At 30.7% G+C, this 72,089-nt stretch overlaps 7 protein-coding genes across 8 annotated transcripts in view; 3 read left to right on the top strand and 4 right to left on the bottom strand.

Moving 5' to 3' along the window:
* Positions 1 to 271, top strand: part of LOC106772289 (actin-depolymerizing factor) — a 4,011-nt gene extending 3,740 nt beyond the window's left edge. The window contains exon 3 of the mRNA XM_014658591.2: positions 1 to 271. This exon is cut by the window's left edge and continues 228 nt beyond it. The gene's annotated coding sequence lies outside the window, so the exon portion shown is untranslated.
* A 6,258-nt stretch (positions 272 to 6,529) lies between these two features.
* Positions 6,530 to 11,807, top strand: LOC106771995 (cryptochrome-1-like). 2 transcript variants are annotated; one of them, XM_014658092.2, is made up of 6 exons: positions 6,530 to 6,924; positions 7,389 to 7,842; positions 8,525 to 8,746; positions 8,988 to 9,694; positions 10,658 to 11,315; positions 11,513 to 11,807. In XM_014658092.2, the coding sequence occupies exons 2-6, from the start codon at positions 7,533 to 7,535 to the stop codon at positions 11,521 to 11,523; spliced, it is 1,908 nt and encodes a 635-aa protein (XP_014513578.1). In that variant the 5' UTR covers positions 6,530 to 6,924; positions 7,389 to 7,532; the 3' UTR covers positions 11,524 to 11,807. The 2 variants fall into 2 exon arrangements, with proteins under 2 accessions (XP_014513578.1, XP_014513579.1); XM_014658093.2 differs by lacking the exon at positions 6,530 to 6,924 and adding an exon at positions 6,950 to 7,272.
* A 459-nt stretch (positions 11,808 to 12,266) lies between these two features.
* On the bottom strand, positions 12,267 to 13,838 carry LOC106770852 (basic 7S globulin). Its single transcript, XM_014656681.2, has one exon. The coding sequence runs from the start codon at positions 13,744 to 13,746 to the stop codon at positions 12,430 to 12,432; it is 1,317 nt and encodes a 438-aa protein (XP_014512167.1). The 5' UTR covers positions 13,747 to 13,838; the 3' UTR covers positions 12,267 to 12,429.
* Positions 13,839 to 18,320: 4,482 nt separating this feature from the next.
* Positions 18,321 to 19,184, top strand: LOC106771394 (PRA1 family protein D-like). The gene has a single exon (XM_014657366.2). It carries the CDS (start codon positions 18,420 to 18,422, stop codon positions 18,930 to 18,932), a length of 513 nt encoding a protein of 170 aa, XP_014512852.1. The 5' UTR covers positions 18,321 to 18,419; the 3' UTR covers positions 18,933 to 19,184.
* Positions 19,185 to 21,448: 2,264 nt separating this feature from the next.
* LOC106770573 (E3 ubiquitin protein ligase DRIP2) lies at positions 21,449 to 25,233 on the bottom strand. Its single transcript, XM_022785023.1, has 7 exons — positions 24,645 to 25,233; positions 23,863 to 23,962; positions 23,039 to 23,444; positions 22,468 to 22,862; positions 22,334 to 22,384; positions 21,875 to 21,947; positions 21,449 to 21,777 (listed from the first exon to the last, which is right to left on the bottom strand). The coding sequence occupies exons 1-7, from the start codon at positions 24,757 to 24,759 to the stop codon at positions 21,616 to 21,618; spliced, it is 1,302 nt and encodes a 433-aa protein (XP_022640744.1). The 5' UTR covers positions 24,760 to 25,233; the 3' UTR covers positions 21,449 to 21,615.
* Positions 25,234 to 37,847: 12,614 nt separating this feature from the next.
* LOC106772651 (magnesium transporter MRS2-2) lies at positions 37,848 to 42,432 on the bottom strand. The gene is made up of 11 exons (XM_014659188.2): positions 41,769 to 42,432; positions 41,642 to 41,671; positions 40,941 to 41,094; positions 40,685 to 40,806; positions 40,280 to 40,354; positions 39,826 to 40,050; positions 39,692 to 39,736; positions 38,885 to 38,929; positions 38,776 to 38,805; positions 38,557 to 38,676; positions 37,848 to 38,260 (listed from the first exon to the last, which is right to left on the bottom strand). The coding sequence occupies exons 1-11, from the start codon at positions 42,015 to 42,017 to the stop codon at positions 38,174 to 38,176; spliced, it is 1,182 nt and encodes a 393-aa protein (XP_014514674.1). The 5' UTR covers positions 42,018 to 42,432; the 3' UTR covers positions 37,848 to 38,173.
* Positions 42,433 to 65,665: 23,233 nt separating this feature from the next.
* On the bottom strand, positions 65,666 to 68,172 carry LOC106772315 (auxin-responsive protein IAA14). The gene is made up of 5 exons (XM_014658672.2): positions 67,713 to 68,172; positions 67,145 to 67,377; positions 66,473 to 66,608; positions 66,181 to 66,242; positions 65,666 to 66,024 (listed from the first exon to the last, which is right to left on the bottom strand). Exons 1-5 carry the CDS (start codon positions 67,970 to 67,972, stop codon positions 65,987 to 65,989), a joined length of 729 nt encoding a protein of 242 aa, XP_014514158.1. The 5' UTR covers positions 67,973 to 68,172; the 3' UTR covers positions 65,666 to 65,986.
* Between the last annotated feature and the right edge of the window lie 3,917 nt (positions 68,173 to 72,089).

Genomic DNA, 72,089 nt, shown 5'->3' with positions numbered 1-72,089 from the left:
TACCCTTTAGTTCTACCATGTTCTGTCTGTTTCGATATATTTCTTTCTTAAACTGCTGACCTATCATTTATCAAGTGAAATAACCTGCACCTGTGAAAGCTGATTAGGGGTTCCTGCCTAAGAAACTCCACTGCAGGGGAATTTCAGCATTTCCTTATTGCCATGATGCATCACAGGTGCAGATTAATATATATTAATGGCTATTGAAAAATCAACTTATATTCGATGAATTTCTATTGGAAGTTGGTGAATCTACTTTGTTCCCTTTTAATCCACGCAGGGGTTTAGTTTTGTTGCTTCAGTTCCAGGACTGGAACATTTGCCACTTGCTTTCTGAACTTAAGGTATGAAAACTACTCAATAAGCTTACTGATTTGATCGAGTAACAGTGTAAAATTATTGTGTATTTTCTCCGTATATTTAATTTTTAGTAAAATTGGATCTAATCTGCATTAAAATTAAATTAAACAAACAACACGTTTAGTATGTCTTTTTTGTTACACTCGGAAAAAATATTTTTTCTTAAATTAATCTCGACCTTTAATAAAATGCATGTGTTTTGGTTTACTTTATTAGACAAGAATCATTTCTAGAACATATACAAGTTTGAATAGTCTGTCTAAAGTTTAATAAAAAATATTAAATTAATATCAGATTTAAATATAATTACATATTAATTATATGTGTAGTTTAATTTCATTATCGCGATTCCATATCAGAAATGTGGTGTAGGATGGGATTGAAATGATGAATTAATTTATAGAAAGGGAGCATGATGAACTGGCCAGGGCAGATTGGCAGGCAATGATTGGCTCCACACCATTATTGTTTTGGTCCTATCACCTTTCTCTCTCTTTTTTTTTTCATTTTTTTGTTATGTATGTCTTATCCAAAAAGTGATGGTATACAGTGCTACTGTTTTCTATTTCTATTATGCGAAGTACTAAATTTTCTTTTTCTGTTAGTATTGTGTTGAATTGAAGCATGGGTCTTGTTAAGGGGACTGGTGTAATAAATGCAGGAAAGGTATTTCGGTTTTCTTTTTATTTTCGTGGGCCTTCACTCTCTCTTATAACTGTAATATCAAACGTTTCTAAACTTTTATCTTTTATGAAATTCAGATTTAGTTATGTTTAAAATTTTGATGTATTTAATTTTTAAAATTTTAAAATAAATTAATATATTTAATTTAATTTAATTATATTAATTTTTTTACGATGTATTTTTTAACTAAAATTAAAATGTGTAAACAATTTAAATATTAAATAAAACACGTTTGACACATAAAAATGTAATTAAGTTAAAAGAATATATTTATTTATTTTTAAGATTTAAGAATCAAAACATATTAAATTTTTAGATAAAAATAAATTTTAATTTCATGTTAAAGTTTAAAAATTAAAAATATATTTAACTTATTTTTAATTTATAGTTGGATGTTGGTTTCAAACTTAGAGTAATTTAAAAAATATATTTACAGTAATAGAAATTACTCACCAAATAAATTTATGTTTTTATAGTCAGCAGATAAATTCACGTTTAAGGATAGCCTTTTATTAATGGGAAGATATTTGTGTCTTATTATTCATCATTTAAATTAGAAATTAATAATAAACAAATAAATACAAAATATCAATATATTTTTGGAAATTATGTATTATGTTATATAAATAACATTAAGAGTTTTGATTTTTTTTTGTGAGTTCTGTTGTATTATATACGATATTAGATCTCATTTATTTATTTTTCTCTGTATAAGCCCTCAATTTCATACCATAAAGAAAATTTGTTACTTACTTTTTTTTTTCTCTTCAATTTGAGACCTTAAAACAAATTTTTATTGCTCTTACCATTTAATTTTTGTTGGTATGAGAGTTAGATAATGTCAATATGCTCATGGTGGTTAATTCTAATCTTATATCACCATTTAATTTTTGTTGGTATGAGAGTTAGATATGTCAATATGCTTATGGTGTGTTGGTTAATCCTAATCTTATATTGAATCAGTACAATTTTATACATTGCTAAATAAGTGGACCAAAATAGATTTAGTTATATTAGAAGATTTTAATTAATTATTAAACATAATATTTATAATCTTATTAAAGGTTGAGTCGAGCTGTTTCGATTTGAAGGTCAATTTCAGTCTGTTCGAATCGAAGTTCAAGTCGAGTTAGTCCGAATCATATGTCAAATCGAGTTAGTCTAAGTCAAAGTTATAATCAAGTTGTACTAGAACAAAAATCAAGATGAGTCAATCAAACTGAAGATTTGAGACGAAACCGCTACATTAAAGGTTAAGATGAGTTACTGTAAGCTGAATGTCCAGACAAGAGTTTTTGGATTGAAGATTGAGATAGACGATTTTAAGTCGAAGATTGAGATGAGCAGACCCTACCTGAAGGTTAAGATGGGTTAACCCAGGCTAAAGATAAAAATGGATATACTCGAATCAAAGGTTAAGATGAGTAAGCCTAGGTCAAAAGTCAAAATAACTTGACTCAGACTGAAAGTCGAGATAGGTAAATTTGAGAAGAAGTTTGAGATGGGTTAGCTCAGCCAAAAAGTTGAAACTTGTGTCTCGGGCCAAAGGTCGAAACCAGCCAACCCAAACCTGAAAGTTGAAATGAGCTAGCCTGAGATGAAAGTCAAGATGGACCAATTAAAGTCAAAGGTCGGTTCAAGTCAACTCGACCCATGGTAAAGCCAAGTTGACTCATCTCATATTGGAGTTGAGTTATCTAAACCTATAATTGAATTGAGTTGATATGAAATAAAATCAAGACGAGTTGACTCTTATCGAAAATTAAAACAAGTCGTTCAAAACTAAACATAAATACAAGTTAATCCAAAATAAAAATTGAAACGAGTAAGTTTAAACTAAAATTTATGTCGAGGTATAATTGATTATTAAATTAAGATTTACATTATTAAATACTCAAAATTGATAATTTAACAGTTTTTGTAAAGACTTGGGATTTTGTGAGCACAAAATGGGGACATGTGGCAACAGATAAGAGGGTAATGGCTTTTAAAAACTAAAACACCATTTGAGTTCAAAAATCTGATTTCTTTGAACCCTTAACTCTTGTTTGGAAACCACCTCTTCCAAGCTCTCTTTCTGCTCATTGCATTCTCTCCCAAAATTCTCCAAATTGAACCATTAAATTTCCTTCCTGTAACTGCCTAAAGCATTTGGATTCCAAGAATTCCAGTTGCACCGATCATTCCGCGTTCGAAGAGGGTAAGTTGCTCTTCCCTCTTTACTTCACCGATTTAAGCCTTGGAACATGCAATCTACTGATTGCATGTGCTATTAACAGTTTCTTTCTTCAATTTCTCTTTCAATTCCAGCTTTAAAAGTTGTTTTGATCACTGTTTTGTGATCTCTAGGTTGGAGGATAAATTCTGAAAACGTTAGGACATTTAGGAGAGAGCCTTGAGCTGTCCTGTGCAAGGATCCAGGTAAGGGGAGCTAGTAATTCATATCTTGGATTATGAATTTGAAGTTTTACATGCACTGTGAATCTTGTGTGAAAATCTGTGAAATAATAGTAGTAGGCAAGTTCTTGGTTCATTATACTGTTTTGAGTTGTATTTAAGTGACATGAGAGTATGAGACTTTGTGCNGTTAAATTCTGGAATGATTTTGAACATAACTATTGATGATTGATTATACATGATTGTAAAGNTGGATTGTGATTTGTGAGATGATTTATTTGATTCATTGCATCCATAAACAAAAAACTAGTGAATTAGGTAAATTAGGCTGAAATTTAGGAACTAGAGTAGCTATAATTTGAATCTGGTAGGAGGTACTGTTTTGGTCAATTTATAACCCTTAGACAAGTCACATATGACTTATAGGATGAGTCAAAATGGTCTAAAATAACTGGTAAGTGGTAAAATCAGAAATTGCTATCTAAGTTCATGGAATTGAAGTTTTAGGAATTAAATTCATGCATAGCAATTAAGGAATCAACTTATGATTAGTTAGGAACATCTAAACAAGTTCAATTCATCATACAAATCAATTTAGGAAGGTTAGAAGTTAATAAAAAGGTCTAAAACGAATTTTGGGTGTGTGAGTTCCTAAAATCTGCAGAAATTCGCTCTGCAGATTATGCAGAGTCGCACAACGCACTCTGTGCGCTCTGCGAATAACTTTTGGCAAACAAAATTCGCTCAGCGCACCACAGGGTGTGCGCTCAGCGAATTTTCTGCGACAGGTTGTGTATTTTTTATGTTTTTTACATTTTGGGAGCTCCGGACGTTCGTTTTGGACGTTCTTTAGGTCGTTCTGGGAGTTTTTGACCCTTTCGGATCCATTGGTGAGAGTCTCCAAGCTGTTTGAATTACTTAAGTATAGGTAATTATAGTTGATAAAGAAATGGGTATTAATAAATGATGTTTCTTTGAAGATATGTAATGTATGAGTTATATATGTTTATTATGCTTCTGAATGAGATTGTATGATTGATTGGATGAGGTTGGTGAAGTGAAACAAGATTGGTGATATGGATTATGGACTTTGAGAATTATTCTAAGATCTCTAGGTGAGATCACTTTAGTGTATGAGTGAATATTGATGCTCCTTCAAAGGAGGTTATCCCTAATACTTTGACGGTCTTTCAATCTCAAATAGAGATGATCGACGCGAGTGGTGAGAGTAGTGGGAAGTCCTAGGGTAGACACTTCCACTGTAGGTCTATTCCGCGGTAACGGACTCGCCTTGTGTGTGGTCGGGTGAAACCCCTCGGCAATGGCTTTGCAAAGCAGTAGAGTCCACCACAAGTGCAAAACCTGCCCAAGATCAATATTCATTCCTAGTCCGGACGAGTCTAGGTCAATTAGGATTTATTTATGTTTGATTGGTTGTTGCTTGTATGCTCTGTTTCTTGAAAATGCATTGAATATGTTTATGTTTTAAATACTAGCTCACCCTTGCAATGTATGTGTGTATTTTGCATGTTTCTGGTCTTCCCTTCTTGCGATGATCATCCTACTTTTGGATGTGAGCAGAACCAGTAGATGACACGCCTTTGGAGCAAGCTCTGGACAGTGGAGTTGTAGCTCCCACCTCTTAGATTTACTTTCAGTTTCTTTATCTTATTCCATTTTGAAAGACTTTATATGTAATTGTAAAGCTTTTAAATTTCTCTAATTTTGGATGACTGTATAACTAAACACTCATCTAATACATCTAACTGTTTTCCATTATCATGGTTGTTTGCATTCTATACTTATATATGTTTGGTATATAATTTGGGATGTTACAGTTTTGCATAAAAAAACAGCAAAAGAATATAAATATAAAAATAAATTATCAAATGTATATAATATAAACAATTTAATTAAAAAAATTATATCTATATATAAAAATACACATGCACGTACATATTCACGTTTTCGTGCATGGTTTAAAAAGTCTCTATCACCTACCTAATTTTAAAAAAATTAGAAATTGCCTATATACAAAAATGTGTCTGGTATTCTCCACTAAATTAAGACGACTACATATTGTGAATTTATTTATAATGTTATATTTTATTGAATCTTACTATTTTTGTTTTATTTTAAATTATTCTATTGATAAACTTTATGTTCCATTTTACTTTATTCTATATCCAATTTTTTTTCAAACTTTTAAAAAAGTATTATTTTTGTTGTGAAATTTCATTCTTTATCTCTTTTCATCACATTCAACATCTTTATCCTACGAATATTCGTATTCTTTAGTTCTGATTTTTACATGATAAATAATACTGGTCAATGTATTGAGTAATTCAATAATAATCTCTGCAAAGGTAGTCAAAATCATCATTAAAATTTATTATTTTAACTTTTATTTTAGTTTGAAATACAATATTATTTATTTGTTATTGACACATAAAATTAATTATTAAAATTGTTTTGTAATATTCTCATTTGATATCTTTTTAAATAGATAATAAAATTAAGTAATGAGGTTAAAAAAAAAAAACTATCATAATAAGATGCAGGGCTTATAGTTTAAGGTATCATAATCATCATCATTTAGCATATTTGGGAAAGTAGCATGGGAATGTTAATTTATGAATGAGTTTTCACCTTTATACGTGGGAATAAAACTTTTTCTGTAGAATTTGATTATAAAGCTACCAAATTTAATGTTTATAATATATTAAAAGGGAGCCCACTATTTCCATTGTAGTTAAATTACGATTAAATATTTGCACAAAACTTTTGTAGAATCTTTTTCTGAAGAATCTTACTTTTACAAAATTAATTTTAGTTAAAGGATGAAACATTTTATTTTTTTTTGTACAAAATTCCTTATCTAGTGTTCCACTTAGCAGCTAGTTAACGTATCCTCGTACCCAAGAAAAAAAAAATCTTGTTACAGTTCTAATTAATAAGGGTGTCATGATCACTGATGGAAGTAAATCATACATGTCTTTAACAAGGAAAAAATAATTTGGGTTTCATTGCGTTGATATTGTACAGAAGTCGGTGTCATGATTATCTTTTACAAATCACGACGCACAACTGTTGTTGTTACGCCCACCAGGTTTTGGATTTATTGAGGATATTTTTATGATGTTGTGGTAAAAATTTGGTCCATTTTGATGAAGTTGTGGAAACTGCTGGTAGACTCTAGTGACATGTTCAATGTTCTTATCCTTTCGTCTTTGTTAATCATACGTGTCTGTCTCCCACTTTCATCAGTGCACAAACCCTGTGATCTTCCGCACGTGATCACACTCTAATCAGATCCTTCCAACCATCCCAACACACTTCCATGATTCAATCACTGTTGCCTCCTTTAATGCCCTCTATTATTTATTTCTAGCTAAGCTGTAACTTAGGCCGAATCTTTATTTGATTTGATGATTCGGCTGCTGAAGGGTATTTGATATCCTCCTCATATAGTCCCAGTTTAAGGTGTGTTTGAGGATGAATTTGAAGAACTTTCCAGTTATTCATCTCTATATTGAAGATTATTTTCTTATATGATATTTTGAATATTCCAACTCAGTGCTTTGTGGATTTTTATGCTTTTCCAACCTTTATTATTCTTCAGTCACTTTTGTTTCTCGATCGGAAATTTTTCCTCTTTTCTTTTTGTTATTTTTAACTGGTGGTGGTCTTTAAATTGGTGAGTGAGACATGTGGGGATGGGTTCTCTGAGTAGGATTTAGGTTGGATACCTAACACAAAGCAAAGTGGCATCCAAGTTGGACATCCTGATAAGCTACTTGTTTCTTGGTCCACTTTGGCTGTGATTTTTAGGTTCTCATCTCATGCTGCTAACAGATATCTTTATGTTTTTTCGCAAAATTCCAGATCCAAGTTCTGTATCTGATATCTTGTCTTGTCTTAAATTTTCACATATCTTCTTTTGCCAGGGTTCTTGATTAGGAGAACCGTGAAGTGTTGAGGCGAACTTCGTAATTCTTTAATCGGGTACAAGTAACTTGTGGAGAAGTTACTCTGACATGGTATGAGGTTGAAAGTTTTGGCTGTGCCATGAAAAATTGGAAGTGTACAATATGGTTGGCAACAGGACTATTGTTTGGTTTAGAAGGGACCTTAGAATTGAGGACAATCCTGCATTAGCTGCTGCTGCCAGGGAGGGTTCTGTACTCCCTGTTTATATATGGTGCCCTAAAGAGGAGGGACAGTTTTATCCAGGAAGAGTGTCAAGGTGGTGGCTGAAGCAATCTCTTGCTCACCTGGATCGGTCACTGAAGTCTCTTGGGACCAGGCTTGTGTTCATCAAAACTCATAGTACTGTCACAGCTCTTTTGGACTGCATAAAGGCCATTCAAGCAACAAAAGTAGTGTTTAACCATCTATATGGTGAGTGCTGCTGTCAGAATGTAGATGGTGTAGATTTAGCCTTCTATTTTGAATGTTTTAGTCAATTTTGAAGTGCATCCCATCGTATCATATGCTTGGTATCATTTAATGTTTTGGATCTCCAAAAATTGAAGAAGCAAGGGAAGGCTTTTTCTATTGATAAGCTTCGAGGTTGGATACTCCTTGAAGATAGTCCTCGAAACTGAACATATCCGTATGCTCACTGAGTGACAATTACTTGAGGCGTTTTCTCACCCTTACTATTTTGGCTGTGTTTCAGTTTGATAATCTGCTACTGAAAAATGGCGATTGATTGTCAAATATGGAGAGTTTAAAAAAATATACACTGATTCTTATTTGTCATAACACATTAAAAGTCATTATATAGCAGGTAATATGAAGAATTAGCAGTAAATCTGTATTTTTGTTTGTTGACTGTTGATACACAAATGTATGCACTCTATATGCTTTACTTGTTTTAAGCATTCTATTCTAGCACTAGTACTTTTCTTTTGTTTGTCATATTAGTTATTTAGTCTTTTAGATAGCTGCTTAGCTAGTTGAAACATGAGAATTAACTGGTATTAACAAGATTGGTAAATAATGAACAAAATAACTTGGACATAGATTTCATATCAGTCCAGTTGTAGCTAGCTGATCCATGGTTCTTACGCTAAACCAGATCCAGTTTCACTTGTCCGTGACCACAACATCAAAGAAAAACTAGTGGAACAAGGCATCTCTGTGCAAAGCTACAATGGGGATCTGTTGTATGAGCCATGGGAAGTATATACTGAGAGTGGACGTGCTTTCACTACCTTTGAAGCTTTTTGGAAGAAATGCTTGCACAAGCAAATGGATATTGTTTCAGTTGTTCCTCCGTGGCAATTAACTCCAGCTGAAGGTATGATGCGACTATACACATAAATCATGTTACTTTGATTTGATCGTTTCTCGTTAGTATGATTGTTGGTATCAAGTTACTGCAAGAGGTTAAGAAATAAGAAGCAAGTCTAGTTTAAGACAAAGCTTATAGAAAGTAGCTGCAATCTGATAAACTTGTGTTATGATACCAACCTGTCTGCATATTAACTTATCATAGATATAAAACACGTGAGAATTTGTTTCTCTCCTGTGGATTTCAGGAAAAGTTGAGGGTTGTTCAGTGGAGGAACTGGATCTTGAAAATGAATTAGAAAAGCCAAGCAATGCGTTACTGGGACGGGCATGGTCACCGGGTTGGAGAAATGCCGACAAGGCCTTAACAGAATTTGTGGAGCAGCATCTACTTCACTACTCCAAGAAAAGGCTGAAGGTTGGTGGAGACTCCACCTCACTCTTGTCCCCATATCTTCACTTTGGAGAATTGAGCGTGAGGAAAGTTTTTCAAGTGACACGTATGAAGCAAATATTATGGACAAATGAAGGCAACAGTGTTGGTGAAGAGAGTGTAAATCTTTTTCTGAGGGCCATTGGACTTAGAGAGTACTCACGATATCTTTGTTTCAACTTTCCCTTCACTCACGAGAGAGCACTTCTGGGGCACTTAAAGTTTTTTCCTTGGGATCCTGATCCCGATAACTTTAAGACTTGGAGACAAGGGAGGACTGGCTATCCTTTGGTTGATGCAGGAATGAGAGAACTTTGGGCAACAGGATGGATACACAACAGAATAAGAGTAATAGTTTCAAGTTTTGCTGTCAAAATGTTGCTTCTACCCTGGAAATGGGGGATGAAGTATTTCTGGGACACACTTTTGGATGCAGACCTTGAAAGTGATATCTTGGGTTGGCAGTATATCTCAGGTGGCTTACCAGATGGTCATGAGCTCGAGCGCTTGGACAATCCTGAGGTATCAATCTGATGGGATATTTTACACTCTATAATCTAATTTCTATGCACTTTCAAGGTTGCTTAATTAACATAACCTACATTATCACCACCAGGAATAGCAATTTTTTTACACTGCACCGAAACTCTTTTGTTTCCTTACCTCATTTCTATCCTCGTGTGCCATTTTTTTATGTCTAAGGACCCGTTAAATAGTAACACTGCACACAAATAGAAGATATTGATTTTGTGTAGTGAAGCAAAAACTGGCACAGTCTAAGTTGTCGTACTGCCAGTAGGAAAATTAGATAGTTTTTTCATAATTTCTTCAATTCCTTTTATACCTGGTGAAATTCACCCGTTCATATTTCTTCAAGTTTTAAAAGGAAGGATTAATTTTGATCCCTATAAAAGAATTTCCTTTCAGTCATCTCATCTTAATTCTTACAGGTACCATTTTTAGTTGATGATCATAACTAATTTTAATACTTCTAGTCCCTGTAGCCAAGTTCAAAAACGACTAAAAATAGTAAATAAAAGAGACAAATTTTGTATCTACAGGGACCAAATGAGTAATTAAGTTTAAAAGGAATAAATCTTCAAAATTCACAGCTTATCTCCTTTCTATCTCACAGGATAATTTGAAGTTCTGGTTACTAGTACGGGGGCATAAGGACTTCTATGAGATAAAAATTGAAGCTCTCTCATATACCTTATCTAATTTTTTCTTCTTTTTTGTCTCATTGAACATTCATGGCTTTCTTGGTTCCATTTCCGATTAAATATTCTGTAGGTTAGGAATCCTAATAGTTAGAAAGTTATCTTCTGCTGAGATGCATATTGAACTAAGTCTGTTGTTGCACTTTGTCCATGAGGAAAATGAAAGAAGTAATAGTCTCCCTTTTGACTTGATTTCATCTAGAAGGAGGTTAGAAAATTATAAAAATAAAAGTGAGAAGTCTCATATCTGTAATTTTGGTGACAGATTCTAGGGGCGAAGTTTGATCCAGAAGGTGAGTATGTGAGACAATGGCTACCTGAGTTGGCAAGAATGCCAACTGAGTGGATCCATCACCCCTGGGATGCACCACTTACTGTGCTTAGAGCATCGGGAGTTGAGTTGGGTCAAAATTACCCAAAGCCAATGATTGATGTAGATTTGGCCAGAGAAAGACTCACTGAAGCTATATTTAAGATGTGGGAATCTGAGGCAGCAGCAAAAGCTGCTGGCACTGAACCAAGGGATGAAGTTGTTGTAGACAACACTAACAGTGTTGAAAACTTGGACACTCCAAAAGTTGTCTTTCTGGAAAAGGCTTCGTGTGCTACTGTTTCTGCTAATGATCAGAAGGTGCCAGCACTACCGGATTCCAAGATAGACCACCCTCCTACTCGTAAGAGGCCAAATTGTATGGTAGAGGAGGGGCAGAACCAGGATAACTCTCAAAATCATAACAAAGATATTGGAATGTCAAGCATTGACCAAGACATTTGCTCCACAGCTGATTCTTCATCATGCAAGAAGCAGTGTGCCAGTACAAGTTCATATTCATTTTCAGTTCCACAGCAGTGTTCCTCATCTTCAAATCTAAAGTGGCCATGGCAAGAACAGATTGACATGGAGCAGAGTTCTAGCAAAGATGGTAAGTATATTCTTACATTTCCAACGGAGAAAAGAAATGAAAATACAGTCTCAAACAAGAGACATTTACAAAAATTATTTGAATAAACCGATTTACAATGATGTTATCTTTTATAACTATTATGATTATTTGTGACTCAATTCTTTGCAACTTTGTTGGCTTTTTGGGGATACTAATAAATAAGAGTTTCAATGCAGGAGCTATGTGAAATCGATGTTGTTCTTGTTGATAAATCCAATAGCAGCAGCAGGACTCACGTGAAGAAAATGGTGGCATATTTTAGAACTGCAGTTTGTTTAGCATATGCTATCAATGAGTTGTGTAATAGGTAATGAAATCCAACAAGAAGAACACGGATTAAAACAACAGTGAACTTTGTATATTATGAACTTGAGCGATTGGCTGGTCCAAAAGCATTCTGACAATCTCGTAGTTACAAGCTATATCAACAAATACTCTACACAAAACATTAATTTCATTCGTGTTACTCGAGCCTTTTCTTTTTGCGCAATTACACTATTTTCCGAAATGTAATTAAATAATAACTGGAAAACTAGTACAACCTTTCTTAATCTTGTTAGAATTTAATTCAATCATGGGCAATTAAATGTTTTGGTTGTTGACACACTATGCATAGGTTTCCCTTTTTTAATGGTTTAGTGGTTTCCTTTTGGTAACGCTTCAGCGTGGGCATGAATGATCTAAAAGCTAGTTCATGTTTTTGGCACATCCAAGGTTATTTAATCAACAATTTTTTTTCTCTAATTCTTCCAATGTGAGATTTTTCTCACTTCAAATTATAAACCGACACCTTGTAACTTGTATCAAACAGTTAGCTATTTGATTGAAACAATCACCCATCTAGCGTGTGCAAAGGAATGGATCAACACGAGACCAATTCCAATGGTTTATCTATTAACGTGCCAATGTAGATTGGTAAAAACCAGAAAGTAATGGAACAACCTGCTCTTTATTTTCAGACTAGACATAAGGCAATGAAGTTTGAAGGCTATTAGTAAAGATAACCTCACTTATTATTCATCACCTCGTCTAAACACACATTGATCTTAACCTACTACAATACAAATTATGATTATAGTAGAGTAACCAAATTCTAAGTAGAAGAGGTAAAGTTAAAGTTGGCACAGTTGGCGTGTTCCAAGAAGATCGAGCGGAAGCCAAGCCTTGAGGTTGCCAAATCAAACTGTAGGAAGTTGTTCTCCAACTGATGTGCTCCGATGGTGATTGAAGTCATTGGGTGAGAACCACCCACCACAAATCCAACTTGGGCTGTGCTTGGGCCTGATCCAGCATCCACAAAGCCCAAGCAAATTACATCATCAAACCGCACCATTGAATTTGCTCCGATGATGCTCCATACCACTTCCTCATTCTGCAACACCAGATTTATGGTAGGCACAGCCGGGCCCATTGGTGTATACCCAATGTCTTGGTTCGCAAAGCAAGTCCCAAATGGAGCCACGGGTGCAACAGTAGCGGCTCCAACTGCTTTCACAAAGGCCTCAGACACAGCTTTGTAAATTGAGGTCTCCATAACAGTGTATGGATTAACAGTGCTAATCTTAGTCCCACCAACGCCATTTCTATCTATAGACAAAAGGGTCTTGTTCAACGGGACTTCTTTGTCAGAAATTCTTATAGATTTCACTCCAATGAAGTATTCAACCGACGGTTCCCCCAAGAAAGAGGCAGGAGCAGTGCTGACAGGGTTTGTAAGCAGCGGGGTGAAAGTGAGAACCTTGGAGAGATCTTGGTTCAAATAACCAAAATTATAAGGGCCGTCACCAAAAAACATAACACCATCTGTCATAGTGGAGGAACTCAAGCAAATGGCAAATTTTCTGGGGAAGCTGAAAGCTGAGGCAAATTGAGAAGGAAAGGAAACTTTAGTCCTGCCAAGACCAGCCATGCCTGTAACACCACTGGCAAGGCCGTTTTGGACAACATTTGATCCACATATAAAGAGAAACTTGGGCACAGAAACCACCCTTACAGGATTGTTTCCATCGGTGGAATTGGTAGCAACAACATCAGAATGAATGTCACCATATGTGGAGACCCCAGTTACAGTGTTGCTAGGAGAGCGACCGCAAATTTTCTCCCCACTGCAACCGTGCGACCCGAACAGTGAGCACTGAGCAGAGCCACAACGGACAGGTTTAGAAGTGGATGAGACATAGCCCTTTTCACAGTTCACCCAAAAGTAACCACCACCAAGATCAACGGTTAGCTTCACCGGCACAAGTGGGGTTCTTTGTTTGATTCGGGTGACATACTGAGGAACAGAGGCAGAAACATCTTTGGTGACGGGAAGAACAAGTGCTTTTGGTCTGGAAGAGGTTTGAGCTATGGAGGAGGAGATAAACAACGTAAGAAAGGACAAAAATAAGAGTTTAGCAGAGGCTGCCATCGGAACAAGGCAAGCATAAACTGTAAGGAAGTAGAAGAGACGTGAAGATAAGATAAAAAGGAAACGTTTTAATGATGTGCATAATATGGAGAAGGGTTGGTACATACTTATATAGCTTCTTCATGTTTGACTTTTCTTCGCTTTTGGATGAGTTTCAGCAAGTTGAGCACACAGATTTGTTAGTTAAATAACGCGTGTCACTGTCAAAAGTGGCAGCTGAGTTGATGCAATCGTAGATTCAAACATCTCCACCACTTCTTTCGTAAGATGATACTGAAATTTGGATTGCCTCTGGTCAATAAGTTCACATCGCCACACCGACACTGTTGAATGAAATATAGGATGATTTCAATTTTAATCCATAAACACCAAATTTGATCCTTAGTTAAATGATCAAGATGCACAGATTTATATGTAAATAAGTTTATAAAAAATGTTATTATGCATTTAAGTTTACGTGTAACATGTTTACTTTAGTTTTGCATGCATTTTAAACATAAGCTACGATGGGATGAAATTTAAATAAATATACATGCTTGAATTATTTATAGTTTTATATCTTTGTTCTTTTTAAATATTTATAGATTTTTTTTTTCAAAGAAACACTGCTATAAATTCAAAGTCCTGGTGTCTATTACTTTTGTCTCTCCTGTTTTTCCATTATTCAATTTTATGACATTGTACACGTAAAATACAATTCAAGTTTTCTTTTGTGACATGAAGAGAGAAAAATAAATAAAAATAGAACAAAGTTTTTTGATTCTTTTTTGTGTTTGAGAGCTATTTGTTTTGTGTTTTTGGAGCTTGAGTGTATAGTCGTCGAAGAGTAACATATTTTGGAGAAATTAGATTCTAATACTGTAAGATGGATAGTAATGATAGAGATACAAGAGTACCTTGAAATTATTCGAAGTTATTTAATAGCTGTGGTAGAGATAAAATAAAAGGTGGTTTTGTGAGGTGGAGAGAGATAAGGTTTTGTTTGGACATGGAATTATTTGTCACATAGGTTGATATAAAAAAGTACGCCACTTTTTGAGCATTTTTAGTTAATTTCTTAAATTATTTGTGACTAATAAGTTTTTATGTCTACCATTAAGTTTTATTTTACTAATATAAAGAGAGACTAAAAAAATAAAATTATAAATAACTTAATAAAAATGTAATGAATTATTTATAAAATTTACTTATCTTTTAAGTTTCATTTACTTTGCCATCGTACAAGAGTGATATAAGGATGAGACACATGTCATCATGACATTTAAGTGTTTATATTTATTTATAATAAAAATTGATTGATAAAAAAAAAACTTGTATACAGGATAAATCTTAAAGAGTGTCACAACTGAAATCGTAACGAGATGACGATTCAAAAAGAAAATGATTTTTTGTGAAAAAGTTTTTGAATCGTCACCATAGTTTATTCTAAAAAGCTACGGAAAAACCTTAAAATGATAAGGTACTGTTCACGAAAACTAAATATTGAATTTAGAAGTCGATTACGTTAAGTGTAAGAAAAGTATTAACATCCTACAACACTTGCCCGAAGACAATACCTTTAATTAAAAAAGTGAATAAATATGTGGTTTGTAAAATGTTTAATTATTCTTAAAAATAAAACTCTAAAAAAACAAAATATATTTTTTATTTTTGTGTGCCCATGGTGCTGCTTGCACCATTTTGCATTTTTTTTGTTTTTTTTTTCTTGTTTTGTTTTTCTTAAAAAACTAAATAAAATACAACATAAAAAAATTAACATAAAAAAATTAAAAAAAATAAAAATAAACAAAAAACTTATATTATTCAATCAGTCGAACTAAATTGAGTATTGACGATGAACTGATTATAAAAATGTATAAGTCAACATTTCAACTTCAAAGAAGAAGAGAAGCATTGGAAAACAAAATTAATTAATGTGTGGGTCTTTGTCCAACTTTAAGTTCCAAAATTGATGTAGACACCTTTTACATATTACAATCTCTAGAATTTGTTCACGGAATGCAACTAAAATATTTAATCACATTTTTATTAGCTAATGATATGCTAATAGCACTCCTCGGTATCGGCCACGTAACAGCCATTTTAAGGAAAAAACATCAATTTAAGAAGTCAACAAAAAGTAAAGACCCGTTTATTTTAATAAAAAATACTTTTTCAAGACATAATTACTAATAAAATGGTCTTATATCTCTCTAATGTTTTTGTTTAAAAAGTACAGAGCCGTGGAGTGCTTCACTTTTCTTATTTGTTAATGAGATTACATAAATAATTAGAATATGATATTTTAACAACTTTTTAGCAACAGATTATCTATTAATATTTTATTAATCTGTATATTTGAAATAGATCAATCATATATAAATAATTATAAAAGAATAGTAACAAATTATTAAAAATATATTTTTCTAAATAATTAAATTTAATGATTGAAAAATGCAAATGTACGTTAACAAATTTACTTGGATTTATTAGCATACACCTAATCAATCGTTAAAACATATGATATGTTATCTAAGTATTTAAAATTTAAAATAAAATACAAATATTAACCTTTTATTTAATAATATAAACTATTAAACAAAATATCATATTCTGATAATGTAAGATAAATAGATAAAAATTATAAAGTATCGATACTTTTGAGAGTAACAATTATAATTTATAAAATATTGGTAAGGTCAGAGTAATAATTATACCAACATAATATTTGTACAAGGTTTTAAAAAACAAATAAGTCTCTCAAAAGATAAAAAATATCATACAACATTTAGTTAAACTTAAATAAATCACTAGACAACATCATCCACTCCATCAACAATATATCAACACTTAATTCATCACCGGCTCATACCAATAGGTTATCACTACCAAAGAGAATTTCATAAACCATTTAACATATCATATATTAATTCAATATTTATAACATTCTATCAATCATACAAACATATAAATAGTTGACTTTAAATTCAATTATCCAAATACACATTTTGACATATGTATGCAATATAGGTGTGTACTTGTAACAGTGTTTATACTTTGCTGAGTCATAAATGCATAGGTTAATACCCTACTAGTGACAAGATAAATCTTTCAACCTGAGACCAAACCTTAGAGTAAAGACCTCATGTCATTCTCTCCCCCATCTCATTCATTTCTATATGAGTTGAATAGTTGATAGTATATCAAAATATACCTACTTTTAGAATGCTCACATGTCAAAGCATATACTAATAACATCACCACCAATTCTTTTTTAGATTGCTTTCAAGTACTCTCATGTCATATTATAAACTAACAATTGTTTTCATATTCACATGTCCATACACATTAAACACATTATGAGAGGTATATGAAATTTAGTTAAAATTATTATATTTAGGTAAAAGTAAAAGTATTTAAATAATTATTTTAATTATAAAAAAATTATTTAAAATATAAAATTAAAAACAAATGTCAACAGAAAAAACTCCTTTACATATAAATATAAATTAATGTATAAAATTAATAAAATAATTATTTTAATTTAAAAATATTTAAAAGATAAAATTAGAAAATAAATATAAATCATATTTTCAAAATAATTTAAAATATATATTTTCTGAATATTAGTCTTGAAAACATAAATTTTGAAAGTTTTCCAAATATAGGTTTTTAATTTAATTATTGGGTTGTTTTGTGTCCGAGAGGGGATGAGCACGTGAAGCGATGGAACGATGTCCTTTTTAACCGCCTCCTGCTCTTTGGAGCAGCTTTCTGATAACTTGTGCCAGAAATTCATTTTCTTCGGTGATTTTCATGTATTTTTTATCATCTTAGGCTCCAATCAAATACTTTCAAATACGCAAAATATTAAAATGATAGTAATTTTTTGTTGTAAGTTGCGAAAAAGTGGTATTTTTAATACATTGTAATTTTATTTTAAATTTTAATTTAAGTCATATCAGCATAATTTCATGTATTGTGTGAATTCGTGTAATCTTGCTACAATTTGAATGTATTAAAATATAAACTGAAATTATATAAGTTTGATAGGATTATAGTATATTATATTCTATTTTTAATTTTAATTGAAGTCATGTGAATTTTGTATGACTTTATTAAATTTGTATCAAGTATGACTTTTTCGTAATAAAGTCATACTAAACTAATAAGATTTGTCTATTTTTAGTTTTAAAATTATACTATTTTAATAATTTTGGAAACAAAAATATTCCGTTTTTGTGTTGTTGTCTAATCACTCTCAAATGCATTTTAAACGGAAAGACATCAAATACATTTCAATATTAATGAAAAAAATAATTGTAAGAATTTATTATTTGTTTTCATAATTTTTCAGGATCTATAAACTCGATCTTTTCAATATATTTATGAAAATATTTTCTGGACAGTGTTAGTATTTCTTAAAAGAAGTTATTATTAAATATTAAAGGAAAGGTGGAAAGAAAAAATGAGGTGGAAGAAGCAATTAGTTATGTTTTTGGAGGTGGTTGTTGATGGTTAGTTGGGCCAAGAGGGCCCAATTGTAAGAGAGAGACGAGAAGGGAGTGTCTTGTTAAAGAAAGTTGGTCTTGGTTGGTTCCATCGACGACTCATTCACTCACTGGTCTTCTCTTATTTCCAATTCAAAATCTAAAACTCCGATTCCAAATTCCATCAATCTTCTGCACACCACAATGTTGCCCTCTACGGAAATGCTCGCCAATATAAAGGAAGCAAGTCAAACCGTTATCTCCACGCGCCGCCCGTGGCGCGTATTTCTTGACCTCTTCGCCCTCACCCTCCCGTCCTCCATCTCCGAAGCCACCACGCGCCTCGCTCACAACGTCACCTACTTCCTCTTCAACTACGCCCTCATCCTCCTCCTCATCTTCCTCCTCACCCTCTTCCGCCACCCACTCCCTCTCCTTATTTTCCTCCTCCTCTCCGCCGCCTGGTACTTCCTCTACTTCTCCCGCGATGACCTCCCCCTCGCAATCCTCCCACTCGCGTTTCTCACCGTCGTCGCACTCTTCGTTACCGCTGCCTGGCTCAACCTTCTTCTTGCCCTCCTAAGTGAGGCCGTGGTGGTTTTCCTGCACGGCGTGCTCCGGAGTACGGAAGACCTTGTCGGGGACGATCAAGATTCCCCCTATGGCAATATGCTGCTTGGTGACACTCCCGCCTCTGGTGCCTATGTACCTGTTTGATTTCTCTTTTTCCATTTCTCAACTCTGATGTACAATTCACTAACAATCACGCATTTATTCATGTATGCTGCATTCATTGTATCAAATTTGCCTTGTTATTAGATGAATGATCCCATGTAATTGGTGTGCTGCTGGGGATTTCTCATCGTTATGATAGGGTTTCCATACGACTTTGCCCTGTCATGTGCTAGGCTGAACTGAAAGAAAGCAAAAATAATGCATTTGAGGACAATTTAAATGTAGTTCTTGTAACTGTTTCTGCTACTAGTCTAGTTTCTCTTCTAAAACCTGCCAATTTTGATTGAAACACAGTACAGCAATACCTAATTTCTGCATCTAAGTGTTGGTAATCTTCATTTCCACTTGCATCATTGTGCCTGAATGATTTCCTGTTTTTTGGGGTGGCACCCTAGGGTTTGTATGGATTTGCGTTTGCATTATAAAAGTCTCCTTAATTGTGTTAGAACCAGCTATCAACAATGTAATACCTGACTGTATTTCGCCATAATTTGTTATCTCCTTGAATGTATAAATTGGAATCAAATGTCCTATAAACTGGTATTACTGTTGAGTGTGGGATATATTTCCCCAAGCTTGTGCATGCCATTGCTGACAGCATTATGCCCTTTTTAGTGTGATAGTTTATTGCACTCTCATTGTAAACTTGTTTCTTTATCAACGATCATGTTCTCAGAAGAGTTGTCTGGTGAATTACCTGCTTTCAAAATCAATTCTGCAAACTAGATGTATCATGCGCTAGATCTTTGGTGTAAACTTTCTGTTGTGCAGTTGCTACTTAACTATCTGTTGTGCTGCAAATTTTCTTATTCTACAGAAGTATTCCTCTGTTTTTACTTTTAATTTCCGAACGTACTTTTGTCATGTGACAAGTTCGACAAATTTCTACTTTTATCGGAGTCTCTATCATCTAGGTGGATACAAGTTCCAAAGAGAAATTCATTAGCCTATAAAGTAAATAAAAAATTCAAAGAGGATGATGAACATTCAAATTCTCTTTGATCAATTTAGGTCCTGCGCTTTTTCAGGAAAGAAAAAAAAATTGTATGTAGCGTCTTTCATTTTGTTTTAATCGGTAAGCTTGTAATCTAATTAATTAGAATTTGTCAAGCGCTTGAATTCTCCGATTTTTCGCATGCAACATGTATATATTTGGAATAGTAGCGGCGGTACAGACCTTGCAACAGTCAATGCGATCAATTTTTGGGTGTAAAAATTATCCCCTTAAGTGTATTGTTGCAAACATTAGCTGTTCTTTTATATTCCCCTTTTAAGCAACAGAATAAATGCAACTATTATTTACAATTATTATCCAAAAGTAACAAGACGTTAATCGTTAGTCTGGTGTCAGTGTCACGTGCCTAATATTTGCTCTTTGCTCACGAGAATGAAGCATAGAAAGTTATTCAATTTTGTCTCTAGAATTTTGATTCCCTTTTAAATTCTCTGCTTTTGTACTCTTAAATATTGATGATGTTATTCCTGTTTTGGACTTCTAGTGTGTTCCGGAAAAGGTAATAAGTTAGATTTGAGAAATAAGAATGAACGTGAATTTGTTTAAGAAATTTAAATGGCTATTGCTAAGAATATAATAATACAAACTAATTCGAACTTAAAATATTTATTTTGTTGAGTAGTCAGTTATTTAACATCTGCTTTTACTCGCAACAGGCTTTAGATTAGTTGATATCTTCTCCGTTTGGGTTAGTTGAACTGTTGTGAGAAAGGAAGACAGAATTTTCATTTTAAACTTCCCTCTTGAATCTACATGTAAACTACAACAGCAGTTCTTCTCTTTTGAATTCTTAACCATTGTCAATATGCACTGATTTAACAGGTCGCTTTTTTCATTTTTAACGTGTTAGATTAGAATAAATAAAAATAATCTAACGTATCTATCTCTTTCCTTCTCTTTTTTCCTGTCTCTCTTCCCTCTGAAGGGATATTTATATGTATCCCAAGGAGTTTAAATAAATCAATTTTCATGAAAAAGAATTATTGGTTGCCAAACTAACCATATTTGTGAGTGTAATAACATAAATACAACATTTAATAATATAAATACAACTTTTGATTAACATTTATTATATTTCCCATCATATCATTATTTATACTTTATTTCTTTTTTTTCTATAACATAACTTGCGGTTTATTTTATAGTTCTAACTTCCAAAAGCAAAATCGTATTCGGACCATCATCGAATGCTTGCGAGATCTGTAATGCATATTTTCGAAAAATTATTATTATTATTATTATTATTATTATTAGTATTATCATCATCATCATCTTATTCTCTGCTGTTTTTTTGTTCTCACATTATTTATCACATGCACTCATATTTTTGTCTTCCATTATGTTTTTATCCATCTCTCTTTACATATACCAATACACTAAAAGAATAGGATATAATTTGAAAAAGTTCATACTTTTTTGTGCATAACCAAAGAAGCAATAAAAAAGAGAAGATAAATGAAAAATAAGTGAGACATATAAAAAAGGATCATAACATGAAAAGAAGATCTAATTCCAATAAACAATAAAATCTATTGTAAAATGAAGGGTATAATGTATTTACCGCAAATGGTCAATAGAAAAAGTTAGGGGCTTCTAAATAGACAGATAAATTATAAAAATTCTCTAAGACCAAGGAGGTAGTTTGAGGTGTTAAGCCTTTCGACCATACGAAAGAACCATGATAAAATCCTTGGCTGAACTTCCAAAAGATGTCAGAATCTCATTCTTTGGAACTGTTTTCAACCAGATGTCTACTAAGCTGTTCAGTTGCAATGATGATAAAACTGGCTGCCCTTGTAATGTGATCTCCACCTGAAAGTGTAAACCATAAAAACCAATTAGCTTCTGAAAAATAGATATACTTCGTTTCACTAAGCTGTAAGCTTTAGCAAAAAGAGAACAAATTTACCTCAGTTTCGCTAGCAAGACCAAGCTTCTTCACGAGATACTTTTTAATGCAGGAAACAGTTACACTGCCATCCCTGTAATGATTTAAAGATTTATTAGTGGAAGGTATCAGTTATACTACCAGTTTGTGCTTGATAAGAAAGATAAATTAGATAAATATATAATTACCAAAATGTCTGACAAACCAAAATTGACAATGTAGATGGATAAGGAATGAGAACGATATCATATGGCACATATACAGAATGACACAAGAACTTATATAGACAAAGGGATGCCAGAGGAGGACAGTGAAAGTATGGTTTATAGCATATACAAGTGAATATACAGAAACAGCTCTTTACCAATGAAACAGCAGCCAGATAAGCCATTATTTCAAGCATGGCGTGCCATGCTCATTCAAGCACTAAAAAACCAGCCAACAAAAAAACTCAACAGAAAATAGGAATATAAAACTCACTTGACTCGTAGGTAGCACGAAGATAGTTGTGGCAATGGTGCACTTCCTTTTCTGTATACGGAAATTAAAAGGTTAGACATTCACAAAATTAATATGATTATCAATGTTAAATATGCCATCAAGCGTAATCTCACTTCTCTTCTGCAGCAACCAAGCAGAACCAGATTGGACCAAACTCTTTGCTGCTTTCACTGTCGGAATCAGTTTCAGATGGTGCTGGAAAATTCAAGTCCTCCGAGATTTTTGGTCTTTTTTCTCGGGTGCTCACAATAGGTTTTACTGAATCTGAGCTTGAAGGAATTGACCCCTTTTGGTTACCATTAGTTTTGTGACCATGGTTGTCGATTTGGACCATACCAACCTGAGGGTCATCGTCATTAGAGTGCACAAGTACTGAAGTGACACCATTTTCTTGCATGGTGGAATGACTACGGGACTTGCGTTTTCTTCCAGCTCCCACCTGGCTATTTATTGGCTCAAACATGTCAGCCTTTTCATTCCTTAACCCAGTATTTGGTTTTGAAAGATTCTGCATATCACAGGAAATGGTCATGCACTAAATAAAACATAAATGTGAATAGCATTTGAACAAAGGTTAAAAGAAAAAAGGTCAAAATAACATTAGCTTCCCTTAAAAGGAGAGGCACACTGAGGATTAAGAAAGAAAAACCAGATAAAGATTAGATGATGAGAGAAAATGTATACCGGAATTCTGATTTTGAGAGTTCCGCTGGAAGTTTCAACTCGAGGCTGATCACCCTCTGTCTTTTCTTGTCCCGGAGGTTGTGCAGAGCAAATGAATTTTATTCTTGCCGCAGCTTTCGCTCTTCTAGCGGATCCAATTGTAGCGCCTTCTTCCCCAAATTCAGCGTCACCCTGGTTTTCATCTTCCTTATCACCTTCCACTTTATCAAGTTTGGGAGATGAAATATCTGCTTCTTCGGCAATGAGAACTTTTCTAAAACCAGCTTTGGATATTTCTCTATTGGGTTTTAATGAAGAAACTAAGTTCTTCTTTATTTTGGCTAACAATTTGGCGGCAGGTTCCTCATCATTTTGATCTTGAAATGGGAAAATTTTGTCCCTCAATTCTTGCTTACGAGTATCTGACCTGTTCATCCCAAAACAATATAGTAGTCAGGCAAAATACAGGAAAACTCCAAGGACTAGGAGAAAAAGAAAACAAGACTTTCAACCATCAAATAGAAATAACAGCTGGGAAAAAGAAGAAGCAGAATTGATCACATCAATTTTCTTTCAGGGTGCATGCATTGATTCAAATAATCAGATATCTCATTCACTTTTTTTCCAGTTACAAACAACCTTACTTTTTGGTATATCCCTGTATGGTTGGTTCTACACTGAATATCAAGTAATTTCATGGAAAAAAAATGTTTTGACAGTATAATCATCTAATGATGACTCAAATTACAATGCATGATTTAGTGATGTGAGACCAGCAACTGAAACAGAGAGAATATTAGAACAATCTGCCAGCACTATGGAAGGATCATCTTCCTTGTGACTACCTTAATTTGTCGAGTGGAGAACAACCCAAGTCTGTATTGCAAACGGGACAATGATTTAATTTCTCATCTATTAACTTCTTTTCTATACATTCCCTGCAAACTGTTGGAAAACTCAAGAATTAGACTTGCAACTTGCATACAGATTTGGAAACAGAAATGTATATGGAAAAGTCAAAACAATGAGTGGTAGTTTTTATGATAGAAACTATAGCATAGTTTCTAGCAGAGACTTCTAAGTTTCTCAAAGAAGAACCATTTTGCAGATTACCAGATACAATAGAAATTGCTGGTTATTTAGAGACAATTATATTTGCTAATTTCACTCCAAAAATATACCCATACCTTGTTCCTTTACTGTAAACTTAGAAACAGTTTAAGCCTGCAAAATTTAACTAACTAATTTTGAGAAAAATATCTTGTTTTGAATCACATGCATAAGAAGAGTAAAAACATGATGCAGAAAATACAGTATGCCGTTTTGCCAAAAAAAAAAAAAAGACAGAACTCTATGCTTGATGTGTAAATACTAAGTGTAATTTTTTTAGCTGTATGGAAGCTAAATCAAGTCATTGTTAACAAAGAATTTCAATAAACCCATTTTATAAGTTGGCCATAAATCAGAGAGATGAGACATTAGGTCTCCCAAAACATAAAAGGGAAAAAAAGAAATTCAAAGAAAAATACCAAGAAATTAGTTCACCAGCATAAAAAAAAATTAAAAATTGAAAAAGCATAAGACCAAATAGAAACAGAGAAAGTAGAAGAGAAAAGGAAAGACTTACAACTATGACAGCACTCTGTTATTGTGGCTGCGTTTCTCAACCATTTATTGCACAAATAACATGTGACGGCTTCTGAGAGCTTCCGCAAGTTGACCTTCATGAGTTCCTTTGTCATCGCTATTGCCTTTATATCTATCTCCCTCTGAGAAGGACACACTCGTGAACAAACATACACAATAAAAAAACACAGACACCTCCGTACTCACGTAGCCAGCATGGTGCATGTCACCGAACAACGACAGCAAGACATAAAAACATGCCAGTTTTACATCATTCTCAACGAGAAACCGGCTACAAAAATAAGGAAAATAGATTCCACTTGCAGAGAAAAAACAAAGGGTTTCAAGAATTGTGCATGATCCGACTATGGCACGACTCTGAGATGATTGACATACGTCGAGGAAAACAAAAAAGTGAGATCCTTGGAATATCGTAGGTTGTTTTGCTCGATTTGTACAATGACGATGGTGGTTTGGATTTATCTCTTGATGGCTGAAAAATTCTAATCGGTGAAATATGGTTTGATGTGTATGAGAGAGAGGGAATGTGTGTGCTTGAAAGAGAATAGAGAAATGTTAGTGTGACAGAGGGGTTGTGTTATTGAGGGATCTCTTTTGAGGCACACATGAAACATTATAAATAGGATCTGGAACCAATCATCTCCCTCTTACACATGCTTCTATAGGGCAACACTTATATTTTCTTTACATTCCTATCTAATCTACAACACATTTAAGATTTTTATTTTAAATAACAATTAATATAATTAACCCACTTATTTATATTAACCTATAATTAATCCCTATATTTTAATGTCCCTCATTAATCTTAAGTACTATTAATACATTTTCACTTTTTTTACTATTATATCATAAATATATTAAATCAACTATTTTGACTGCCTATTGGACTTACTGTTACACCAATCTTATGCATTTATTATAAAAGAGAGAGAATATTATGATGCACAGCACATAAACAATATTGTGGAAAAAAAAATACTGTAAAGGTAAATTTTACAATAATTGATAAAGAGAAAATACCATGTAAAAAAACTATTTTCTTTTATGATAAAAATATTTTGTGTGAAAAACATATAAAATAATAAGAATCTCTAATTGATATACAGAGACTCTAATTTCCCCCTAACCACGATCTTACAAAAATGATCAGTAGAAAATGTGAATCAAAAATTAAATTACAGAAAAAAGTTGTACAAGAAGCAAAGTTCCTAAATACCTCTTTCTTTAGATATTAAAATGGAGTAGTGATATGTTTACATGACTAAAAAAATATTTACATTACAATTCAAAATAATAATATTTAATTATATATTTTAGTTATAATAATGACTATGTGGCATATCACAAACTTATTATAAATTAGTCAACATGTTTACAAAATATTTTAGTTATATATTGATCATTGCCCAATAATAGAAAAAGATAGAAAAATGTAATGCTCAGTACAAAAATTCAATTAGACAGGAGAAAAAAATTCCTAAATGTGCTTTTAGACATAAAATTAATTAATTACAAAAGAGACACATATCACAAACCTTTATTTTCTTCAAAGCAACACAGCTTGCAAGGTTATCAACAGAATTGAGGATGAGAGAGTGCCTAAAAGGATGGGAGATTCAATTCCATTGAAAAAGTATTTTATGAGATGAATATATGAAGTTTAATGTGTAAATATTTCTTAAATAAACCAATAATGACTAAGCATATCTATTGGACTCTCACTTACTTATATAATATATATCAGTAAATATTATATATTACTTATATAATACACATGTAAAACATATTTTAGATAGTTAAATTTTAATAGTATTTAATATTTGTTAAAACTCTTATATTTAAAATTTTAATTTCAATTTGCAGTTTTTGGGGTAAAAAAAATAATGCTAAAAATATTTATTATAAATTTATGGATATGATAGGGGCTTACTTTTTATTGCTAAAATATTTTATCTTTTATCCTATCGTTAAAGTTTACACTCTTCGTATTAGGTTATAAATTATGTATAAGATACTTAATAAGTATATAATTTTAGTAATAATAAATTTGGATAATATATTAAATAATATATGATATATATTTTATATATAAATTTTATCTTATTAATATTTTTCTTTATCAAAGTTTGTGCATTACATGTGCATCCAAACTACTTAATGAGAAAAAAAACAAATAAAAGTCAGTTTAGGAATAATGAATTTAAATTTGTTTATTTAAAAAAAAGTTTATTTATAAAATTAATTAGTATTTTAACCTACACATTAGAAAAAGAATGTATTATAGTTTTATTTCAATTTTTTTTTTCAATTTAAAAATTATATTTCAAATTTATAATGAGCAATTTATATTATGATATAATGTTATTTTTAATCATTCATAATTTCTGTTAATAAATAATAAAATTTAATTTAAATTAATTAAGATATTAACATAGTTAAAAAATCCATAAAATTAATTTATTTGAATTAGCCACCACTAAAGCATTCAATATGATTTAATAATACACATGCATGCGTTAAAGATAATTATTATTTAAATATAAACGTCATTTATTAATAATATTTTGAGATAATGCGTTATTTGTTAGGATTTTTTTTTTTTTATTCCTTATAATCCTAATGATTTTATTATTTATTTGATCAACTTATCCCTTGTTAGAAAATGCTCTGGTATTTCTATATGCCAAACGTATGTTCAAACAGGTGCACCATGGTTAATTTTTTAGGCAACGACCAAATTTTTTTACCAAAAACAATTTTTTCAAACAAGAAAATAAAAACTTTAGTATATAAATAAAAGTATAAATATAAATAGGTTACTTATATATTTTATAAAATATAAAAAGGACATAAAAAATGTAAGATTATAAATTCAAAGAAATGAATTATAAAAAAAGAAAAAAATAAATATAAAGATAAAATATTCTAAATATAAAATAAAAATAATATATTCTCTGTATATAATATAATATATGCAAAGAAAATATTATTACTTTTGTTTGAATATTATTTTTTTGTTATGTTTTATGCATATTATCTTCTTGTCAATTTTTGGTTAGATAATGTGTGTACTGTTATTTTAAAATGTGGGTTGAATATCCCTTAAATTGTTCACACTCATTATACGGAAGATAAGGAAGAATAAGGGATAATTATTCAGTCAAGAAACTTCAAACTTTACAAATAGTAATTTATGATTTATGAATTTAGGTCCAATCCCTCCAATTTCAAGATTGATTCTTCTTTCTAAAAATAGATTGATAACGATACAGAGATAGAACAGTCACACGTGCAAAATTCATATTATAAAACTATAATTCGCACGTGGTATTTTTGATTAAAATTTTATTTTTTAAATGAAATATTATGATCAAAACTCGTGTGTCTTTTCCTTCGTCTGTTTGTCTCAAAATCTTCTGGTCACTCAAATCTTGAATTTTGTACTTCAAAAAAATAAATTACAACTTTAACTAATTCCCAGATATTTCTAGACAATAATAAGTAACTTATTTAATAATGAGTGTTTATTAAATTAGATAATAAATTAGTTAATAAATATAAGATTATAATTATATAAATTTTATTACATAAATAACAGTTGTATTTTTACAATAAAAATATTTTTATATAATTATAATTTCAGATTTTTGTAATAATTAAATCTATTAAAGTTTTTATTTATTTTTTAAAACTTGTATAAATTTTTTATTTCAGTAATTATTTATATAAATAAGTTGATTTAATGATGATCAACCAAATTTAGTTTTTTGTGTATTTTAGAATTTCTTATTTTTAATTTAAATTATTGTTATTACTTTAATTTATAATATTAATTGTATAAGTTTAAATATATAAAAAATTAAAAAGTAATTCAACCTATATTAAAATAGCCCCATGTTTACTTTTATGTAATATTAACATAGGTATTAATATGTAAATAAATAATAATACATAAACATATTAAAATATAAGAAAAAAATAAGAAATAAATTCATAAACTAAAACCTTGTAATTTACAAGTTGAAATTTTCTAAAATAAATTACCTTTAAAATAATTATTAATATTTTTGTGTTAATTAAATTTATAAATTAATGAAATGAATTATAAGCAGTTTACTGGATAAATTTATAAATTAAACATATTTTTCACTCAAATTTAGGTAATTTACAATGTTATTTATTAATTAAATGAGTTCAATCTCCCTTCTATTTTTTGACCATAACATGAAATAGTGATAACTGTGACTAATCTTTTCTTTTTTTTTCAATTACATCATATGCATGAAGCTTTAGATGTCACTAAAACCAAAACTTATTAAATTGATCATTATTAGTTTTTTTTTCATAATATCTTAACTACAGTTAACTAACAAATGTATTAATGAGAGAAAAAAATTAATTGAAGCTATAACTACATAAGTTTTATATATTTTTATAGTATTTAATGTTCAACATTTAAACTTAAATTTCATTATTACATTAGTTAGATAGTATTCTTCTGTTACTACTATGCACTAATAATTTGATCTCTTTCATTATTTTTTTATTAATTTCCTAATCATGTGTGTCTTCTCTCAATTTATCATATTTGTCTTCTTCTTCATTTTTTTACTATTTCATATAATATTTTTATTATCTATTTAATATTTGATATAATGGCTTATTTAAATTCTCGTGTCACATATATATTAAATACAACATTTTAAAAAAATTATTATAAACACAAACAAATTAATTATGTAAGAACTAAAAAATAGAGTATTAGAGTATATAGGTGTAGTAATATAATGAGATGAGCATTTTATTTTAAAAATAATCTTATAATATAAATAGAAATTTCTAAAGCACGGTTCATTATCTAAATCACCTTCATCTTTCTAGAACTCTATTTTCCTTGAATTCTCTTACTTCTCTTTACCATTTCTCACTATAGTGTTATCTGTTTGACGATTAGGAGGTGTCCAGACGATCACAACGTAGAGGGCTACACAACTGACCGGTCGATTTCTTGATTCTAGCTGGTAAGTTGTTTCCCCTCTTTTCCTCATACGTTCTTGAGTCTTGAGCATGCAATTGATTCTGTTGCATGTGTCTAGTAGTTTCTCTCCTCAATTCCCAGCTCAATTTAGGTTTTAAGAGCCATTTCATATCACCGATTGATGAATTATAGGGTTTTCTAGAATTGCCTTGCGGTGCAAGCAAACTATCGGGATTTCTATGAGTTGTATTCTTGAACTGAGGTAAGGGGAGCTAGATTATGGCTTTAATTAGTAATTGAATATGTGTGTGTGATGAATCCTTGTTATGGTGCTAATTTAGCTAAATTTAGGTTTTTGATTTGATTAAATTGTATGTACTTTGGAATGCTTAATTGTGAAACTGTAAAATGGTGATTGTGAACTGAATTGGATGATGTGTGTAGCTGTAATTGATCATATTAGATGTGAGTAATATGTTATAAGAGTAATTAGATGGAAAGTTAAGTGAATTATGCCTGTTTTGAGTCATTTTAGAGGAAGTGGGGTAGTGAAAATGAGAATTAGAGGTCAGATGCTCAATTAGACTGTTGGAGCAGTTTTGGTAAGTTAAATGTGACTTGCTTGAGCCCTTAAACTAGTCAAAAGTGTGTCAAAAGTGGTAGATTAGCTTTTGGGTCTATAAGTTGAGATTTTTTAGGTTTTGAAGTAGTAAATTGTCCAAAAACACTTTAGATTGATGGTAGGAAGGTTTATAATAATTTAGTCAAGTTTAATTAGGTGTATAACACAATCTAAGAGTGTTAGAAGTTGGAAAAAATAGTTAGAATTGGTAAATGGGGTCTGAGTTGCAATAATTATGCAAAATTTCGTGTTGCAGAATATGCAGACTCATTGAACGAATGGTTTCCCATAGCGAGTCGTCATAGCGAGATGCTCTGCCTGGGCACTCGCACAACGAGTTGGTGCGTTGTGCAAATGGTTGAAGAGGTTTGCTCTCTACCTGAGCATTCACACAACGAGTTGATGCGTTGTGTGAATGGTTGGAGAGGGTTGCTCTCTTTCTGATGATTCGCATAGCGAATCTAGGCGCTGAGTGCTTGGTGGTGGTCTGGGATCACTGCTAGGTTTATTTAAATAGTGAAAGGGGGCGCACAACGAGTGTTTGAGGGGTTTGGTCTCTGTCTGGTTTTTTGCATAGCGAATTTGGGGCGCTATGCGAGGGGTTGAAGTCTAGTACCACTGCAAGTTTATTCGCACAACGAAATGGGTCGCTGTGCGAGAAACTTCTAGATTCGCTCTGCGAGTTGAATCTGCTAATTGAATGGTCCTGGTTTTAGTTCTCTCTTTGTTCTTTGCTATGGTTTGAGTTATCTGAAGTGTTGCATAAACTGTGAAGTGCGATTGAGTGTGTATCATGTATATAATTGAGTTATGTTGCCAAGTAAAAGTATGTGAATTTGAAAAGGGTGAATGAAAGTTTAAATGTGGAATATCTTGGGAGGTTCAAGTTTGTTTAGAATGAATGCAGGAGCTCAGTCTTGGGGGTTATCCTGAAACTCTAATGAACTTTCTTTCTCATATAGAGAGGATTGATCCATGTCGTGAGGAGTAACAGGAGGTCTTAGTCTTGGGGGTTTCCAATATGCCTCAATGCGTGGTACAGACTAACCTTGTGAGTGTGGTAGGGTGAAACCATTGACAATGGATTTGTAAAGCAGTAGAGGCCACCACAAGTGCACAACCCGTCATAGCTCGACAATCATTCTAAGTCCGAATAGTCAAGTCTAGGTTATAACATGCTAGGATGTCTGAACTAGTTTATCTTGCTTGATTAATCATTGTATGTTATATGTTATTTAATTGCATGATTTCTTTTATGTCTAGCTTACCCTTTCTTTTTGTGATTGTGTTGCATGTGTGACATTTTTCTTTTGCAATGATCATACATTAGATTTGAGCAGAGGGAGATGAGGAGCCTCTAGAGCAGGCTATGGAGAGTGAGGATACGGCCGTTTAGTTTAGTTAGGTAGTTTATTTGGTGTATAGTTTTGGAGTACTCTCTTGTATATGAAGTTTTAAATTTTATGGTTATTTTGGATGACTGTAAAGTATAACACTTTATATTATCGTTGGATAACTATTCTATCTTATTATTTTGTGACTACTATTATATGATTTATGACTATATTTTAGTATGTTACAAATTATATATAGGTTTAATCATATGTAGGTCCTTATGTTTGGTGAATTTTTTCAAATTGGTCATTCATTTATTTTTTGTCTCAATTAAATCCTTAATTTTGTAAAAAAAATTGATGCAATTAAATCTCTGTCATTAAATTGATTGAACAAGTTAACATGCTGACGAGACTTATTTAAATGATGTGGCAGAGTGAGGACATTTTAGGTGGGACACACGATGACACGTCAGCATCATCTTTATCTCCATTTTCTTTGTCAGAACCAAACCTTAGGTAGTCACTAAAACCACCACAATGTCGCTATCCACAACAGACCTTCACACATAAACCCACCTGCTTCCATCACACCATAAAACACAAAGCAACCCTGCACCACACAATCGACCATCGCGACGCACACCTGAAATAGAACCCAAATCGAATTAGAGATTTAAACCACGAACCACCTCGCGTAAGCTTTGAGCCAGCAACAACAAACCAAAACGTGAATTTGCACATAGCCACCAAAACATTCCCAATTTCATTTTAATCACGGTTCTACTATCTTTTTGGGTTTTGCAGGTGTGAGATGCAAATGAGTCACGGTGGGTTTGAGTGGTTATTATGAAGGAGATGCAAGGATTTGTGGTGGTTCTGGTTTTGATTTGCAAGTTGGTGATTGACAAGAAAGGTGTGACAAAGGAGGCGATGGAGATCGAGGGTTGTCTTGGGACGATGGTTGTTATGTGATTTTAGGTTTTGCAATTGAGGTGCGAAGATGGAGATGTGGGTTTCACGATTTGGCCTTGGCGATTCTGGCTTAGGATTCGTGATTCACGATGCTTAGGTAACTGTTGGTTGGTTTCTGTTTTGTAGGTTAGAGGTTTGTCCTTGGTTGCATGAGATAGGATTTCGCGTGGTTGGGGTTTTGTCATGGTGCTCACTACAGTTTAGAGGTTGAAGGAGAACAATGATGGTGGTTGTGCAATAATTTCGTTGCGGTGGAGAATATGGGTTTCCTAATTTGGGGTTCAAAGTTTTGTGTGTGGATGCATGATGGAAAGGGAGATCTGACACGATTTGGTCTGGTGAAGGGTTTCAGTGGTGGTTAATGGTGACCGGCAACGTGCTCATGCAATGAAAATTGGTTTCTGATGAAGAAGATGAAGATGACGATGATGATGATGACATGACGATCTCTGATTGATTCATGAGTGTTATAGGATCAACATGCCTTAAGTTTGACACGTCCTTCAAACAAACCACGCTAACATACCACATCAAGATAAATTTAACGTGGTTGAACCCATTTAATGGCAGAGATTTAATTGTATCAATTTTTTATAATTAGAGAGCCAGTTAAGACAAAAAATAAGTGAATGACCAATTTAAAAAAAAGTCACAAAAAAAACTTATGATATGATTAACTTTATATATATATAAATATAAATAAATATTTTATAGTGTCATAATATAATCTATTTAAAAAACCAGGATATTCTATTGAAGTTTAAAATAAAGTTCAAAATACTTTTTTTTCTTTTTGTTAAACTTATTCAATGGTCTTTTATTTTAGGGTTAAATATGTTTTTAGTCCCTGAAGTTTCACTGATTTTTGGTTTTAGTCCCTGCATGAAACATTGATGGCATTTAGTCCTTATAGTTTTGAAACTGTTATAAATAGTTCCTAAATTTAAACGACGTTAATTTTTAATTGACGTGACTAACGTCCAATGCCAAGTGTGATTTTATTCTCTCCACATTTTCTTTTATTTTTTTATTCTAAATTTGCACTGAAGTCCCTAATTTATAAGATGTTTACACTTTAGCATCAACCCTGCAATTAGGGTTCAGAAGGGGCAGTCATCTCACACACTGTTCTTCCCCTGTTTTCTACCTTCTCACACACTGAAGACATGAAACAATAAATGAGAAGCAAAGCCAGAACAAAATTATCATCACGATGGTTCAATTTGAGAAGCGTGTTATCGGCAGGAGGTGGCAAGCTGTTGGTGGAGGCGGATTGACCAGAAGCGGTGGTGGCGCAACCGAGCACCTCGTCGTCGTCTTCGTCTCCCATACCGAAGGAGACGAGGCTTAGGGCACGCGAAATGTGCAAACAGAAATTGGATTGGCGAGGGAATGAAACATATCTGAGTGACAACACCTAGTTTTGTTTCTTCAGTCACAAATTTGGAAGAGATCTGAGTGAAGAGGGTTTGTCTCCAAATTTGGAAGAGATATGAGTGAAGAGGGTTTCGTCTCCCATACCTATTCGTTTGTTTGTGTGAAGATTTCTTATCTGGGATCTCTCTCTTTAAAAATGTTTCTCTCTCTAAGAAAAAAAGGTTCATTCTTTCTTCTCCTAATTGTGTGAGTGTTCTTTGAGAGAGAAAGAGAGAGAAGGAAGAGTGGTTGGCCCAGCAGATCGAAATCTCTTTGTGAATGTTGGTTTTGTTTGTTTATTTTGGGTCCTTTATTGACTGTGATGAAAGTGGAGAATTCCTTGGATTCTGTTGTTGGGGAGATTGTTACTNCAATTAACTCCGGCGCANANCTGTTTTCATTTTTAATTAGGCTTTGAATTTTGTTGATGGAAAGTTCTGATACTTAATTTTAGGCTTTCAAATGCTTCTTCAGGTTGTAAGCATCCANAACTGTGTTGGTTTAGATAATTGCTGTAGTGGATCTGCTTAATTGAATTTTGTCATTCATTTGTCCTGTGTTTGGTCCTTCAATCTTTATGCCTCTGAAGTTTGAATTGAAGTGATGGACCTGTGTTCCCTAAATTAGGACGCAAGAAAATGGCACACAGTAGAAACAGAGAAAAGAAAAGAAAACAATCAAAGTGCAAACATAGAAGAAATTAAGGACTTCTCTGCAAATTTGAAATAAAAAGAAAACAAAACATGGCACAGAATAAATTCATAGCTGGCATGAAACGTGGATTGGTCGTTAGCCACGTGAAAAATAAAATTAACGCAGTTTAAAATTAGGGACTATTTATAACAATTTCAAAACTATAAGAACTAAATGCCATCAATGTTTCATGTAGGGACTAAAACCAAAAATCAGAAAAACTTCAGGGACTAAAAACATGTTTAACTCTTTATTTTATTTTTTTAATTAGATCTATTTTTTTTAAAACAATTTAATTAAGTTATTTTGATTAAATTTGTTTAAACCGTATTAAAGATATGTGATATGTTAGTTTGTATTATTTTTACTTTTATTAAATTCTTTTAAGTTTTTTGTCCACATGTCACATAATAGTCTCGCGTGTTAGTACTTAAGATTTAGGGTTTTTATATATTTACTTTTTCCATGAATTTAATTTGAATATAATTTTTAAAATTAAACAATGTTGTTCATTTCCAAATTTGAATTAAATTATTTATTTTAGAGGTGTTTTCAAATTTTCTATTATTTTATAGTAGAACTTCTTTTCATTGTGTTATAATCTTATTTATATATATATATAATAATAATAATAATAATAATAATAATAATAATAATAATAATAATAATAATAATAATAATGAAATCATTATACATTTAATAAATTTATTTGTATTTAATGTTTATTTCATAAATATATAATATTAATAAGTAAAAAATATTTTTCTTTATTATTTGTATTGATTTTTCAAATCTTTTATTATATTATAGTGAAAGTGTTTTATTCAATGCTAGGTAGAAGTGTTTGGATCAATTTTATAAATTAAATAATATCTATAATAATATAAATTTTTTTTATAATTTATTTATTTTTATATAAGTTAATTGACTTTAATTATATTGTGGAGAAAGATAACATTATTTCAATTTTAAAAAAAATTAGATTGATTTTAATAGAAAAATAAATATAAAAATTAAATCGAATATAAAATAATCATCATTGACATTGACTCTATCACGTGATACTATCACTACCACTTAACATTATTTGTGGAAAATGACGCTAACTCACATGTGAGCAAAAAAACATTAATTTTTTAACATAAATAAAAAGTAAAACAAATTGACACTTAATTGAAGAAAAAGACATAGTAAGTGATTTTAACAAAAATTGACACTTAATTGAAAAACAAAAAAAAAAAACCAGAATGTTAACACAAATTGAAATCAAAAAGTATTTTAACCTGAAATAAGCAAACTAGAGAGATAATAAGAATTTTTTAAAGAGAAAATTAAAAAAATCAATTCTTATTGAGAGAAGATGGTAAAGATAAAGACATAGAAGTTAATCGGACACTAAAATTGTTTTCTTGTAAATTGAACTTGAATATTTTATTATTAAAATATAAAAATTATTTATAAAAATGTCATTTTAGTTGAGTTTTCTTTAAAAAGAACATCATTTATTTAATGTTATTTTTTCCCTCTTTACTCACATATTAATTTCTTTTTAATATCAAAGTCCATTATAAAAGCTCTTATATGGAGTATTAAAATTCTAGTTGATCATAATTTTATTTTGAATAAGTTTATTTTTACGTCTTTTCTTGAATAAATTTGTAGAATTTTTGTACTCATGTGCTAGATGGTTTTTACATTTGGTTCAAAGGAGTTCAAAATGAATATGTATTAAATTAGGATTTCTATAATGTATTGAGATAATTGGTATAAGTTTTCTATGTATAGATAGAATATCTTATAAACATTAGAGTTTTTAAAGCTTAATAGAATCATAAATTCACTCTAGATAAGAGAAATTAATTATTTTATTGTTCTTTATTAATATATTGTATGATATTGTGGTGTGAACGAAACCTCTTATGAGATGTGTATAGTATTGATGTTGGTTGTTATTGAATTGTGAATGTGAATGAATGTTTGTGTAATATCATGAATTTCTAAGTATAAATTGAATTGATACATAATGAGTCAAATCAATGGAATAAAAAAGTTATTTCAAGTCTAAATATATACTTAGCTAAAACTCATTTGAATTATTATTATGTATGTTGAGTTTCTTTTGAATTATGACGAGTCATCCATTTGCTAAGTGAAATTCAAGAATTAAAAATTCAGAGAATTTATGTTGTTTTATCCATTAAGCGAGCATAATGAAAAATGTTTCTAGTGATTTGGTTTGTTAAGTGAAATTAATTTTATGAAAAAATACAAAGAGCTCATGACAAATTTATTTGATTTTGCTTTCAATACTTGGTTGTTGGAAAGTTGGTTCTCTCGTCGAAAGAATTTAAACTGATAAAAATTAAAAAAGTGTAAGAAACTGGTTGTTGAACTTTTGAAAATTCTCAACCATGTTTCAAATTTAATGCAGATTAGTTACATTCTATCGAAAACATGTTTGAAAATCTTAGTAGAGACAGGATAAATCTATCAATGATGTATGTGTTCATATATGTATGTGTTGAAATGAATGAGTGTGCAAACTCATTCATTTAATTATTGTAAAAATACCATTATGTTACATGTTATAAAAGTAATCTAAAGTTAATAGTACTAAGTAAAATATAACTATTTTTGTATGAGTTAAAAAACTAAATAAAAACTTACAGTAAATAAACACATTTGCTGAAGGCTGCAAAATTATGAAAAACTAAGTTTGGTCGAAGGAATCATTTAATTTCAAAAGATGCGTTCCTTAAACATTAACTAATTAAACAGGTTTCTGAAAATAGTTTGTCTTTCTTTCATATCTATTTTTTTTTTTGTTTCAAGTAGGTCTAGATATATTATCATTTACATTTATGAAATAAAATCACTAAATTATGCTAATACCAGCAATCATGTCATGTTTATGAGATAACAGTCATTTTAAGAAAGTAAATTACATAATTATATAATCATAAACCATTACATATAAAGCTATGTATAGAATTATGCTACTTTATACAATATTATCTTAATAATTACATTTGACATTATAAAAAAAAACATTAGAATGTATTAACATTACAATTTTTTCTTTTGACCTGCTTCCTGTGTTGAACCTAGGCATTGGAATTCACAAAACATTTGATGACAGATCTTGTTCGCACTCTAGTATTATACCCGCATAAGATAATGTAAATTCAACTTAATTATAATTTAAGTATGAACACCTTAAAATTATTGAAAAGGAAGAATCAACTTTGAATCTGCAGAGTGTATTTACAGTCTATCATAACGATAGCTGAATCCAGAGAACTCAGGGACTGTAGTTGATCCAAAACCCCTCAATTTTCACATCAACTTAGGGACCAGGTCCTTTAACGGGTTGTTGGTACTGAACCGCAAGTTGAACTACATCTAATAAAATGTTGACAACATAATTCATTAGTCTATTATATGCGTAAGTCAAAGTTCATTCGGCACTCCTTTCCAGTCAATTCCTTTCAAGATCCAATTAATCCCTTTTTGCGAGCATAAGCAGTAATCGTGACAAGCGTCAAAGCAGAAAATACTCCTGCTGTAATAACTACCTGCAAGAAGAAAGATTCACATTATCAAGTCCAAAATTTTGCATATATATATATATATATATATATATATATATATATATATATACTTTTTAAAAAGAAGTACATATCCTATAATAAACTCCACACACGTATTTACCAAGGTATACCTACTTGTTGTTTAAGAAAGAATGTATTAGCAAGTTACACCTTTGATTTAATCTTGATTAAAACTTGCTTCTAAAAAACAAATAGCTGCACGTTGGCATATGCCATGTATATTATATGCACACATTCATAAACAGTAAAAATTTGCATACCCATTTGAACATGTAACCATGGTCTTGGTTCCAAGTATATGGGATATTCATGCCAAATATAGCAGTTACCAAAGCGTAGAACGATAGACAAACAGTTCCAGAGCTAAGAAAGAGCTCTAGCTGCACAAGAATTGAAGACCAGTTAGCAAACTCATGAGAAAGAAAAAAGACATAAAATACTGATAAATGACATTCAAGGTGCAGAAATATGAAAGGCACCTGAATCAGCTGATTACGATGGTTGTCAAGCTGCAAAATGGAAAAACTTAACATAAACTTCATGTCATTAAACAGATGCCATATTTTCAATAACTTGCTAGCTCCTTACTTGAATATTAATATAATCTTCAGTATCATCAATGTACTCTCGCAGCTTTAAATGAAAAGAAAAAGGTAAATAATTAGGCAAAAGTATCTTGAACAGCAGATTCAGAGTTGAAGTAAACCTATACAAGCAAATAGCACAGACTTTTAAAGAAACCAAACAAAAATCAAAACAGTGAACTAGTTTTCAATCTGTTTCTAGAATAGCCTGATCTAATGGGCCAAGAGTCTCTTAACACGTTCCACTACAAATAAATTTTCAGCAAACTTGACAACATAAATTAGAGATAGAATCACAGGTATAATAATATTTAATGACAGAGGCAAAAGTGGTACAGCAAAGATCCAAGTATGATCTATTTGATCCAAAAGAAAAAACAGCACAAATCACTCATTCTCGGACAAGAAGATCGAACAAATAGTATATAATCTCACAAAGCTAATGTAAACAGTTTTAAAAAAATTGTACAAAATACTTCCGAAACAAGATTTTGAATACTTCCAAAATATCTACTTGAAAACAGCAGCAGATAGAAAAAAAAAAATGCAAATCCCCTTTGTTAACCCTTAATTTGGTCAAACTTTAACATGCTTAGTAGTTCGAACTAAAAATCTCTACCCAATGGGCCATGCCTTGGGTTCACGGTCTAATGATTGGAATACTAAACAGATCAATGAGAAACAAACTTTTCTCCGTATTTACAAAGAAACAATCTTCCAAGATTACTTTATATCTTCTGTCATATAAACAAAATTAAGATTCACTGCTCCCTGTTACACATGTTTACACATGCACAATCACGACACTTACCGTGGTTAATTTGTTCAAAGTGTGATCTATTTCACTAAAATAAGCCTGCAAATTGAATAAACACCATTAATAGCAATTTTTCCCATTAACATAATGGAACTTCTTCCAACTATTTTTAAAGCAAGTAACATAACCTCTAGTAACATTTCCAGCTCTTCCACATCATTTTCATCTAAACGAACTGTTGCTATACTTGCTCTACTGGCTCTAGATATCTTTGATCCTATGGTGGGGGAGGCAGCAAACCAATTTGCAGCACCTGATCCACTGACTGGTGATGATGACCCCCCTTTTCTTGACAGGTATAGGTCAGCCATATCATCATCATCATCCAGCAATTGTTCAAGCTCGTCTCTGACCTGTACCAAATAACAAAAACAGGGGATGGAAGAAGAAAAGGGATATATGTTGTTTTCTACTTAAAACTGATCAAGCCAGTTTACAATCACATTATACTAATTATATTTAAGAAAAATACAAAAAATTACTTATAATAATCCAAAATATCAGCAGCAATGAGGGGAAGGAGCTACAGAATATATTTTCATAAAAGAAAATAGGCATTTTTCATATGAAAGCTTGGCGTACCTTTTGGACTCTAGCAGTCAGCCTTGTCATTGCACTCTTCAGTTTACGAACTCGGTCCAAATTACGACTACTAATCTGTAGATTACATTACTCTAAAGTTCATTAAAACAAAAAAGTCAAGAAATAAAAGGGAGAAGGGGAACTATAGTCATCCATGCTTCAAGCCAGACAACAAAATACTTCTTTAATAACGCAGCAGGCATAATTAGAATGAACACCTTGGAGATGATAAGTATAACAAAAGGAAATTATAATATATTGAGATGAAGGAAAAAAATTTGCCTCAGCCACTTTCAAGCAGCTTCATATTCTGTTAAGCTTATTTTATACCTAAGGAAAGGGTATGGGCAAAGGATCCCAGATTAAAACCATAACAGGAAGATAAACAATTCAATAATATACAACCTTGGAGGTAAGTTCATCTAATGCAGGATAAGCAGCCATCTCCAACTCTGTTGTACGTGCAGCAAGAAAACTACAAATGGCTTCTAAAGCAACCTCCAGTGCCCGAAATTCAAAGGGTGACTCTACATTGCATAATTTAGATCACTCAGATATCGAGGACAATGGATGATGCAAATAAATAAAAATATTTATAAGAATAAGAGATGCAATCATTAAGTTTATGCATTACTTATGGTTCACCATTGATATAACATACCATCTTCTTCAGCAGCTTCAGCGTCATTTTGGCCTCCAAGATACTCTTTACTATCTCCTTGCTGTTGAAGACCAGCACTTAATCGAGGCAACCGCCTCTGCAGTTCCTCGACAACCGGGATCACATTTTCATCGGTTGGATCTCTCAGCAATACCTATACAATCATTTAGATACAATTGGGAATTCAGGAAGTGGAAGCAATGTCATCTCAATTTCAAGAAACAGTTATGTATTATACAAAGGACCAAATGTTTGATACAGGAATTCATAAATATAAAATTTCCTTTAAGATATTCTTGTAGGTATATTCTTTTACAAAAGATACGTAAGGTATCTTCTTGTACAAGAGGGTCAAGATCCTGCCACTAGTTAAGCAAGGCAAAAGAAGACATCTCTTCCTATTCCTACCCATTTTATTCAATGAACTTGACAATAAAAACAAAAGTTGGTCGCCAAAATTTGATCCATTCTAGATTAGTCTGGTCAGTAAATGAAAGAGTAGGATAAAATGCTAAGAGAAGCCCATCTACCATCCCCCAATCCTCATGTCTCAATTAGTTAAGGTTTTCAATTATAAGTAGCCTAAAATAAAAAGTCAAAGCTGGTTCCTTAAAAGTAATCTGCATAATTTTCTTATTTGTTCTCTAATCCAGACCCCTGAGAGATGAAAGCAGACACATGAGAATTAAAAGCTGACTAACCTCTTCAGCTGTGATAATTGCTTTGATATGCTGGAAGGCAGAATCAGAAAGAAAAAAAAAATTAAAAAACAGAAAGGAAATTGTTAACACAAGAAACACAAACAAAAAAACCAAACATGTGATGGACCTCCAAGTTAAGAACAATAGCCTTCTCACGACCGAGAATGGTGGAGGGATAAGAGAGCAAGGGATCAAGGATTCTGAGATCACGCGCATGAATCTGAACCCGATTCATGATTGCATATTTGTCCACGTCGAGCAATGAACCATGTCCAGAAGCATCAATGAGAATCCAACTCCTTGAAGACTGTGTCTTCTTCTTTACAACAGTCATTGCCCCTGGGTCTGCAGGGACGACACTCCCATCCCCAGCCATCCTCTTACCCTTTCCCACTCCTAATTCCAACTCACATGCTCCAATTCCAAACTCAAAAAATTCAATTCAACTCCAAACTCAAACACAATTCAATTAATCATAAAGCAAGCGAACTTCTTCAGACCCCTCTTGCACATTTCATCAACTCGCCAATTGAGTACCGGAGGTCCTTCTCAAATTATATTTGTTTCTAACACCACTCTGAGGAATTAGATTCCCAGAAGAAACAAAGATAGAATACCGCAGAAAGGAACTTTTTTTTTTTTTCCTTTTCTCGGAGAAAAAGCAAAACCGACAAACTCCAGTTGTAGCTTGATTTGTGTCTCTCTTTAATGCTGCCTGAGGTTCCTAGAGGGAGGCACTGCTAGGCAGGGGATGCTGAGGGTGAAGAAATGACATGAAATCGAATTGAAGTGCTTTAAAATATGAACTTAGTTTATATAGAGTGAGATTCAGCACAGGGTAGTTATGGTGAGGGTCCACCTCGTGACCCAATGAGATGACTCCATTAAAATAGAATGAGGGTAATGTGGGAAATTAGGATTAGGGTTAGTGTGTTCGGTGGTGTTTGGCTGACCCACCTGACACACTGTACCGTGGATCCTTATTCTGGCTTTCAGCGTGTTCTTTTTTGTTCGGCAAATTGGTTTCTATTCTATTATAATTATCAACCAGAAATTAGTCAACAAATTAGATAGCAGTAACTTCACTCTCAGAATCTTTATCTTTTTTCCCGCTGTTAACGTAATTAATAAACTTTGAATTATGCATACTTAATAATTTAATTAGAAACACTTTTAAATAAGTATTATTTGCAGTTTCAATTAAATGACATTTTATAAAATTATTTATAAGCATATCATTAAAGAGAATTTCTCAAGTCTAATTGATAGATCATCTATCTAAGTTTCATCTTGTGGATTTCTTAAGTGTATTTTATATTTATATAAAAAATATCTGTATCAAAGGTAATTAACAACAGTGATCCATCAACTCATTTTAACATCAAAATTATAAAATGATATAAGTATGGAATTTGTAAAGAAAAATAAAAACTAATAAAAATTTAAATTTTATTTGAACCATATATAATTAAATATTACAAATATTATATACAATTTATTACTTTTTTTTATTTTTCAAATATATTCAGCATGTTAATACACTTTTATTTAATAAATTGTTTTACTTTTTTTCTTCCTTAATAATAAATTAGAGGTGTTTTTTTTTTCATTTATCTTTTATTTTTTTTCTCTAATTAATGTCTTATAGTTGACTGATTATAATTATTTCTAATGTAGAGGTCACTTCTTTCTTAGATGCTTTTAGTTTATTTTACCCTATTTCTACATTTCCATGAAGGTAGTTGAGTATTTTTATTGATGTATAGGTACTTGTCACATTTTCTAAAATTTATATTTTATTCGGAAGATGTTTATTCTAAGAAGAATGTTAATGGTAATATCATTGAAGAATTGTTTGTGTTGTCACAAAAATAATTGAATTTTTTTTCTTATTTAGAATACCTATTTTTGTAAAAATGTTTTGGTTTCTAGATTTTAACATGTCTAAAGTCCTTCAGTGGACCATGTAAGTTAGAGTGTGCTCTTAGATCACAAAATATTCAACTTTTACATCTTAGTTATGAATGATAGTTAGGTAAAAAAATAAAACAAAATTATTAGTTAAGAATGATTGTTATTTAAAAAAAAAAAAAAAAACTTCTTTTGAGTATCAAACTTCATATGCTTCATTTATCCGTCAACCTCACATATCCTTTAATAGTGTGCATTGCAGTTTGCAATGAAACATTTTGTTGAAATATGTCATAATTATCATCCTCCCAAATAATCCAAATAGTATAAGTTAGGTTTAATATATCATTTTATCTTTATTTTTGGGAGTTTAGTTCAAAATGATTATACTTTTTACAAAATTTAGTAAGGTCTCATATTTCGTTAAAAAATGTTCATTAAAATCTTTTTCGCTCACGCCGTTAAAAACATAATGGTGCAAATGCCACTGTGATCAAACTTGAGTGAGTTGTGCAATTTGATGATGATGTGGGCACTCTGTAAATATTTTTAAAAGATATATAATGACCTCAGCTAGGTTTAACGAAATGGATTAAATCAAATTATCCTTATTTAAGAATCCAATTGCAATTTCTGGGTTTAACAATTTGGTGAAACTGGTATTGTAATCATTATGGCGTAGTAATTCATTGAAGGTCAAATTTGAAGAGCATACGTACATGAGGTAAGTGTTGCTAACCCTAGCCTACTTATTGATATTCTTGTTGTTGGATTTGGGGGTTAGGGTTTAAGGTAGAAATAGAGGGTGGAGTGGAGGTGGGAAGTGATGGTGGAGAGCAAGTGGATGGTGGAGTGGAGGTGGACAAAGATGATGGACTGAAAGTGGAAACTAATGGTGGAGAGGATTGGATGGTGGAGTAGAGGTGGAGAAAGACGGTGGACTGAAGTTGGAAACTAATGGTGGAAACTAAGTCAGATATCTATCATGTGTTTTTCGTTGATATCCATTTGGGACCAAAGTACACAATTTTAAATTGAAAAGGGGACCACATTGCACTTTTTTTACCAAAGGGTAAACTAAATTTAACATTATATATAAACACCTGAATGTAAACATTGAGTTTCACCTTCACATTGTTTCTACGTTTCTGGCTTGTGTAATTTGCAGGTTGGTGCCCATGGATGCTGCTTGCGAACTAGGGTTTCTACGATTTGGGTAGTGATTATGTATGTTTATGGTTTGTTGTAGGTGTGAATTGGGTTTCTAGGTGTCGTGATTGCGATTTTCTTGTTCATATTTGGGTTGAAATTTCTGGTTTGCAGGTTAGGGATTTTGATTCGGTTCTTGTTTAATGGTGGTGAGGTGCAACACATGGTGGAGATTTTGCCCTGATTACTGGCAACATAGTTTAGGGTTTCATGGTGGCTAGAGTTTGATTTCTGGGTTTTCTGTTGTTTTTCTCTACTTCGAATTGTAGGTCTGTGTTAATGATGGTGACCGCGGGCATGGTGGCCTGAGAGTTTGGTGGTGGCACATTTTGTTCTACGGCAAAGGTGACAACACTTATTAGAACACCACTTTCACCACAATGTTGAACATAGAAATGGCGAAATCACTCTTAGATAAGGGTAATTTTCTTTGACCCAGACTTAAACTTACCACCTACCTTACATCATTTTAATTTTTTTTTTAAATATTTAAATAGTGCAACCTCTTCACAGTGCCACGTATTCATCAAATTGCACAGCTCACTCAAGTTTGGCCAAGGTGGCATTTGCATCGTTATGTTTTTAACGGCGTGAGCGAAAAGGACCTTAATGAACATTTTTTAACGAAATATGAGACTTTACTGAAATTTTTTAAAAAATAGGATCATTTTGAACCAAACTCCAAAAATAAGGATAAAATGATGTATTAAATCTATAAGTTACAATAATTAGGCAAATGAGTTTCAACAATGCACTCTTTGGTGACTTAATGAAAACAATTAAATGAATTTTACTGCAAATATGCTTTGCAACGACAAAATATATACAATAATTTGACATTCAAAGAAAATATATTGAATGAACTTCTCTTTATCCTTACACATGGAACATAAGTTCAGTCTTTAACTGATACCTTTTGATTAATTGAAAAGCTTGTTATGTAGAAGTTTTCATAAAACAAAAGGAGGAATAAAATGATAACAAATTAGCTTCCCCAATCCTTTGAAGCGACAACATTAGACAAACTATTCCTATCTTTCTTTTGACTCATAATCTCATATTATAAAAGAATTCAATTAAGAGAATCTTCGGATAGAGATTCACTTGAAGATTGTATATGGATTATAACTCAAAAATCTAAAGAAAAAATAAAATCTAAACAAAATTAACTCAAATTTGTAATTAAGGATCCCACAATTATAAAAAATCCAATCAAAAATATCTTTAAAGGGAGTCACTTGAAAATTATAACTAAAAAAATTCCACTTAAAAGAATACGCAGAATCCAAATAGAATTAACTCAAACTTGAAAAACAATAGTAAAAAAAAGTATTATATAGAGGGATTGGTCACGGTTAATAGTTGCAAAGGATAAAGAGCTTGATGTTTGAGGTTTACCCCAAATGTCTTGGTAGCCATGTTGTTGTTTATACGAACTTACATATAAATTCATATACTTTTTTTTGCGGGTGTTGCTCTCTTCACCACTTCAAGTGTTCCTCTACTTTTTCACTATTTTCTTTTATTTCAAAAATACTCTACACCTCTCCACTATTTTCTTTTATTCCAAAAATAGCCTACACCTCTCCATTATCCTTAACAATCTCTCTGTATTAATGAGCATTCATGGCTCAAATTTTTGAACTTGTGATATATTGGAAAATATAAAATTCAGAGGAAACTTCAATATTAGTGTTTCTACCAATATCATTTTATAGACTTAAAAGTTATATGCAAATACAAAATAATAAACATAATAATATTAATAGTAAATAATATATTATTATTGTTATATACTAACTTTATAATGACGAAAGAACTAAATAAATTTCAAATCTTTAACAAATAACTTTTTTTTTATATTTGAAGTATTTAATAATATTTTTATATTATTTATCTAATAAATTAAATACTTTATTCAAATTATTTGAGTTAAACATGTCGGTAAGTTAAAACATAATATAATGTTAATATAGATATTAAATGTAAAAAAAGCACACATATATATAAACATTTTTCTAGAAATTTAGAACAAAATTTTACCATTTATTAAGGAATGTGAAGAAAAATAATATATTGAACAGTGAAAATAAGATTGAATCAAACTTATTTAACAGAATATATCACAAGTTCGAGCCATGTAAATGTTCCATTAATACAGGGAGAGAAAAAGGAAGATTATTAAGGATAGTGAAGAGGTGTAGGATATTTTTGGAGTAAAAGAAAATAGTGGGAGAGTGTAAAATATTTTTGGAATAAATGAAAATAGTGAGGAAGTGCAGAAATACTTGGAATGGTGGAGGAAACAACACCTTTTTTTTTAGTGCACTTATGAAATGGTTTAAATTGTTATTCATGCCTACTTATACTTTGTAATTAAATATATTTAAAAGTTAGGTTACAATATATTAAATTTAGGTTACAAATGGGAAATATAAGTCGAAATTAAGTTGGTAAATTATTATAAGTGTTTGATTAGTGATAAATTATTGCTCCAGCTGACTTTTTTTTCTCTCTTTTGATTAGTGATTCTCTTAATCCTTATAAAAAATTAAATAACCAAACAGGCTATTTTTTTTTAAATGTGAATCGAGAAAGATTTAGAGATGAATTTAAAAAGGTAATGTTAACATATGAATACGGGGATAAAATATAATAAATAAATAAGGATAGAAAAGATTAAAAAAAGACAAAGAGATTTAAGTAAACATATGAAAATTAAGAGAGTCACAAGAATACGGGGATTAAAATAGAATGTAATTGTGAATTCTTAATAATTCGAACAAATTACAGATAGAAATAAAGTTTATGGAATAAACAAAGCTGCTTGTTTAAGCAGGTTTGAAACACAAGGCTTTAAATATTTAAATTCTTTTTAAGCAAGATTTCCTTCGCATTTAAGCGAAATACATTTATATATAACTTAAATAAAGAATCACAATATTTCAATAGTATATTTTGAAGTGAATAAAAATTAAAGTTTATAAATTTAAGTTAAATATTTCTTTTTTTTAGTTTATTTGAAAAATTTTGGTTGCCAAAAAACTTTTTTATCTTTTTTATTTCACAAAGTTTCTAGCAGTAGTTTCCTTGTCACTAATGAGATGAATTCAATGGAGAGTAGATCGAGTTGGACCGATTGGAATTTGATTTTGGTAAGTATAATTTTATCAAAGTTTTAAGTTTTTTATTCTACTCTTCTCAAATGAATTTGATTATTTTATACCATACTCATACTTAACAAAAGATTCATATTCTCTTTGCGGTAATTAAAAAGGGGTTTCCTTTAAATAATACTTTTCATATTTTTTTTATACTTCAAAAAAATAAAATCTTTTAATATTGCGAAACCATCATGTAACCAACAATAATATTTTTCATATATATTTTTTTATACTTCATGATTCCTTAAAATGATGAATAGATCTAGAAATAATTATTTTCTGCTCAAACTGTTCTGTATTCCGTTGTTTAAAGATTAACAAATTTAAAGATGTAAGTGATTTCTTTACAAGTAAGTTTATGCCGCAAATGTTGACTATTAGTTAACCCAAAGTCATGTAATAGTTTATTTCATTGACATTGTTTTAACAAATAATGAATGTTAAGGCTACTTCTCAGGTAGGTAAATATCTCATCTTAACGGTTTTGATGTAACACCAAAATATTAAAATATATAGGTGCATTATACATAATTGAATTCTTGATCATTCAAATAATTAACTGCATGTATTATAGAAATATAATTTTCTAGATTATTTTAAAATGAACTCCTTAATACGAAACTCATATATTAAGTATAATTAAAAAATTATATTATACTTGTTCGTTTGAAAAATAATTGATATCATATCCTAATACATAAATGACTAGAATCAAATTTGTGATTTTAATTTTGATATAACTAGTTTTAAATATATATATATATATATATATATATATATATATATATAATAGATTCGTCTAATGTATGTTATTAAACTCACTTAATCATTGTATAGACAAATACATTGAACATGTATTGATAAACTTGTCTAATTAATGTATGAATATATTCATCTAATATTGTAAGATTCATTTAATCACTGAATAAACATACTTGTATAATGTGTATTAATAGATTTGTCTAATATTTATATAAAAAAATCATCTAATATATAAGTAGTCAGTACTATTTTTACCCATCCTAACACACTCTTAACGTTCTTAAATTAGATGTGCATAAACAACTCTATGTGAAAAAACCTTTAAAATAATTTTCAAATCACAGTTTTTGGAAACCAATTATTCTAACAACTTTGGAATGCCTATTTGAACTCAATTAAAAATAAAATTATCCAATTTAATTTTAAACACTCTTTTGACACTTACTGATTACCAAATTCAAAATGAATATATTAACCCAAATAAAATCTAATAAATTAAATACATTACTTTCAATTTCACCATGCCACCACGCTCAAAACAATTTAAATATAATTCAAATAATTTCTCTTACCGAATTGGAATCCAATAATAATTATACAAGGCTCAAATAGCACCTATACACTTCAATCAATGAACAAATTAGTTGAGAGAATATTTTTGTTAGCTAACAAAACCAACACAACGGTCAAACATTCATAAAATAGACTAAAAGATGACAGATTTGAGAGAGACTAAAATTACAGTTACTCCAAATGGAAAAGTGTTTCAATGGAAATATTGTAGAAATTGTGCATGATAGGAGGTGTGGGCTTTATTCATTCATGACCAGTCAAAAAGTTTCATGCTCTCGAATTCGTTGTAATCACTCCATATCTATATTTCTGTGACATGAGAAGATACGGAGGAAAAGAGAAAATACTACATACAAAGTCATGCACATTTTTTTAGAATTATTCATATGCTATCCAATAAGTGTACTAAAAAGCATAATTAAGTAAAATTTATCAAGTATTTCCATTATAAAGCAACACAAACCTAAGTCCATTTGGACAATATTTACACAATTTTAGTACTATAGTCATTATTTATTTTCTTATTAATTAACTATACTATTATTATATATTTGAGGTTTAATATTTCGGTAGATCCCTATTTTCGTCCAGAATCTCAAACAGGTCTCCTTATTTTTTCAGCATCTCAATTGAGTCTTTATTTTGTAAAAATTGCATCAATTAGACTCTTACCCTTAAATTGGACCTAACGACGTTACTATATACTTGACGTGGCACAATGGACTATATTTTTATTTGACGTAGCTAAATGATGTGGATTTGGGTTATTTTAAAATTAAAAAATTGAGAAGAAATTGGGATCCATTAGAGACTTCTCCCTCTCCTCCGATTCTACCATTCATCTTTCATCTTCACACCTTCCATTCTCATACTAGACAAAGAACATTCCCTGATTCATCTCCAACCCACCCAAACCTCCCTCTAATAATTTTCCCTGAAATATTTGCGTATAAAAAACACACCTATCTAGAACTAAACAAAAGACTGCATTTCTTAAGACCATGTTAGTTTTAAACACAACATAGCATAAATATGCTTAATTCATATTAGGAAGATGGATTTAACAACTAGCAGAGATGATTTTAAGGGCAATCGTCCCATCATAAGGGCTACAACTGAATTTTCCCATTCCTCGTGTGTTCCAGGTCAAAAACACAAAGTGGGGTATTGGACCCGTGATTCACCCTCCAACAGTCATTTGATAATGAAGTTACATATCACTCATACCAGACAAAGAACATTCTCTGAAGGTGAATGGAATCGAACGGGGCAGAGCAGCAACGACGGAGAAAATCACAGCAGCACAGCACAACCCATCATCTTCCAAGGAGAACACCATGTGAAACAAGACACCACGACTCCGACGACCACCTGATGGATGCTCTTTGTCAACGCCAACGATTAATAAAACCCTACATTTCCAAATTGATACCCCAATTTATGAAATTGATAGAACTTTGCACGAACCCTAATGTCAGAACCAACTTCTCCCATCAATCGTCGCGCTTCCAATCAAACAACAACAATTTTTTTCTCTCACGAACCCTAATACGAAGCCCCAATCTTCTTCCTCCAATCTAATTTTGAATTGGTAATCGAAAGAGAAAGGCCTGCTGCACTTAATTTAGATTCTTTTGACCACTTTGCCCTTATTTAAATTTTATTTCCCCTCTTTGCACTCCATTTTTTAATTCAAAAATTAAAAAATACACTTGCACACGTTTTTATTGCCACATCATTTAGAAAGACATTGTTAGCATGCCACGTAACACCTTCCTTAACGACATCTTCTTAATTTGACGAAAAGTCTCTGTTTGATTCAGTTTTACAAAAAATAAGAACCCAATTGAGACGAATAAAAAAAAAAGGTCTATTTAAAATTTTGGAAGAAAATAGAAACCTACCGAAATATTAAACCTATATTTAAGATAAATATTATTTCAATAGAAATATTGACTCATGGTCTATGTTTATCTAATAATTTTTAAAGAATATTCATGATATAACTACTCATACTTGTTATATTCGTATATCATAAACTCTTTTTAAGTCTTACTACAAATTCAAACTCAAGATTCCAAAAGATAAAAAATGATAATAAAATTAACTTACTTAAATAAGTTTATTAATTAATTAAAATAAATTTTAGATAGATAAAATTGACAAATTAACTTATATATAAATTAATTTTAATTTATATAAAAAGCTAACTTTCATTTTTATCTTATTTTAAACAAAATATGATAAAATTTATTCAAATAGATATTAAGAATATATAACATTAAAGATAAACATAATAAAATGAAATGAAACTAGAGCATCATGAGCTCGCCAGAACGCATTTTCCATCATATTCCATTTACATAGATATATAACTTCACTTTATATAAAGTATTTCATTCTACTATCAGTTTGTGGTCACAAAAATCTACGAAGAATTTTGAGAATTTTTCTTTTTCATGACTTCTTTATTTTTCTAATTAGAAAAATTCTTGAAAACACTTCTAACACGCATATGAAATTCAAGAAATTTTCTTTCTGATAATTACTAAATATTATATCAGAGTGCTTTGAAGAAAAAAAAAAGTATTATTATTATTATAGAAAATAAAAACAACATCACTGTCACTCAAAGTTGACTAAATATAATTTATATCGAACTAAGTTTGAATATTAACGTCATTACAGTCTTTTAAGATTTGACGTTTAGTTAGGAGTCACATTAAACAAGTGATAGGATAATTTTATCTAATATTAAAACTATCATTAACTACTTTAAACAATATACACTTATTTTAAGAAAACCTACCAATCAGAACATACTTATAAATCTCTGACCTTGTATAACATAACATGCTGATAAATGCAAGCATAACAACCTTTTTAGTAAAAAAAAAAATTCGAACATTTTTTTTTAACAAAATGTCCTCATCATCCAATTAAGATATTTAATAAGGTTCAACAACAACAAACATATAAAATGCTCTGAATAAATGATGAGAGATTAAGTGATAAGTTTATAAAAGTATATACCAAAATATATTACAGTATTCCAAAGTATAATAATAACAATAAAAGATACAAAGATATATAGTTTTAAGAAAACTATAATACAAGAAGAAAACTTAAAGTCTTTTTTAAGATTTTAGAAACAAAGGAAAGACAATTTACAAGGAAATCACAATAATAACATGTTTTATTTAAGATAGATCAATTCTTACTTCCTCATTTGTTTATTGGTAAAAAAAAAAGATGCACATCTTGCTTTAATAAAGAGTTTTGATCATGATTAATGAAAAACTGTTAAAGATTTATCTAATACTTTAAGAGATACATTAAATATTGAATAATTTAGTTGTTGAAATCTTGTAATTTGTGTATTTTATTTAAATTAGTATATTAAAAGTCAATAGACAAAATCCAAACAGCAAAACACTTAGTAAAATTTTATTTTTTCATAAAACCTTTGAGATAATCCATTTTAGATTTTCAGAAAAACCTTTGAAATAATCGATTATCACAAAGAGAAAATAATTTTTGAAATAATTTTTATAATAATCGACCATCACTTATGATACTCGATTATCAGGGACAGTTGTGAAAAGACTCTTCAGTTTTCTAACCTAATTTTCAAATTAAGGTTAATGATCTATATATGTTTCTCTAAACCTAATAATTTCAAACTAACTTTTCACCCAGTTTAAGAGCTATGTGCTACAAAAACTCACTATGTTTGTGAAAAAAGGGCTTCAAAAAACCTAGTGTAGGTAGAACACAAATTTTCACTAAGGGTGTCTTGAGTAATTGAGTGTGGTTGTTGTTGCTAGGAAAGTTATTCATCCTTTATGTGTCAAAGAAGGTGTTGTTCATCTTTTGTGTATTCAAGAGATGTGATTTCTAACCTTAACTCAATTCTCTGTTATTGTAAGTTCAATTTATTTTTAGTGATTAATCAAATTTACGTTAGAGATATTAACAAATACTTATGCAAATTTGCTATTTCCCAACACTCTTTATCTTTATTGTCTTTAATTATAAAGAATCGATTTTATTTATAACATCAATTTATAAAAATGAATTTTTTTAAAGGCATACTTTTTACTAAGTAAATCAATTCACCACCTTTTTTTTTGTCAATACATGAACATTCTGTTGCGCGATTCTAACACTGCTCACACCAGTAAAGGTAATAATTGCAAAGGAAGAACACCAACACAAGAAAACACAAAAAAATGAAGGTAAACTAATTTAAAAAAATAAAATAACACTTATATAGAACCTATAATTCAAGTTATAAGATTATATCAATCATTCATCAGGACATACAATTCACGAGAGAATACTATAAAATACTCAATTATTCGGATACAAGCATTGATATTAAATCTTAGGAGGGTTTAACACTTATGATGGATAACCTCTACTCATAAGGTTAATCTAAACATTCAAAAATTTCACTTGATCAAGACCTCTTGCCACTTTTAACCCCTCAACCATTTTTCTCTATATGAGTTGAATGAACAGTAGAGTATCATGATAGCCTCTAACCCTGGACTCTCGTATCAATGCATATACTACTCAATAAATGGAACTTTCGCATGGAGTTCATTTCTCCAAAGCAAATCACATTTTACTTCATCATACTTATTGCATATACTCAGCTCATCACACCAAAACATACATCATTTTTCTTTAACCATTTATCATTATAACACAAACAACATGCATCCTTAACATTTCACATCATATATTTGAAATAAAATGTATACACACACATATGTATATCACCCAAATAGTTCATGTGTTTTTAATGAATCTCACATAAATCTTCACATCCTCACACTAGTATTTAAAGATACAAAATAAAAACTTGACAACATAAGCCCAAACTATTTGGGATTTTAGAAATAAAAATATTGTTTGTGAAAAACTCCAAAAATGTTTTTAAATTAAAGTTAAAGATGATTGACAATTCAAAAAGAATAAACTCGATGGAATAACTACAAAAAAAAGTTAGGCACAGAATAAGAAACAAATGTTAAAGTTGCCAACAATCTAATATATGGAAACCTTATGAGAAAAATTGCTCACAGTGCAGACCTTTAATTCAATATCTTATTGATCAAAGTAAAGAACCACGTGACTAGGAAATGTTGTTAAAATTTCAACTTGATCTAACGATTAACAAATAGGAATCTTCATTTGGCGAAAGACACAGTCCAATGACAAAAATTGACACTTGATACCAAAGTCAAGGAGTTCCTTGTTAAAGTGGCACAAAACGATAAAAACTTTCGCTTAACGCTCTGTCATGAAAATTCTCTTTGAATTTGGGATTTTAAATTGACGCTCAACAATACAAAATCACCGCTTAACGTCTGATCAGGGGATTTTTTTAAATTAGATTTTCAATTATTGCATACTTAGTCAATTTGACTTCGTTTATTCTTTTCCTTTTCAAATCTATTTGAAAATATTCTCTTTAATTATACAAAATTTGCCAAATGTCCAATATTCAATTTCATCACACCCCAAATCACAAATCAAACTTCAAACACATTAAATTTTACAAAACTTCCAAACAACTCAACTTAGCACATTTTTAATCCATAAACTATTACAAAACAAATGAATGTATGACTCCAAAACACCCATCATACATTATATGATTCTACTCATACAACATAATCAACATTACATACAACAAAAATAACATAAAATCAACATGCAAGTGTCTAAAAATTCTTAGCTTCTTTCACCTTGTTGAGTTGGATAGAATCTCTCCATCCAATCTGTTCTAAGAAACAGAGACCCTAAAAACTCTACAAACACGAAAAAATTTGGATTAGTGACTCAAATGTTACGTTGAATTCACATATAGTAAAAGAGAAGTATGCGACTTGGTGGTGTGACTTTGCACTTAAAAAAAGTGGAAAGAAGTTTTACATATGCTAAAGTAGTCCTCCGAGTCCACTTGTTCAGCAATTTAAGTATTATTTTCTAGAATCCTGAGGATGTCTCCAACCACTTGTAAGTTTTGTACCCACGTACCTTTTTTTCAAGTCCTCCCACAAAATACTACTAAAGAGAATAAGTAGACTTCCTTTCAACTCCTGTCATGTTTTTCCAACCTTGATATCAAAACATGGCCCCACAAGTTGTTATTCTCAATCTACAATGATCCTTTGTTATTAAAGAACTAATATGTTTTTCATCAAGCCCACTTGTTCTTTTGGGCTGTAGACTTTTTCCCATCTAATCCAATGTATTTTAATAATTTTGCATAAAAAGAAATAATGGTACTTTACAAACATATTTTTGCTTTAATTTTAAAATGGATCTTTACTTTTTGTTATTCTTTTACATTTTAAGTAAACAACACTTACCTTTAATTTTGTTTTTAATAGACAAACCTTCACTTCTATTATATTACTTAAAAAATATAATATTAACTAAACTTAAATAAATTAATAAAATATTTTATTCGATATATAAAATTTTAAAAAACTAGAAACAAAAAATTGAATATTATGACTGTTATGTGCTTACAATTATATACTCTCCAAATTACAAATTATCTAACAAAAAATATAAGTTATTTTTTTAAGAAAATATCACTTTATATATAAAAATTAAAGCTAAAATGTATTATTAAATTTATTAACTTATTAATATTGTATTTATGTGTGAGTTTAAAAAAATGTATGGTTTCATGTTCTATATGTCTTTTATGTGAGAATAATGTTGAATTTTTCTATTATTTGTTCTTTCATTATTCTATTGATATACAATTATGAGAATGGTTAAAGAAATATTTTCAAAAGTTACAATTTTGTTTTTGGATTTGATTATTTAATTTATAAGGTATCTTTGTAGTTATTTATTTAAAGTAATTAAGTTATTGTGATTATTTGAATTATTTGCAAGATGAGAAATCATATTAGATTTGAAGTTTTGATTGATTTTATTTTTATTGTTTTTCAAATTAAAGAACGTATACATATGATTAGAAATAAATCTAATAAGTTATCCGTAATATTCTTTTGATTTATCTTTTTAGTGTTAAAATTTTTTAATATTCAAACTAGAAATGTAGGATGACTTCCATATGCTCATTTGATTAAGGTGAATATTAATGGTATAGCCAAATCCTAACTTAATTACATATAATGATATTTTTAGAGAAAGTTGGAATGAATATGTTAATAATTTTTTCAACTTTTTCTTATGAGTATAAATTTTTATTTATTCTAAATTTATGGGATCATTTATGTTTTGAAGCTATTCTTAAAAATTGATTCTAGTTTAGTTTATCGTGAATAAATTAATGAATGATTCTTTGAAATATCTGAGAAAAATAACACCACTGTTTACATTTTTATAAGTTCAAAGTTTTTTATAAAAAAATCATTGTATTGACAAATTATGTAATTTGATTTTTATTCATAAATAATAAATAGTAATACAAGTGATTTAACGTTTTATTTTATATTTATTTAAATCTTTCATATAATAGGTATATCTTATCTGTTTCTTGTACTGTGTTTTTTATCATGAGTATGATCTCTTATTTTGTATTACCTTTTTTTTCTTTTTTTTTTTTTAAATATCAACTTAACTAAGATTAATATTTATAATGATGTTTAAAATAAATTTATTCGATTTTTATTTTAAAATGTAATTTTTATTTTATTAAAAATAGGTGATTGTTCAAAGTATCATTTAGATTTATTTCGAAAGAGATGAGAATAATTTTTCTAAATATTTTTATTATGATATTATTTATTTTAAACATATATTAAAAATACTTAACTGCATTTTTGGTTTCTTAAATATTATAATTATGCGAATTTTGTTTCAAATCAATTATATAAATTAGACACTTTATTCCTCTTTTAGTATTGTATTATATTTGTAACATATTTTATTAAGGTAACATTAGATAATATAAAATGACAGTTGAAGTAATAAACTCTATTAAATATTTAATAAAAGATAGATAAAAATTCAAACATGTTAGTTACTCAAACAAAAGCGGCTACTTGTTCATATGTTTCTGTTTGTTAAGTTAATATGTTTTTCCATATCAGTTGTATAAAAACTCGTTTAATGCATCCAATGAGATGTGGCTGAAAGTTAAATCGGTATTTTCCATTCTCTCTGTTTACCTCTCCTCTGTCTTGAAGTTGAGAGTGTGTAAAACTAAAGTACTGTTGTTACATTTGATTTCTACATGATATCATGAGCTAGACTGATCCTTTGATCCTGTGAAGCGAATAGAGCATTCAAGTGAGCCTTGGGATAGAACAGTGTGCGTGGCTGTCTCTTCTTGGTGGTGATCGATCTTGAAAATACCAAGAAACAAGTTTTTAAGGTATCAAGATTGGTGGATTGGTGAAGTTTCTAGGTTTACAGATTCAAGATGGCTGGAAATGGGAGTATCAGTCAAGGTGCACTCCTTGTGTTTGATGAAAAAGGCTTCAATGATTGGAAGATAAAGATGTTGGCTATATTTGGATTTCCAGATGTAGCAGACATGGTGATGAATGGGGTTGAAGACCCTGGAAGTAAGGCTATAGAAGAAACCAAGAAGCAATTCAAGAATCTTCAAAAACTTGATATAAAAGCCAAATTTCTCATCTATCAGTGTGTTGGACCAAAGATCTTCTACAAAATTTCCAAAGCTACAACAACAAAGGAGTGTTGGGAGATTTTGTTGAAGACCTATGGAGATGGAGACAAAAACAAGAAGGTCAAGTTGCTGACCTTGAGGAGGCAATTAGAATGTCTCACAATGGATGAGAATGAAAGCATAGCCGATTACTTTGATAAAGTGCAAGACCATGTTAACGTGATGAAAGCATGCAGAGATACTATTACTGATCATGTTGATAAAATTCTACAAACTTTGGCACAGAGATTTGATCATGTTGTAGTGGCAATTGAAGAAACAAAAGATTTAGAGGAAATGGAGTTAGAAACCCTGCAACATTCTCTCGAGGTGCGTTAGTACAGGATTAGTGAATGTAGGCATAGTCAAGAGCAAGCCCTTCAAGCAAGAGTGGTTCAGAAGGGAAAAGACGGCACCTCAAAGGGAAATAAACCTTTCAACAAATAAAAGAAACCAGATGAAAAGTCGAGAGATACATCCAAGAATAAAAAAGATTACAAGAAGCAGTAGAGTGGTTCGAATGATGAAAAAGAATGGAAGTTTGACAAGAATAAGGTGAAGTGCTACAATTGCTAGTAGTATGGGCACTTTGCACGTGAGTGTTGGGATGGTGAAGGTCCAAAGAACAAGCCAAAGAACCAAGTTAATCTGGCCCAAGATGAAGCATCTTCAGGTTCGAATGTGGTAATGTTGATGGCAAGAACCAGTGAAGCTGATTCGCAAGAAACCTCATCCTGGTAACTTGATTCAGGGTGTTCTATGACTGGGAGGAGAGACTGGTTTAAAAAACTTAAAGATGAGTCTCAAGGAAAAATCAGGTGTTCTGACACAGAAGTCTCGATGCAGTAGGATTTGGACGTGTGGTGTTGAAGGATTATGATGGAAGGGAAATAATCATTGATGATGTTCTGTATGTTCCTGGCCTGAAGACGAATCTGACGAGTCTTGGACAGCTCGTGCATAAAGGATTTGCTATGGAAATGAAGGAGAATGGATTGAGCATATTTGACAAAGATCAGAAGTTGGTGATTCATGCAAATCTTTCTGAAAACAGAACCTTTCGTGTTGGCATGGTTACACGAAATCACCAATGCTTTGCCACTGAAGATAATAGGAATGAGTAGTTGTGGCATAATTGGCCATCTTATTTTTCAGCTCCTACATCAGCTAAGTAATAAGAACCTTGTTACAGGACTTCCTCAGATTGTGATTCTAGAAGAAATTTGTAGTGAGTGCATTCAATGCAAGCAAACCAGATTGAAGTTCAAAAAAATTTGTGGCTAGCAATGCTACTGAAAAACTTGGTGTTGTATACTATGACGTCTGTGGGCCAATGCAGATAGAGTGGTGGAAATAGATACATCGTTACTTCTGTTGATGATCTCACAAGGAAAATGCGGGTCTACTTATTGAAGAGAAAAAATGAGGTGCTATCAGTGCTTGATAAATTCAAAAGAATGGTTGAGAAGTAAAGTGGATGTAGACTAAAGGTACTTCGATCTGATGGTGGAGGTGAATATGCTTTATCTGAGTTCAACATGTTTTGTGAGTTCAAGCCCGATGTGTCACATTTCAAGATTTTTGGATCCTTATGCTATAAGCACGTACCCAAGCAGCTAAGAAGGAAGCTCGACGATAGAGGCACACCACACATTCTGGTTGGGTATCATGTAACAGGTAGCTATAGGCTATTTGACCCCATTTCTAGAAAGGTGTCAATTAGCAAGGATGTCAATATTGATGAGGCAACCAGCTGGACATGGACAACCACTGAATAAAATTCTACTGCCTCCAAAGTGTTATTTGAAGACTGTGAACCAGTAGAACAAGACAGACTCGTTGATTGTGACACAAGAAGATAATCTAGAGCTACACAATTGCCATCTCATCTTCGTGATTATGAAGGATTTAGTGATTCAGCTGTGTCAACAAAGGGAGATTTAGTGCACTTTGCACTAATTGCAGAGTCTGAACCACTTAATTTCGAAGATGCAGCAAAGGATGTCAATTGTGAGTTACCTCCTGACAAGAAACCTATTGCACTCAAGTGGATTTATAAGATCAAAGTAAATCCAAAAGGTGAGGTGATGAGGTATATAGTCAGGCTTGTGGCCAAAGGCTTCTTACAGAAAGCTAGAATAGACTATGGAGAGGTTTATGCTCCAGTCGCCAGGATCGAACCTATTAGATTGGTGGTGGCCATTGCTACAAATGCTAACCGATCACTATACCATTTAGATATTAAAGCAGCATTCTGAATGGCCCTCTTGAAGAAGAGGTTTGTGTGCAACAATCTAGGGGTTTTGAACTTGCAAATGAAGAACATAAAGTATATAGGCGGAGAAAGGCCTTGTATGGGCTTAAGCAAGCACCAAGGGCATGGAACAAACGGATAGATGGTTTCCTAGAGAAAAGTGGCATCACAAAATGCTTGTCGGAGCATGGTGTTTATGTGAAATTCTGTGATAATGGCAGCTGTGTTGAGAGAATCTTCATATGCCTATATGTTGATGGTCTCCTAATTGGTGGCAGCAGTGAAGAATTGGTGGCAGGCTGCAAGCATGAGTTACTAAAAGAATTTGAAATGAGTGATTTAGGAAACCTGAGTTATTTCCTAGGAATTGAGTTAAAACAAAAACTCCGATAGAATGGTGATGCATCAGACAAAATACATAACGGATATGCTGAAAAAGTTTAGTATGCAGCAGAGTAATCCAACTAATATACCTGTTGAAGTTGTGATGAAACTTGAAAAAAATTCTGAAGAGTAGAGTGTTGAATCGACTCAATACATTTGCATTGTAGGAAGTCTAAGGTATCTATTCAACTGTAGACTAGATTTAAGTTTTAGTGTTGGAATGGTGAGTATATACATGCAAGAACCTAAGGTATCACACCTTCTTGTTGTAAAACGTATGATAAGATACTTAAACTGTACAATTACAATGTACGAAAAAATAAAAGTACAAATAAATCTATCATAAAATATTATTTAATCTGAGTTTATTATTTTTGTTTTATCATTGAATTATATTTAATATTAAAATTGACAATGGTGCAGTCTTGAAATATTAGATGTTAAACAAAATTTGATTGAGGTCATTTCTAACCTATGCTGCATTATTTCTGCTGTACTGTGTTAGCGTTATTATTTTGCTCATTTGAAAACAAAAGATATATATAGTAACAAATTCCCTCTGCCCTTTTGAAAACAAAAAATATATATACACCAGAATGGCTTTTAGCCCATCAATTTTAACAAACCTAAAAACAACCAAACTACTATTGGGCCTTCTGCCCTCTTTACGATCCACATCACAATAGACCATCACTTTGTCCATTTCATTATGTCTTTTGTTTCCTGCAATTTCACAAATTTTTCACACACCCCCAAATTTTAAAGTGACCATTTTGCTTGTCGTAAAATTGACTTTTGGATTATGTGTTATGGAAAATTTTCAGAGTAAGTAACTTTTGGAATGTGATTACTGAAACATGATTTTTGAAATAAAATTTTTGGAATAAGATTTTTCAAGTAGGATTTCCAGAATATATGAAATGCATTTAAGAATAAATCTTTTGAAATAAAATTTTTAGATCAAACTTTTCTAAACATGTATAATTCTTTTCATAATGGATTTTTTAGAATGAACTTTAAAAAAATTCAGAACACGTCTTGAAAATACTTTAGTTTTCTTCAATTGATATGACATGCATTTGGAGGCAAAAGCATTCATCATTGCCACAAACCGCTATTTCCAATGTTAGTTCTTATGATATTGGACACATATTCCACTCACACCAGGGGAATGAGATCACAATCTGCTCACTCTAAAGAGAAAATATTTTGTATAACATGGTGAAAAGATAAATCAGTATGCGTAATACTTTTATTAATTTATAATATTTTTTAAATTAGATATTTGATAATTTCTTACTAGTTATGATAGCAAATAAAATTTCTCAGACCGCAAACACTTGAACAAAAATATATGCAAGTGTTAAATATTTAATTTATTTTTTCATTTATAAAAGTCCTACGGAACTTTGGTATGGCTTTTTTCGGTGAAAGATGACTGCGATTTAAAAAAACTATAACATTATTAAAAGGTTTAATATCTTATTTGGTTCTTAGTTTAGAATGATGTGTGTAAAATGGTTCTATTTTTTTAAAAAAAAATTCATTATTGTTCCATATTTTCTAAAAATGGTTAAAGTTGATCATTTTTGCTTATTGTGTTAAAAATCTAATGACCTAATTGTTCATCTAGCCAAAAGTGAATAAGGTATCTAGTTTTGTAACACGTGGCACACTAAGGTCAATTGAGATGTAAACTTTAAAAATTAAAATTAATGTGGAAAAGGTTTAAGAGAGGGTTAAATGAAATTGTGATTATACCATTTTGCTAATACTTGTGAAACAATTGTTGTGTTATGACTAATTCAAGGTGGAGGAAGTGAAGAAGTTTCGTTCTCCTTCACATGCCCATCATCTACCTTTTCTTCACTTTCATCATCACCATAAATCTTCATTCTCTTAACACAGACATTATCACATCTCACGTGTACAAATAGAAAAACAACAACTCATTACCCCTTTCTTCATCCCGAATCCACAATCAACACACCATCCCAGCACCATCATTTTTCAAGTTCAACGCATACACAATAACACTCTCGAGATCCACATGGACATCACCCAAAATCTTCATTCTCTTTTCATTTCTCCTTTGTCCATTCATGCATAGAGAATACAAAAAACAAAGGGTAGTCACCATTCCACCACCACCCAACACATTGAACACTGGAATCACAAAACAATTAAAAACAGGGAGCAAAGTATGAAGAAATCCCAAATTGCAAGATAATGAACACTATAACCTAAAACGCGAAATCAACCCAAAAAAAGGAAACCCAATTCACAAATAAAAAAAAGAACCCCAAAACGTAAAAATCAACCCTGATTCAAAATCCTAATATGAAATCCCTAAAATTTGCAAGATCTGAAATATAGAAAAAGGAAACTCCAAACCATTGCAATTGGAAATCCCCTTCTTGCAAAATATTCTTGAACTAGAGTGAAAAAGGGTTCAAACACTCATCATCATAACATTAAATTGCAGGGAACCTAAATGGTGTTTTTTTCTTACCAAACCAAAAATGTCACTTACAAGATAGAAGGATAGACCTACTATGAGCGTAAGGTTGATTTTATGTGTATATTTTTGTGAATAAATTCTTCATAGCTTTCATTTTTTTTTTGTCTCCAAGTTTAATGTACTTTTATGTTTTCTTGTGTTTTAATTAATATATGTTTGTTTGATTTCTAATCTCCATTGAGCTAAACAAGTGAGTAGAAAGCATTTATGGTAGAAGAACACAAGTAAAAAACTCAAGGAAACACGTAAAATTAATTTTAGAATATTTTTGAAAAAAATAAATATTTTTAAAATCATATCAATTTGTTACATTTAATTAAAAGGTATTTAGTTTTAGGCAGACGCGTGCTAATACTTTTCATGTGTATAACTGACTATCAGATACAAAATTTAATTTTTGTAAACCATACCTTACTTTATGATTTTTTTTTCCAGAATAAATTATAGGGATAATTTCTAAACTTCTTTTTAAACTCTTCTTTTATGTTTCATTATTTCGTTGTGATTTTGAAAGGTTTTATTAGAATTTGTATTGATTTAGATTGTGAATGTTGGTTGATGAAAAAGTGAAAATTAAATTGAAAAAATAAAAAAAAAGGAGAAAAAAGAAAAAAAATAGACAAAGTTATAATATTTATTGATAAATTTTACTAATGGATTTTTTTTAATTAGTAATTATCACCGTGCCTAAAATTTTTGCGGTAAAAAGTGATAGAAATTGATATGTCAACAAATCGTTTTCGTTGTACTTGCAAGGACATTGTACCAGTTTTTGAAAATACAAGATTAATATTTTTACATTAATAACTTTATAATTTTAGAACAAATTCAAAATATGTGAAATCATTCGATAAAAAAAACATGAACTTTTTCTAAATCAGGTTTAAAAAATATTCATATATATATGATTTTCTGCTAGTGATTAGGACAGATGCACACGAATTTCTTTCTACACAGGAATTATCTTTCTACAGAGAGGGCGAGAGAGAAAATTGTCAAGGAGCGAAAAATATTCACTATTAGAGTTTGAATGGAAGAGGAACATATACTAAGAAAGACAAAGAGATGATAATTATACAAAACATAGACCCAATCATTTATATACTTTAGTTTGCTTAAAATTGAGAATCTAAATATTAGAAAAAGAAAACTCAAAAAATATGAGTACTATAATTAATTATAAACCACATAATTATTAATTGTGAACCATAAATTAACTTTTAAATTAATTAAGCTAATGTAGAAAATGAATTCCGGAAAAAGAATGCAAAGCGAATATTGAGATCAATTCATATATGATATAATCAATTTAAAAAGTGCCGTAAATAATTTCAAAAGTTAGAAAAGATGTTATAATATTATACAAGATGAACTAATTTAAGCTCTTTGAACAACTGACTTATGAGTTTTCTAAATAATTTTTTTGTTAATTCTATACTTATTACTTTATAACTGGGAAACTATTTTGTAATTGGTTTTTAGTATAATAGATTTTTTTTTTATCAATTATCTATTATAATAGCAGAATTTGTTACCACCACGTATGTTATATAAATTTTCCAAAAAGTGCTATAAATTTTCAATGTTATTTTTTTTGTACTAATATAAATAAAATCTCTAAAATAATTATAAATAGACATATAATTAAATTTTAAAATATAATCAAAGAGTAGGTGGCTTTCCTTAGTAAAAACTAATAAAGATATATTTAATTTGAGATTATACTAGGAAGAAATTTGAGATGAAAGGATTCGTACAAGAAAAGAAAAACAAATCAACAGTATTTCAAATTAAAATTTATTGAATAAATATACATGTAAAAATAAAGTCCGAAAATGATTGATCATTGAGTATTAAAAAAAACAAGCATAAATAAGAGTGAAATTATGCGTCACAATAAAAATTTCAAACTTGTAGTAGAAAGGTTATATTAAAAGTAGATTCAGAAAATATAATATGTGACATGCATGATTAAATCAATAATGTATTGAAAGATTACTCCAACCCTTCCCCTAAATTGTTGAGATCTGACTAAAATATGTTACTAATAACAGATATTTTAAAGTTCAATCACTTTTATATGCACTTTATATAGGCAACAAATCCCTTAAAATAATGGATATTTTTCTCAAAAGCAAGGACCTGAAGCTGTCACAGTGTCCGATCCAAGAATTCTTTTATACTTTGCACACAGTTATTGGGATATGTATAGACCAATATCATTGACCTTAATAATAATATATATTTCGTGATACTTCTATATTTATTAATTTATTTATTCATAATATATAATATATGTAAAGAATTAATATTCCAACCACGTTCACTCACCAACCCTACATTCACCCACCTAGTTAATACGCATTTGATATTGCAAAACTAGATGACAAAGACTATAAAACTAATGGCCATGAAAGAAACTCCATCAACATGCACATGGGCTTGTTCCCTCCCTCATTTCTGAACCATATAAAAATTTAATACCTTCTTCATCCAGCTGAGACATTGATCATTTTGCAGGACACATACAACTAATTAAAACATAAATCAAACTAAATCATGTACCAACAATCTCTTCAGGGAATAAACTATGCATTAAAATTCAAGGTATTTTAGCACACAACAATCATCACAGCATGGAAGGATCACATAATAAACAAGCCAGACTATATAGGTTAAGTTTATTGCTTCTTGTCCATTACAAATGCTCCATAGGCTCCTTAAAATTAAACTTGAATCTATATACCAACAAAACAAAACAAAAATAAAAAAAAGACACAAACACGTTCAAACTAACAGCACTCCGCTCCATATGGTCTCAGCAGAAATGCTTCACATATTTCTTTTATAGCTCCAATTTGGTACAGAATCTCACACATCATGTATTTTCCCACCTTCAGCTTCTGCTTTTGCATTTTTCCATTGCTCTTGGCGCTGAAACCACATTAAAAAAATGCCCGCCAACACATTAGAATATGCCAACTATATATATACTCATTAATTACTAATTATGTTTAATGATTTCCCTCAGTGATAAAATGAGTGCTGAGATAAAGTAGATGTAGTTTAGTAAGATATAATGATGCATACCAAGTCCAATTGCCTCCGATCCTTTCATTATTCGCAGACGCTTGCATGATTCAACAAACATCCTACAGAAAATTAAACAGTTAATTTTCGACGGTCTGCAGAATCAATATGCATGACTGATTTATGCCTAGTAAAGTATAGATGTTTGTTTCTGATCAAGAGCTCCTCAAAAATCATAATCTTCCATTTGTTGGGTAGCAATTAAAAAAGATTAGTGAATATATAGTTACTGCATGTAAGAAATGATTGTATATAATAGCTGCCGATGTTGTGTGTTGAACGAAGAACTTACTCCCATGGGACATCACCCACGAGCATCCAGTCACCATCCTTATCTTCATAGGTTGGCACATACTCAGAGCTGTTAAGAAGATCCATCAACTTGCGCTCATTCATGAAGTCTATCATTCCTTGGGCCCCATAATTACCTTCACCAGTTCCAATATAAAAATTTAAGTAAATACCATGAAAAATATTTTCATATTTTAGCTAATTTACGATCACAGGTAACAATCTGCAATCTTATATCTGAATGTAACAATCGAAACCAACCCGTATACGCATCATTAACATGCATCAAGGATTTAAAACTTTATATTATATATAATAAAAAGTATTCCTTTTAGGTCGCTTGTTTTCTATAGGGTTACATACATATAAAATAATGAGGTTTCGACACACTTGCACAAGTGGTTGGAGAAGAAAGAAATAAATAAGAGAGAAGAGAAATCCATGTAATGAAAAAGAACGAGGAAAAAGAATTTATAGTGTAAGATAGGTGCAGGGAATGGATGGTAAAAAACTAAGCTGCGGTTGATGGCATCGTGTTTGTCTGTGTGTGTTTGTGCATGACTCTCTTGCATATTATTAATATAAATTTCGGTCACATGGTTGTGCTAAAAGTGGTTTAAATAGAGAGGGAAAAATATGGATCACATGTAGTAGGCGTTATTGTAGTACTAACCCATGGTGAAGGAGCTGAACATTTTGGCCAAGGCATCAGATAACTCTTTGTAGCTTTTGTACATTGTGAGGTCCACCTTGCGAAGATAAGGAGCTCCGTCCATGGAAACTTTGACAAATGCCCCAGAAGCAGTGCTGCTTGTTGTCTTCTCAGCTCCATCCTCAGTGCTAACCTTCTGGGTCATCATGTTCTTTCTGTATGACCTCACTGGTGGCCAACCAACCACTTGAGCCCTGAAGCACATATATATTATTCCAAATCCTATCAATCTTACATATCTCCCTCTTCTTTTTACAACAAGTTGGAAAATTTTATACCTTATGCAAACTCTATATTCCAACATGCAATAAAGTTTAAGAAAAATATGTAATTAGCAGAAAGCAGAAAGCACTAAGAAAGTTCGTTTGGAAACATTGTAACTATCAGTTGTTATTAGTAAAGTGAAAAATCGGGTTATATATGGAACCAAGCAAGATATATTCTTGACGCTTACGATGAAGAAAGAAAAGATTTGAGAACACAAACATGCAAAACTTTAGCTACAAAAGCAAAAGGGGAAATCGCTTACTTAGCCGGTTGTTTGGTAGGATCCTTAAGGAGGGTCTTCTCCTCTGAGGCATTCTTCAGATTGTCGTTGAGATCTTCCTTGGCCTGCAGATTAAGCTTCAGATCAACTGTCTCAGAGAACCCTCTCTTCCCAGTAGCCCTTGGTGTTTCCACCTCAGAGCCACCGCCACCGCCGCCTCCACCGCCAGCACCAGGCAGACCGAGGCAAAGCTCAGTCTCCTTGAGGTTGAGAGCATGGTCCTTTGCCAGCATAGTTGCCATTTGAGGCTTCTCAATGAACTGACACAGCTTAGCAGCAGAGTATTTAAAAAAAAAAAGGCAAAGAATAACTGTTGCGGTTTCACCTCTTTGAAAGTGTCTCTCCTTGTTTGTGTAGGTTTCCTCTTTCTTGTGTCCTCTTGTATTATAATGGTGCTTGGTTTGTTTGGCTATATAGATTAGAAGAGAGAGAGAGAGAGAGAGAGAGAGAGAGAGGGAGTGATAGCCCTCAATAATATAGGTTTGAGGAACTTGTGCCTGTGGCTGCATGCCTGTGTCATATCATGTTTGGGACGAATTGCATGGTGACACGTGGTGATGTGTGGAACGTTGATCCTTGGAAGCAAAGAAGAGGGTAAAGCTTAACCGACTCTGATGATTTATGATGAGAGGTAGTAAATTTTTGATCACATGCAGAGCACTTGGTGTTGTTAGTTTTCCATCTTGTAGTGTCGTCTGGTTACTTAGTTTAGTTATCTAGAATAGTGAATCTTGTATTTCTGTCTTCGCAAGAAGGCAAGGATACGTAATTTCCAAATTTCTTTAGATACCCTTCCCGGCAACCCTGCTTTCACCTGTCAAATTATTGGATCGTTTTTGTAGCTTTGTCTACATTTTTCTTATTCTTCTTAATTATTATTCAATCAATAAATCTTATATTCCCAACACTGTTCCATTGTTTTCCAAGAAAAGTCATTTTCCTTTCACCTTATTATGTTTTATATTTCACTTTAAATTAATCTCACGTCATTACCAAATAACATCAATATAGATTGGGTAAAGTACTATAGTAGTACCCCCCTTTCTATATTTCTATTTTTAAAAATACCTATTTACTACCTTATCCAAAACTGTTGCATGCACGGATGCATTTTTCTATTTTAATATACTTTTATTTTTTGTTTTTCGGGATATTTTTTACGTACTTTTATCATTACTTTCTGACTATATATATATATATATATATATATATATATATATATATATATATATATATATATATATATATATATATTTTAATTTAGAGATAAAACAAATTTAAATTTTATTATTAAATCATTCAAGCATGATATTACAATTAAAAATATTAATATTTAATACAAACAAAAAGTATTACAATATTCTTTAAGAACAAAACATAACTTTAAATCATTCAAACATAAATCATATTAACTTTAAAATATTTTTTAGCATAATTATTCTTAAATTTTAATTCTACAAAGTAGTTATTGAAATAAACAATTGTATATATGTACACTAGATAGGGTTATATTGTACTCATCATTTAAAATTTAAAGATAAATGTACCCAATTTGAACCATTTTAAAATAAGTAAATATTCATTACCAAAATTTGATAAAAACTTTGCATTAAAAAGAATAGCGCATGTATAAATAAAAATTGGCTCGCTCTAGTTGGGCGTTGCAGTGACAGTGATGATGGCTGGTGAAAAAGGCAATAATGGTAACAGTGATGATACAATAATAATAGTAGTAAAGTAACAATGATGGTGAGTGATAGTAGCAACTGGGCACTGATGATAACTTTGACTTTGGAAGGATAAAAAATTGTTGAAAAAAATCTGGGTGATGATAGGAACTGATGGATCATTTTGACAGAAGTAATTAACAACTTAATTTAGATGCTAAACAAAAGAATAAATTTTAAAGAGATAACTAATTAAATACTAGTTAGATAAGGTAATTAATAAGTTATTTATGATTTATGAAACATGTTACATCAGATTGGATAATGATATTTAGACAACATTTTTTCTTTACAATATTTGAACATTGATTACATGTCAATTTGTGATTGGTCATAAATTACTCCCTAATCAATAATAATAATCATAAATACTATTATAGAGTAATTTATGACCAATCACAGATTGACACGTAATCAATGTTCAAATGTTGTAAAAAAAATGTTGTTTAAATATCATTATCCCATCAGATTATATAGTTAGTGATTAATAACTTAAGGATAATAATATTTAGACAATATTTTTTTGACAAAACATTGATTACGTTTCAATCTGTGATTGGTCAAAAATTACTCCACAATAATATTTATGATTATTATTATTGATTGTGAAGTAATTTGACCAATCACACATTGATACATAATCAATGTTCAAATGTTGTTAAAAAATTGTTGTCTAAATATCATTATCCATAAGTTAATTAGAGGTAGGTGTATGATGTTGGTGAAAATGGATGGATGATCGGTTGTTATTGTCGAAGGTGGTATTTTGTTGGGATTGTGGTGGGCATGGAATTAAAAGTTAGAATAAGTTTGTAGTAAGAATTTAATTCCCTACTTCACTGAAACCACATGAACTGAAATGAGTGGGGTATTCTCCGGCCACTCAATCACACTGTCACCGTCTCCATTAAAACTTCCTGCTTCAGGACCTTCGCCTGAGAATGGACTGCCCACTCATTTTTTACCTTTAACAGACCACAAAAACCATCACATGTAGGATAAAAGTAAATATAAAATTCACTTTACACAACTTTGTGTATAAGATTAAGTTAAGATTAAAATCTAATTTTTAACAATGTATAAAAAATGAGTTAGAGTTTTTGATAGGTTCATTTGTTTCACTTGTTCTCAGACTATTTATTTATATTTAATTTTGTATTTGAGATGTATGTATTCTTGTGTAAAGAAGTTTATTAGAGTTACATATTCCACCTTAATTAAAGATGATGATTTTATAATATATAAGAATGTAAAAATAATTTTAAATCTATGGTGTCATAGATTAAAGCTTTTGATGGTTCATTATTTTCTTTTATCAAACTATCTTTTATGTCTAATTTCACGTTCAAGCATATCTTAAGTTTCCAAAATTATGTATATGTATTTGTATTAAAAGATGTGTTAGAATTGTAAATTATACACCATAGACTATGATCTTTAATAAACTTATTATTTCTTTAATAAACTTGTTATTTCTTTCGTTATAAGATCGTTAATTTGTGTTTAGTTTCTCATTCAAAATAAATATATATATATATATATATATATATATTTTACGAAAGAATATGTTAAAATTAAAAATCTCACATCATTAAAAATAAAACAATATTTCATAATACATATGAATATAAAAATAATTTTAAATCCAAGACTCAACTATAACGTTGGAATTTGATACAATTAGGAAAAATATAATTTTTTAAAATATAGGTCAAATTAGAATTATCTTAACTATTTATTAATATAGATTAATGGGTTCAATTCAAATTAGAAAGGAAAATTACTATAGTAACTTTTTTTCATAATTTTTTTTTTTATAATTACTTGTATCTTGACACTTTAATAAATTTTAAAAATTAGAATATTATTTAATTTATACTTATAAAAAAATATTGCTTTATAGTATACTCATTTTGTTTTAAATTTTATTCTTTAAATAATAATTTATTTAAATTAAAATATTTACTTTACTAATTTTGCACCGTTTTCTTTTAAATTGAACTTTTTTTTTTTAATTTGGTTTTCTCTTAATTTAATTATTTTTTAAACCAAAACAACTATCCATAAAAAATTTATTTAAATAGTAAATAAAAATAATATATAATAAAATTGTAAAAATTACTTATATTTTATTTTTATAATTATAGTCGTTTATATTTAATAAATAATATAATAATTTTATTATTTTTTATTATCATACAAATAGTAAGTATAAATGTGCATAATACACGCGTTTTCACCCGTAGTATTTTAATAATTTTAATACTTAAATTATTTATTTATATAAGTTAACACATTAAATTAATTCAATTTTAATCCTAACCACGATGAGCTCTAATATGTACGAGAGGATGAAGTCATTTTAGCAATCCGAATTTTATGTAAATAAGTTTATTTATTTAGCTTTAAACTTATGAAAAATAATTAAAATTTATAGTTAGATACATCTTAAGTTTACATTCTGTAAAATTCTTATAAGGTATATATACGTAAACATAAAAAAAAAAAAAATTATATAATAACCAATTTTAATAACAAAAAATATTTCATAGAATAATTTAGATATCATTTATAAATAAAAAATTATTATTAACTAAAATAGTTTCAAAATTTTATAATTAATCTTGAAATT

Source organism: Vigna radiata, chromosome 8 (assembly GCF_000741045.1).
Source record: "Vigna radiata var. radiata cultivar VC1973A chromosome 8, Vradiata_ver6, whole genome shotgun sequence".
NCBI lineage: Eukaryota > Viridiplantae > Streptophyta > Magnoliopsida > Fabales > Fabaceae > Vigna > Vigna radiata.
Note: the sequence above shows the minus strand (reverse complement) of the source record. Positions and strands in the feature narration are given on the sequence as shown.

What these genes read in the sequence shown, in the direction of transcription:
- LOC106771995 (XM_014658092.2), top strand. Translation starts at nt 7,533, where the DNA reads ATGGTTGGCAACAGGACTATTGTTTGGTTTAGAAGGGACCTTAGAATT. An exon ending in GCAATTAACTCCAGCTGAAG is followed by an intron (nt 8,747 to 8,987) that starts GTATGATGCGAC and finishes TGTGGATTTCAG; the next exon opens with GAAAAGTTGAGGGTTGTTCA. An exon ending in AGCGCTTGGACAATCCTGAG is followed by an intron (nt 9,695 to 10,657) that starts GTATCAATCTGA and finishes TTTTGGTGACAG; the next exon opens with ATTCTAGGGGCGAAGTTTGA.
- LOC106771394 (XM_014657366.2), top strand. Translation starts at nt 18,420, where the DNA reads ATGTTGCCCTCTACGGAAATGCTCGCCAATATAAAGGAAGCAAGTCAA.
- LOC106770573 (XM_022785023.1), bottom strand. Translation starts at nt 24,759, where the DNA reads ATGACAAAGGAACTCATGAAGGTCAACTTGCGGAAGCTCTCAGAAGCC. An exon ending in AACAGAGTGCTGTCATAGTT is followed by an intron (nt 23,963 to 24,644) that starts GTAAGTCTTTCC and finishes GTTTTCCAACAG; the next exon opens with TTTGCAGGGAATGTATAGAA. An exon ending in TCTCCACTCGACAAATTAAG is followed by an intron (nt 23,445 to 23,862) that starts GTAGTCACAAGG and finishes TGGGATGAACAG; the next exon opens with GTCAGATACTCGTAAGCAAG.
- LOC106772315 (XM_014658672.2), bottom strand. Translation starts at nt 67,972, where the DNA reads ATGGCAACTATGCTGGCAAAGGACCATGCTCTCAACCTCAAGGAGACT. An exon ending in GTTCAGCTCCTTCACCATGG is followed by an intron (nt 66,609 to 67,144) that starts GTTAGTACTACA and finishes GAACTGGTGAAG; the next exon opens with GTAATTATGGGGCCCAAGGA. An exon ending in GTGGGTGATGTCCCATGGGA is followed by an intron (nt 66,243 to 66,472) that starts GTAAGTTCTTCG and finishes AATTTTCTGTAG; the next exon opens with GATGTTTGTTGAATCATGCA.
- LOC106770852 (XM_014656681.2), bottom strand. Translation starts at nt 13,746, where the DNA reads ATGGCAGCCTCTGCTAAACTCTTATTTTTGTCCTTTCTTACGTTGTTT.
- LOC106772651 (XM_014659188.2), bottom strand. Translation starts at nt 42,017, where the DNA reads ATGGCTGGGGATGGGAGTGTCGTCCCTGCAGACCCAGGGGCAATGACT. An exon ending in CTTTGAACAAATTAACCACG is followed by an intron (nt 38,930 to 39,691) that starts GTAAGTGTCGTG and finishes TTTCATTTAAAG; the next exon opens with CTGCGAGAGTACATTGATGA. An exon ending in ATGGTTACATGTTCAAATGG is followed by an intron (nt 38,261 to 38,556) that starts GTATGCAAATTT and finishes TTCTTCTTGCAG; the next exon opens with GTAGTTATTACAGCAGGAGT.